Consider the following 60,948-nt stretch of genomic DNA (forward strand, 5'->3'; position numbering starts at 1 on the left):
TGGTTTATCTCCAGAGCAAGTTGCTCTTCTGTTCCCTAGATCCCTTGTTGGAACAGCTAAGAAGTGGTTCCTGAGCCTAAAGTCTGAAGAGATCAGAACTCTGGAAAATATTGCAAATAGGTTCGTCGAGCAGTTCTCTATGGAGGAGGGAATCGATGTAACAAAAAGAGATCTCAAGGCTTTGAAGCAGGGCCATAATGAAACCTTTACTTCCTTCATCCGTAGATAGAGAAGGAAAGCCGCGCAGATGACTCATCGACTGTCGGATGAGGATCAAATTAAGATTGTGGTGAAAAATCTGTCACCACAATATTACCACCATATGGCTATCCAGTATTTTCTCGATTTCAACCATCTCATTAAAACTGGGACCCAGATAGAAGATGCATTGGTTAAAGGCCTGAGATCAAGAATTCCATCTGATGTTCGAGAGGGGAAGAGACCTGTGTTAGCTCCGAAGGAAGTACATAATGTCAATTATGTCAGGCCGCCACCCAAGGCAATCACAGAAATAAGAAGGCCGCCGATGGAGCAGAAGCCTCCTCGTCACTTTGATCCCCTTCCATATTCTTTGTCCGTAGCTTTGAAGAAGCTGTTGAAGGACAGAAAAATCAAGCTACCTGATATTAAGCCTCCTCCCAACCCGTTGCCGAGATCCAGGAGAGAGCATCAGTTCTGTGATTATCACCGCAACACGGGTCATATCACTGATAGGTGTTAGCCTTAAAACACCAAATTCAAAATATGATTGATAGGAAAGAGCTGGCAATTGAACTGCCAAATGTAACCAGAAACCCCCTTCCAACACATGCAATGCCACTTCCGCCTTCGGTCAATGTCATTTGCGCTGAGGAGTCTATCATTGATCCGGCTTCCTTCATATGTGCTGTGGAATCTGAAGAACCCTATGTCTGGAAATTTGAAGGAGAAAATCAGTGGGCGGAATCAGAAAAGCCATATGTATTATCCTGGAACGACCCTGATGTGGCTGGGCCATCAAATCAGTCATACGTTTTTCAGTGTGAGGATGAGGAGAAAGACTCCGAATCTCTGTACGTCTTAAGGGTGAGTGATGATGAGGAAGAAGAGATAAAAACCCCATACATCCTTAAGATAGATGATGAAGATCTGTTGCTCTTGAATGATCAATGCGATGAGCTCCGCCATGTCACACGTGGTGGACGAGTTTTCAAGCCGGCTGAGCTCAGAGTTGAGAATCCTGCTGAAGTTGCAAGAGCCGTTGACAGTCAGAAACAGAAACAGAGACTTGATGAAGAGGAAGATAACCTGCTGAATCAGCTTAAGAAAACCCAAGCTAATGTTTCAATTTGGGGTTTACAGATGGCGTCGCCGAAACACAGACAAGTTGTGCTTCGTGAGCTGAACTCGTCCCAAGTATCAGTTGAGATTACTCCTGACGAGTTGGTCGGTTTGGTGGCTATGACCAAGACTTCAAAAGCCTTGTCTTTCTCAGACGAGGATTTGCCGTCAGAGGGAAAAGACCATACTCGTCCTCTCAAGATTACCCTGCTTTGCAACCAGAGGAAAGTATCAGAAGTACTGGTAGACAATAGGTCAGCTTTGAACGTGTGTCCTTTGAGCACTGCCACTACCTTGGGGTTTGGACCTGAAGATTTCATACCATCTGAACAAGGTATACTGGCATATGATGGGACTCGAAGGGACGTTATCGGAACATTGGCTACTGAGATTGTCATCGGGGGAGAAACCTTTGACATTGAATTTCAGGTATTGGATATCAAGACTTCTTTCTGCCTCTTGCTTGGTCGACCTTGGTTACACAAGGTTGGAGTCATCCCTTCCACGCTTCACCAAAAATTAAAATTCATTCGAAACAACCGGGTGATCACAGTCAGGGGAGATCCCGAGCCAGAAGTCAGACAAATATCTCAAGAGCTTGTTACTGAAAACACAAGAGATATCAGTCTGACAGGATTTTCAGTAGAGGTTTCAGCTATCACCATGAAAGAAGCTATGAGTGAAGAAATTATGTTTCTCTCTAGCACCAATACTCGGGTAGTCAAGATGATGCGCCGATTTGGATATCTCCCAGGGGCGGGTCTGGGAAAGAATATGCAAGGTCCGACTGAGCAGCCAGAGTTAAAAGCATCTGACGGATTGTTTGGGTTGGGATACAAGCCGACTCGCAAAGAGGTGCAAGAAACGAGAGCCTACATGTTTAAATGGGCGGAATGTCGCCGCAGAGGCTTAGAGTTTCCAATGGGACCTTTCAGCAAAGTCATGAATGGCAGATTCCGAAAAGAGGGAGCTGATTGCCCTTATTACGGTTTCTCAGAGCCTTGGTATGATGAGAATGGGACCAAGCTGCCAGGTTTTGAGATCTTTTTTGCAGATGAGCTGCCAGCAGATTTTTATAGTAAGCAGATTGCGAAGGCAGTGGTAACAGAGGAATCAGACTCAGACTGGGTTGAGAATTTTGAGCCAGAATTCCTAGACTCTTTGTTTCAGGTCGAGGCACCAATCATTGCTATGATTGGAAGAGACGCACCCTTTGTGAACCCACAGGACTATATCACCCCAGCCGAGGGACCTCTGGATAACTGGACCTCACAGGTTATACCCCACATAGTTCTTCAGTATATTCCAGTCCCTTCAAAAGAGTCAGTTGTTTCAAAATTTGTGTCAGTTTCTGAGTTCGTCCCAGTGTCTGTCATTTCTAACTTTTCTTTTGATGCAGGTACTGTAAAGGTCGTGTCTACCTCTGGAATGGGTGACAAGTCTGTCCTTGGTGGCGTTTAGTCCAAGTCTGAGGACGTATTCATTGATTCTTCATCTGTACATATTTCCCATTGTGTCGATACTGATGTCGACTTATTTTTTCATTCTGTTTCAGAGTCTGTAACGCCTGATGTGGGCGAGTCATCTGATGTAATCATTGATTCTGATGAAATAAAAGACTCTTTTGTGTATATTCCTGTACTTGTCTCTTCTACTGATTCTGCTTCTAAATCTGATCAAATAACTAATAATGATAATCAAGACTCCCCCTCTAATGAGGAAGCTGACGACACTCCCCTTGAAATCAAACATATGATTCAACAAGAGGAGAGTCGCCGAGCTAAACCACTTGAAGAGGAAATTGAAACCGTAAATATAGGTGATGAAACCTTAATTCGGGAAATATGAATTGGCAAAATTTTATCTCCTGAAGAGCACGAAGAATTAATCACCTTGCTAAAGGAGTTTAAGGAGGTTTTTGCTTGGTCTTACGACGACATGCCAGGATTGAGTGAGGACATTGTCCAACACAAATTACCTCTAATCCCTGGCATCAAGCCGAAGAAGCAAAAACTCCGAAAACTTAAAACAGAATGGGAGTTGAAAGTTCATGATGAGGTTAAGAAACTACTAGAAGTAAAATTCATCGAGGTAGTTGAGTACCCTGAATGACTTGCAAATATTGTACCGGTGCCCAAGAAGGATGGGAAAGTCAGGATGTGTGTCGATTTCAGAGATTTGAACAAAGCAAGTCCAAAAGATGACTTTCCGCTTTCGAACATTGATCTCTTGGTTGACAATACTGCTGGACATGCACTTTTATCCTTTATGGATGGATTCTCAGGGTATAACCAGATCAAAATGGCGCCTGAGGATATGATGAAGACGGCATTTATTACTCAGTGGGGGACATATTGCCACAGAGTTATGCCATTTGGTCTCAAGAATGCTGGTGCCACCTATCAGAGGGCTGCGACAACTCTTCTTCATGACATGATTCATAAGGAGGTCGAGGTCTATGTAGATGACATGATTGTCAAGGGCAAGACACGGCCAGAGCATACAATCGCTTTGAGAAAATTCTTCGAGCGAATCCGAAAGTTTCAACTTCGCTTGAACCCAAATAAATGTGTATTTGGGGTCACATCAGGAAAGTTGCTCGGATTTATGGTCAGCGAGAGGAATCGAAGTGGATCCTCAGAAGATCAAGGCTATCCAAGAAATGCAACCACCAAAGACAGGAAAGCAGATTCGTGGATTCCTTGGCAAAGTGCAATACTTGAGGAGATTCATATCTCATTTAACTATGACGTGTGAACCCATCTTCAAGTTATTGAAAAAGAATTCTTCCAAGAAATGGAATGAAGAATGTCAGGAAGCATTTGAAAAAGTCAAGCAATGCTTATCTTTGCCTCCTGTTCTATCTCTAGTCATTTCTGGTCAACCATTGTTGATGTATTTGTCCATCACAGATACAGCAATGGGTTGTATGCTTGCTCAGCAGGAGGCAGGGTCTAAGAAAGAAAAGCCCATCTACTACATTAGCAAGAAAATGCTAGAGTATGAAATTAAATACACTGTTTTGGAAAAGACGTGTTTAGCATTGGTTTGGGCGACTTAAAGGCTTAGACATTACCTGTTGTCGAATAAAATATTTCTGCTTTCACGGATGGATCCGCTGAAATATTTGTTCGAAAAACCCGCTCTTACAGGAAGAACAGCTAGATGGTTGCTATTGTTGTCTGAGTTTGACATCACTTATGTCACTCAGAAATCAATTAAAGGACGGGTCATCGCTGAGCAGTTGGCTGATGCTCCTGTTGAAGAGAATGCTTTTCTGAAGGCTGATTTTCCTGATGAAGAGATCATGGACATTGAAGAAGAGACTCCGAGTTCCAAGTGGCTTATGTACTTTGATGGAGCTGTCAATAATCATGGTCAAGGAATAGGGGCAGTTTTAGTATCTCCAAAGAAGGAATACATTCCGATAGCCATCAAGTTGCAGTTTGAATGCACCAACAACATGGCTGAATATGAAGCATGCATCGCAGGACTTGAGGCAGCTTTGGCTTTGCGAATTCAAGACATCGATGTGTTGGGAGATTCAATCTTGATCATTTGTCAAATAAATGGGGATTGGAAAACAAAAGAGGCGAGGTTGATCTCGTATCACACTTATCTTGCATCTCTGGTCGGGAAGTTCAGGAATGTCACCTTTACTCATCTGTCGAGAACAAGGAATCATTTTGCTGATGCTTTAGCCACTTTGGCGTCAATGTTAGACATTTCTGCGACAATGGAGGTTCAGCCTTTAGCTGTCAGATTGCAATGGGCTCCAGCCCATGTGAATGCCATTGAGATATCTGCTAGATGTCCGGACGGAAAGCCGTGGTATACAGACATTAGAAATTTCATTTCAGGCAAGGGGCATCCGCCTGAGGCTTCCAGTAAAGAGAGGAAAACTCTTCAGAAGTTTGCTGCTAACTTCATCATCTGTGGTGAAGAGTTGTACAGAAGGTCGTTTGACGGGATACAACTTCTGTGTGTTGATGAGGATCAGGCTGCAGAGCTTATAGAGCAAACACATGAAGGTGTTTGTGGCCCTCACAAGAACGGTAAAATGCTGTCAAGGAAGATCCTTAGACTTGGTTTCTATTGGCCCTCAATGGAAACAGATTGTTTCGCATTCGTGAAGAAATGTCATAAATGCCAAGTCTATGCGAACCTTATTCATGTGCCTCCGTCAGAGCTGCATTCTATGACCTCGCCATGGCCATTCTCAGTATGGGGGATTGATATCATTGGCAAAGTCTATCCCAAATCGTCAAGTGGACACGAGTATATTTTGGTGGCCATTGATTATTTTACAAAATGGATAGAAGCTGCTTCATATGCTTCCATAACTTCCAATACGGTTGTGAAGTTTATCCGTGCGAATATCATTTGCAGATATGGAATACCTAATGAACTGATTTCTGATAATGGATCTTACTTCAAGAAAGAGGTAGTGCACCTGTGCGGAGAGTTGAAAATCAAGCATCACAAGTCATCTCCTTACAGACCGCAGGCCAACGGGGCTGTAGAGGCAGCAAATAAGAACATCAAGGTCATAATCACTAAGATGACCAAGACTTATAAGGACTGGTCAAACAAACTTCCTTTTGCTTTGTGGGCTTACAGGACATCAATCAGATCCTCTACAGGTGTAACCCCATACTCTCTAGTGTATGGAATGGAAGCAGTCCTCCCTGTTGAAGTGAGAATCCCATCCCTAAGGGTAATGATGGAAGCAAATCTGCCAGAGTCTGAGTGGGCAAGAGCCAGACATCAAGAATTACAGATGATTGATGAAAAGAGGCTGAGAGCCTTATATCACATCCAAGGGTACCAGAGAAGAATCGAAAGGGCATTCAACAAAAAAGTCAAGGTCCGAGAATTGAAGCCAGGAGATCTCGTCTTGAAGTCTTATCGGGCACCAGTTTTTTATCCTAGAGGGAAGTTCAGGCCAAATTGGTCTGGTCCTTACATTGTTGATGAAGTCCTGCCTGGAAAAGCCGTAAGACTCCTCAATGAAAACGGAGAAAAATTAATAGAACCTACAAACCTGGACTAACTAAAGAAGTATTATGATTAAATACACCAGGAAGCTGTCTTTGATCGATCAGAGCTTAAAAGCCAACAACCTCAAAGTCAAAAACCCTTTGCAAACCCTTTTGAGCCTAAAAACGAAAACATTCTTTCTTTGATAAATTCAAACCAGGGGCATCTTTTATGACTTGCGTCATAAAAGATATTGAACCTGAACTACGTCATGACCTGATTCCTTTTTACAGGATACGTAGGTAGCTTTATCAATTCAGGTTCGGTCAAATCCTTCAAGTCTTTCAAATCTTCAAAAAAGAAAGAAACAAAACAAACCATCCTTGAAACCCAAATGGGCGAACTACGCAGACCTGATTCCCATTTCTTTGGGGATACGTAGGCAAAAATTAGGGTGTTGAACCTGCTGGATGGAAAATCTGCAAGGGCAGACAGTCCAGGCAAAAATTAAGGAATGCGGTCCGCCAAATCAAAAACCTGAAAAGGCGATTTGGTCATGGCAGTGACTTCATAAAAGACAAAACCTCTGAAAGCCAGCAAGACTTTCATTCCTTCTAAGGCATTACTCCAAAGTCTGAGTAAGCGCCGACAGAAATTCTTTTGACACTCTCTAAGCTAGGGGGGTTAAGACTAAGCAATCCAAGGGAATAATAACCATGATGGAAATACCGAAAAAGGAATAAAACACCTTTAAATACGGTTTTCGAAAGATTCTAAGAGTGGTAGACTGTACCATTTTAAAAAAATATATATATAATACTTATCAGACTAAGAAGCGGATTCAGTCTCTCTTAGAGTTTAAGTCATTGTACCGGTCAAAGTCCTCATTTGCTGGTTCTCCAAGTCTTTTTCTATGTCGAGTCAAGGTCAAACTCCAGAGTCCTGTGTGGTTAGTATTCCTCCCAAGGCTGGGGTGATAAAAAAAATGATAAAGCTGTGTCTTCTCAAAGGTAATACACAGCAGAATGAAGTTCAAAAGATGGTAGATCCTCAAGTCCATATGGCAGGCTTTCAAGCCCATATGAAATTGCAGAGATCATCGGAATTGAAATGCGGTTGTCAGGCAGATACAGTCTGTTGTAAACCTGAAGGCTTTGTAAACTCAAGTATTCAATGAAATGACAATTTTTTGACCATTTCCCTGCGTTTTGCTCTCTTATGAATCTGTCATGGAAGTAAAATCATACTAGGGGCATCTTTTATGACCAGAATATTCAGGTCATAAAAGATATCAAGCAAGTAATGGCAATTGAGATAGCTATTCTCAAACAAATAAAGACGAGAGGAGCTTGAGTATTCTTTGAATTCGGCTTCTCAGTCAAATGCTTTTCAGTAAAGTCAATATTTGTGAAATTTAGTTTTCTTCAAAACAATTTTCAAAATAATCTTTAATCTGCAGTTCTATTTTTGAAAATGGAAGAGGGCTTACCCAAAATCCTTTCAGGTCTTTGAAGTTCTGTTCTCAACAGAGAATGTGAACTCTTTATTTCTCTCGGCAAGAGATGATCAATCAATCCCCCAATAAAGTCAGTCAAAATCATTTTCTGATTTTGAATCCAATTCGGTTTCTTTAATCATTCAACCTTTGCTTTCTACAGCATCCGTCCTCATTTCGCCATTCATGGCATTCAAGTCCATTTTCACATGGCATTCTAAGTCCGTTTTCACACGGCATTCAAGTCTTTTCAAGTCCGTTTTCACACGGCATTCAAGACTTTTCAAGTCCGTTTTCACACGGCATTTCAAGTCCATTTTCACATGGCACTCAAAGTCTGTTTTCACATGGCATTCAAATTCATTTCAAGTCCATTTTCACATGGCATTCAAGTCCGTTTTCACACGGCATTCCAAGTCCATTTTCACATGGCATTCTAAGTCCGTTTTCACACGGCATTCAAGTCTTTTCAAGTCCGTTTTCACACGACATTCAATTCTTTTCAAGTCCGTTTTCACACGGCATTTCAAGTCCATTTTCACATGGCACTCAAAGTCCGTTTTCACACGGCATTCAAAGGCATTCAAGTCCATTTTCACATGGTACTCAAAGTCCGTTTTCACACGGCATTCAAAGTCATTCAAGTCCGTTTTCACACGGCATTCCAAGTCCATTTTCACATGGCATTCTAAGTCCGTTTCCACACGGCATTCAACTCATTCAAGTCCGTTTCCACACGGCATGCTAAGTCCGTTTCCACACGGCATTCAAGACCGTTTTCACACGGCATCCAAATGCATTTTCTCTTCAATTCTCAAGATCATTCATAATTAAATCTATCCTTTAATGTTTTTGCAAGAGAGGCTATCTCGTCAATTATGTACTGAGTTAAGAGTTGGAGAGAGGCTATCTCACCAGCGTTTGCAGAGTCCTAGTCTGGTGAAAAGCTATTTCACCCATTTACTTTATGAGTATTATTTTCAAAAAAAAAAAATCAAAATTTTAAACTCTCTAATCTTGGGCCAGTCAAAATGTGCTGTCTGTTCAGCTTTGACATTCGTGTGACAAACACGCTCTGCCAAAGAGGGGCATCTGTAGACACCCCATTTTGACCGTACCCTAAACCTCCCATGTTTGAGCAAAACCTAACCAATCCAATGTTTTAACACTTCAAATTTCACCCCAAGGTAGGTTAGGATTCCCTGTAGGTCTCCGCAAAATTTCGTTGAAATCCGTGGAGTTTTGCCCATCAAGATGAGTATAGTTCATAGTGTAGTAGGGTATAGTATAGCAAAAGAGGAGTGGATTATCCGAAAAGTGGCTGTCCAAATAAGCAAAAAAGGTCAAATTTATCACTTTAATATAAAAGGAATCCATCGGACAAGGGCAAAGAGGGGAGTTCATTTTCATCTGAAAATTTCGGAAAAATCTCAGAGAGAAAAAGAGAAAATCTGAAACCCTAGATCCATTTCCCTCTTCTTCTCCGTTTGTTTTCCAGCGAAGCTCCGGTCACGATCCATTTTCTCCGGCGGAATTCTCTGAAATCCGGTCTTCACTTCACCACTGGCCAGCTGCACAGGCTCTCTCTTCTCCCAGCGGAATTTCCGATCAAACTCCCTCCTCCGGCAGATCTTCATTTGCCGGCGGATCTGAGCTGCGACGAGTTTCTTCTTCTCCGGTCAAACTCCGGTAAGATTCCGATCAATTTCTGTCGGATTTTTCTTCTAATCTCCATCTGCATTTTATCTGTTTCATTTTTCCCTATTGCAAACCCTAGCTTTAAGCTTGAGAAATCCTAGTTCCTCATCACTTTTTTGTTGTTGTTTTCTACTTCATAAACCTAAATCTGTCCTTAAAATTTTAGATTCGTGTTCCTCCTCTTCATAAACCTTACATCAGATCTTCAAAAATTTTAGATCTGTAGCTTTTGGCTTGGAAACCCTCAGATCTGTAGATTTTTCTCTTAAAATCTCATCGTAATCTCTCAGTTTTTCTTCGATCTATTACAACTTCAAACCAGTGATTTGATCTTTATCATCATCTAAAACCTCCGATCCAGATTTCTCCTACCATTGAAGATCTCCAATTTTCAGAGAATAGAGAGATCTTAGGAAGACAAGATCGACTATAGCCTGGATCTTTCACTTCTCATATTTGAAACACATAAAAAGCTCCGATTTCAGCCTTGTTTCGTTTGATCTGTCTTTAACCACAAAAATTCAAGATTTACTTCTTTTACATCTCCTAAACTGTAGATCTATGGTTCCCGAACCAGATTCTTTTATTTTTCTAATGCTAAATCTTAGATCAAATGCATTTCTCGTGGATTTGAATCATAAACTTTGAAAATTGTTACTAAACTGGAGAGATTGGAGGCAAGAAAAGTCATGATCTAGAAAATTTTGAGATATTTTGTCAAACTCTGTTATCTCTTTGAAGAAGAAGGTAAAAGGCCTATTCAATAAGCTCAAGTGAAAGAAGAAGAGAGAAGCGCTAGTGTTTACCTTTTCAGGTATTTTCTTTAACTTTCTCCTATCTTAACTATATTTGTTTGGATTGTTTGTCTATGTTTTAGTTTTTATTCTAATAAGGTGATGTTTTATTTTATTTTTTATTTCAAATTTTGATTTTAGTCTGCTCAAGTTCTAGCTCTGTGGGTTTGGCTCTCATTTTAACATTTTTTTTTTACTACAAATTGATCTCAATTTTGTTGCTCAGATATTGTAAATACATTTAATTATATTGCAAGTTTTGAGTTGGTAAAAGAATTTTTATAATACCTTGAAAAAAAAATTTTCATTTTCAGTTTTGATTCCATACAAATAACCTTGTTGATGCTCTAATATATATAGCCTAATCACATTCTTTCGTGTTGTTTTAATGAAAGTTTTTAATGTTTATTTCCAGCTTTATTCCTTTGTTCTCTTTGTTGGGGTTTTTATGAAAGAAAATACAAACAAGTGCTGTGTAGATCTTTGCTTTGATATAGTCATGTTGTCGAGATGGTTTTCATATAAATGGGAGTTTATGGATCAGAATTTAGTTTAATATCTAGAGAAGTTCAGGCTTTGTTGGTTTGAGAATTTGAAATTATGCAGCCTACACCCTCTTTTCACCTCCTTTGAAAAACTAGCTCCCCATTCCCAACAGATTTTGACCCTCATCTTCATCATTTTCCCCAATTTGTTTCAATTTCACCACCATCGTTGGTAACTTCAAAAATACAGATGGAGAGAGAAGGAGAGAGGAAAGCTCTGGAGTTGAGTAAAGGGGTTAGAAAATTTGTAAAAAAAAAAAAACAGAGTATAAATAAAAGGAGTTTTAGAGTAAAGGAACTTAGGAACAGAAAAAAGAAGAAGAAAAGCTCAGGCATTCTCCCCCTCAGGTTCTGCCATTTCTATTTTTTTCTTTCCACCATTTTATACCCCCAAGAGCAGCTCCAAGCAAACCCATCTCGCATATCCAATTTGATTAGAAAATTTGTTTTGTAAGTAATATTGTTTGGAGTCCTATTTTGTATTTCATTTTGTAGATCATAACCATCTCTTGTTAATTACTCTACTTCAGCCTGTTTTTTTTTCATTTTTCATTTAGTTTGCCCTTTTGGGATGGATGTTTGAATCTTTTGGCGGCCTTTTAAATATAAGAGATGAGGTGGATTGGTGCAGTTAGCATAACATATTTGTGTTAGTATCATGTCCTTTTCATGAGTAAGGTTAACATGTTAAGAGATGGGTATTAGTAGCAGAAAGGAGTATGTAATAAGTTATCCATATTTCCTAGCTCACAGATTAAAATAAAATTTAAGAGACACTATGGCAATGGTTCTCAAATTTTAGAATTATTCGTAGTTTCATCATTTTAGGAGGTGATATTTTTATTTATTTATTTTTAGCGAAATAGTTCGAGAGTTGAATCTTAACCTTGAAAATGATTTCTGCATTTCTGTTGAAAAGATCTTAAGGAAGTATTGTTTCAAAATATTCTAAAGTGTCTTAATAAATGAAAGTGTTTTGAAAGGAAAAACCCATTTGCTATGGGAGATATAGGACATTGCATGTTTATTTGTTCTGTTGTGTATCACATAAATGTTTTGGGTTGCATAAGATTTATGGAGATTCTACCATTGATTGGATTAGAAATCAAGTTTATATCTGTTTTGGTTTCAAGCTCGTGTGAAATTGTTAAGTTTAGAAGCTGTATGGACTGTCCTCACTGGTATGCTCATGTGCATTCTTTTGAAAATTATGCCACCCCACTAACAGACCTTCTTCAGTCCTTGCATTCTACTACTATCACTCATGTAAGTATTCTTACCCAATATGACTCCTCATGTTTAGCCTAAAGCTGCTGCCCATAGTTTCATTACTTTGAAATTGTGATTTTGGACAAATTAAAAATCACTATGCTACTGTCTCACTTTGCATAGCTGCTGCCCATAGTTTCATTACTTTGAAATTGTGATATTGAATGAATTAAAAAGCACATATCTGCTATCCATAATTGCATAGCTACTGTCCCATAGTTTCATTACTTTGAAATTGTGATATTGTATGAATTAAAAAGCATATATCTGCTATCCATAATTACATAGTTGCTGTCCCACAGTCTCTATACCTTATAATTATGGTTTTGGTTGAATTAAGATGCATATATCTACTGTCCATCAATGTATAATTACTATCCCACATTTTACAGGCTTTGTAATTATAATTTGGTTAGGTTTGCATGTTATGAAGTGTTTTCTTTGAATAGAACCCGCTACTTTGTATGGCATGAGTATTTGAAGCAATTGTCTAGTCTTTTGGGTACCTTCAGATGTTGGTTTTCTTTTCATTGTAGAGCGGGCAATGAGGGCAATGAAGGTGCTAGCCCAAGCCCATTTTTTTTAAGGAGATCTACTTGGTCCATGTAATATCCCTCTTTCTTTTGTTTTTTTATAAAGACAGCCTCAAGTCATTAGATCTTTCCATTCATCACCAGGGCGATGAAGGCGCTAGCCCAAGCCCATCCTTAGGGGACTTGCCCAGTCCAAATAGCACTCCCCTCTTTTAGTTTGGAAGACTCGCCCAGTCTTTTAAATACCTTTAAATAATTAGATTCTCCTTCTCATTGCATGGGCGATGAAAGAGTCATCTAGAGCCCTCTTTTAGGAGACAAGCTGTGTCTCATAAAAATCAAATCTTTTAGAGAGACAAGCTGTGTCTCAACAGAAAAATCAAACCCTTTAGGGAGACAGGCTATGTCTCATGCAAAGAAGTCATCCTCTTTCAGGGAGACAGGCTATGTCTCATGCAGAGAATGTTCTATCCTTTAGAGACAGACTTTGTCTCATTAGTGAGTCTATCCCTAGGAGACATGCCGTGTCTCATTAGCACCTCTCTTAGAGTCATTTGTTTGAGAGTCAGTCCTTTAGCATAGGAATCTGTCCTTAGCTAGAGTCAGTCCTATCATCATAGGGGTTAGGATTCTATCCAACCTCTCATCGTATCATGTGTTTTTATCCACTCTTGCAAGGTATAGGATGCTGTCCAACCCTTGCAGAGTCGTGATTCTGTCATTTTCCCTCTTGCAAAGCATATGATGCTATCCAACCTTTGCGGGATATTCAGGAGTCTATCCTCCCCTTATGATGATAGGATTTTGTCCTCTGGTGTCAAAAACTCAAAAACATTCAGAAATTTCAAAAACATCAAAATATCTGAAAAATCCAAAAATCTCAAAAATCTTGAGTCATTAAGAGTAGTTAGGAATTCTATATCCGAACTACGTTGGCTTGATCCCTCTCCACAGGGTACGTAGTGCAGCTTGGGATCCACATCCCAAGTCCAGCCAAACCTTTAAATAAAACATTTCAAATCTTCCAAAAATACAAAAATCCTTCAAAACCTTTTCAAAAAGATCTTCCCCTAGAGTTAGGAGTCTGTCTTAGTTGTTTGAGGTGTTTTAGAGTTAGGAGTCTATCCTGATTTGTTGATATGGTGTGTCCAGTCGTGTGAGTGTCCCTAGAGTTAGGAGGCCTCAAGTTGATCGGTTAGACATTTAGTCGTACCGATGGCTAGACTAAGAAGCAGATAGTCAGCCCATGGTTTTCCTTAGGTTGCACAGCCTAGTTACACATAGGATGTAGGGCCCACCTGCATTAGCTTAAGGCTAACCAACTTGCATTAGTTAGGGCATATAGAGAGTCCTAAAAGTTACGATTCACTTGAACTTAAGTAAATTGTGCAAAAAAGCTTTAAAAATCAGCCGAGTCTAGTGAATCGAGTCTAGGATAGCGGTTCTAGATGGTTAGGCATAGTAGTTTAGAATAGGGCATCGAACTACGTTGACTCCGATTCTTTCCGAGGCCGGGATACGTAGAGCAGCTGGGATGGACGGCCATCTTGGTCCGAGTCAATGCATTAGAGTTTTAGGATTCATTTTATCCAGTTATGTTTAGAATTGAATTGTGTTGTGTGTTTTGCTATGTTTTCTTACTTTCATGTACAGATCCTATACATTTAGTTGTACTATGCATGTGTTTGCACACCAGAACTCAGACACCAATTAGGTATGACACTCATAACCTAGCTATTATTAGGCGACACTTCTTTCATTTCTTTTGTGTGTGCTTATTATTCATCTCTGAGACATGCATGATTAGATATACGTCTTCTCGGAGATATTAATTCCCATTTCATATGACTTTCGCCCAAAACTCTTCAAAATTATTAAGTAAATGGCATAAGAGACCAGGTGTTTGCACTTGGGCGGATGAGGTGCTCTTTAGACCTTCAGAATTCGTAACTAGGCACGAACCTTCTTTTATATCTCTGGTTATCCGTTGCAACAGAGCATAGTATGGGATCCTTGGCCCACTTCCTTGGATGACGACTCTTCTTTGTTTAAGGTACGCCTCGAATCTGGGCTAGTCCCCGAATCGAGAGGTATCTCACCTTTGTATCGCCACTCATGCTGTGAGGGGCATTTCTTTCAAGAGTTCCTTGGTAGAGCTCTCCATTCACGTGGATGATCCATAGAGACTGTTCGCATGGGGGCACGTCCCCTCACCGCCCCTCTCTCGGATCGGGGTCCACAATAGCCGTCACGGCTCCTACTTATAGTATCTCTCCGAGAGTAACCTGATAGCACATCCACAGCAGAAAGGTAACCACAAAATAGATAATATATGCACGGGATGAAAGTAAGTGTGTGAGCCCTTATTTTATTTTGTATCTATTTGGTGCCCCTGGCATTCCAACAGAAAATGTTCCCATTTAAAATGATTTTAGTCCAAATTTCTTTCAAAATTAGTAAAAATGGCATTTTTACAAAGTTAGGCAATGTTCCAAGAATTCCCCAGCAGAGTCGCCAGCCTGTGGACCCCGATCCTGAGGACGGCGGGCGAGGGACACGAGATCCCGCGCCGGTCCCCTAAGATCTCCACAATGTGAAGGAGAGCTCTACCAAGGAACTCTCGAAATGATGCCACCCACAACATGGGTGGCGATATAAATGAGATACCTCTTGATTCAAGGACCAGCCCGGAACCAAGATGTACCTATAACAAAGAAGAGTCGACATCCAAGGAAGTAGGCCCTGGATCCCATGAAATACTCTGTTGCAACGGCTAACCAGAGATACAAAAGTCCGTGCCTGATGACGAATGGGGAAGGTATTAAGCGCCCCCAATTCGCCCAAGTGCAAGCACCTGGTCTCTTATACCATTTTTAATTAATTTTGAAGAGTCTTGGGCTAAAATCATGTGAAATTGAACAAGTATCCCCGAGAAAACGTCTATCTAAACATGCATGACCCGGGGATGGGCAAAAGAAAATAGACATCCAAATCCTAACTCACCGCATCTAATCCTAACCTGTCATATCTAGAAAAGCAGTAACATCTACATGCACAGCTACAGCTAAGCAAGTAATATAGCAGATATGATAAGCATGAAAGCAGTAAATATCTACAGCTAAGCATATGATTATGATAAGTAAGCAGATAAATGTTGCAGCTAAGCATGCAAATAAGCGTGTGAAACTAAACACACAAGGAATAAGCAAGCTAAAAGTAAACACACAGGGAGTCAAAGGCAAACACACGATAAGCTAAAAGATGCGAGGAAAGAAAGGAATCAGAAAATAGACGATATGCGCAAACCCAAAATGCCAGGGAAAAGAAAATGGGACATACGATAGACTCAGGGAGCGATTCTAAAGGAATCGAGCTCAGTGATCCTGATCCGCTAAAGATCGGACAAGTCTCGCGATCGTCATAGCCTATCGTTGGGCTCAGCGAGGACAATCCCTGTAAAGGGGCCACGCTACGTCATCACCCATCCCAAAACCTGATAAAACGTTGGAAAACCGATAAACCGGAAAACCACGATCGAAATCGGAAATGAAATGAAAAGAAGGCTCCGAGTGACCTGGCAATCACCATCCTTGCCCATTTTGGTTTTTGTATTTTTGGAAAAAGCTTGAAAGATATTTTTGGATGCTGAAATGATTTTTTGAAGGGTTTAAATGATTTTATTGAAAGGTTTGACTGAACTTGGGATGACGATCCCAAGCTGCCTACGTACCCTGTAAGAAGGGATCAAGCCAACGTAGTTCGAAACAGCTTTTCGAAAAATGCTTTTGTTGTTTTTTTATGCTTTTGTTGTTTTTGGATTTTTATGTATTTTTTTATCCCTTTTGATTGAAAGGGGGTTTTGGCTCAAGAGGTTGCCGTCCGTCATCGCCTACCCCGACAAAACATTCCCATGATCAATGGAATCTCAAAACACAAAGAGTATCCCAGGGAAACAAAGAGATTGCAGATTTGCAAGCCCAAAACATGCAACTAAATATTGAAGACCATCTGAGATTGTACATTAACCAAACATAATTATACTGATAATATTCTCAAGAGAATGATGGAAAATAATAAAGGGTATCCCTAACCATGAAATCCTTTAACACAGCAATTCCACATACCTGTGCTGGACGAAATCGCAGTCACCAAACACCCATTGGAGTATCGGTGTCGCCAAACGCTCATTGGAGTATCGGTGCCGGTACCGGAAATGGCGGAAGAGAAACTGATGGTGAAGCTTGAATTAAGAGGCAGGAGATGAAAGCTGAAATAATGAGAATTGAAACGGGTTTTGATGGGGTATTTGACGTGGGTATTAACGAGGCCAAAATTGGACCAATTGGGATTAAGAAATTGAAATTGAAGAGGGGAATTAGTGGGATAGAGGTGATGGCCTGAAATGGTGGCGCGACACAGCCGGATTCTGGCAAGATTGCCGGAATCAATAGTGTTAGAAATGGGGATGGGTTTTGGGTTTTGGTAGATGAAGGGAGGAGTGGCTACAAATGGAAGAAAACCCAAATGGGTTTGATGGGTAAAAGGAAATGGTGGTAGGGGCGGTGGCCGGAGCAAATGGTCGGCAAGAACGAGGTCGGAGAAGACGACTCCAAACCTCCCTCTCTCCCTCTCTCTCTCTCTCTCTCTGCTTCTCTCTCTCTCTCTGTTTTCCTTTTCTTTTTCTTTTTTATTGAAAATGGGGATAGTGGTGGTGGAGGGAGGAGAAGAGATGGTGGCAGCAATGGAGGGGTCGGCTGGAGGAGGAGTGGCCGGAGAAGAGGGGTTGGTCGGAGATGGTGGACGGAGGTGGGGAGTCCATATGGGTTTTGAAGAAGAGTTTGGGGTGGATTTGAACGGATGTTGCAGATGTGGGTTATGGGTTGTGGCAGTGAAGGAAGGGATAGAAATGGGGATGGTGGCCGATGGAGTGGTAGGTGGCCGGCCGGAGCTGGGTTTCAATGGGGTTAAGAGAACAGGGGTTTGGAGGTAGAAGAAGGTGGCTGTGGAAGAGGGTTTTAAAAAAAATCTGCAAAAGGGATGAGAAGGATGGTGAATAGAGGTGATGGTGGTGGTGGTTGTCGGAGTTACAGAGGTGGTGGTGGGATGGCAGTTGGTGGCCGTGACAGAGATGGTTGGAGATGGGTATGGTGGCGGGATGGGAGAATGGCGGTAATGGAGGGGTTTGAAGGTGGGTTTTGAGGAGGGGGTTTTGATTGGAGTTGGGCTTTTGGTAACGGGTTTGAGGTGGTGGTTGGAGAAGATGAGGGTGGTCGGAACCGGCCGGATGCGCAGAGATGATGGTGGAAGAGGGTTTGGGCGAAGTGGGGTCGCTGTGGTGATGATGAAGGTAGCAATCAGAGGTGAGGGTGAAGATTGGCCGGCCGGATTCCGGGTGGAGGCGATGGGGAGGTTGGGGAAGATGATCGGCCTTCCTCTCTCTCACCCTCTGTTTTTTTTTTGTGGCTCCCAAATGGGTTCCTCCCTTTTTTCAGAAAATGGGCTCCTCCCTAACCCTAATTCGATGGGGGGTTTGTAAAGGGAGGTGATAGATTTGCACCCCCCATTCTCCCTGGTACAGCCCCCTCAAGTGTATTATGACCACTCTTTTTAACCCTATAGGGGGTGGTTCGGGTAAAAAACAAAAATGGGCACGGGGATCAGGGCTCGATTTTTTTAGAACTTCGAAATTCGGATCTGGTACTTTATTCAACTTCGGGAATTCAATCGATTTCAAGAACCTATTTGATTTCAGAATCTTATTCGATTTTGAGGGCTCCAGGGTCTGGTCAAAATGGGGTGTCTACAATCTCCAAGGGGTCAAGGAACGTCCATAAGCTGCTCATGTACAGGATAAGATGCTCGTGTATACGATGACTTTGAAAACGATTGTCCCCGGCCCAAGAAAATCTGCCAGGCCCAAGCCGGACATAATATGGCGCATTAGCTAGACGACAAAAATCTGCCCGGCCCAAGCCTGACAGAATATGGCGCAATCGCTACAAGACAAAAATTTGCCCGGCCCAAGCTGGACAGAATATGGCGCATTCGCTAGACGACAAAAATCTGCCCGGCCCAAGCCGGACAGAATATGGTGCATTAGCTACACGACAAAAATCTGCCCGCCCAAGCCGGACAGAATATGGCACATTCGCTAGACGACAAAAATCTGTCCGGCCCAAGCAGGACAGAATATGGCGCAATCGCTACACGACAAAAATCTGCCCGACCCAAGCCGGACAGATTTTCACGACGGATTTCCTAGGCCGGACAAACCAGATTTCCCAGGCCGGACAGACGGCTCAACCGGACAGATTTCCCAGGCTGGACAGGCGGCTTAGCCGCACAGACTTTCCGGACAGACTCCTTAGGGCGGACAAACGGCTTAGCCGGACAGATTTTTCTGGACAGATTCCCCAAACAGGACAGATGGCTTAGCCGGTATGATTTTCCGGACAGACTCCTCCGGGCCGGACAGACGGCTCAGCCGGACAGATTTTCCGGACACACAGCTTTGCCGGATAGAGTTTTCCGAACAGATTTCGCTGGCCGGACAAACGGCTTCGCAGGACAGATTTTTCGGACAGACTCCCTAGGCCGGACAAACGGCTTCGCCGGACAGATTTTCCGAACAGATTCCCCCCGTTCAGGAATGTAACTCATCACACTTCCCCAAATCACTACAATGACTTGGAGAACTGGGGGGCAACTGATGGGGTATGAAAAACAGCAGCCAATTAGCTATCGACACGTGGCCCCAGGATGGCCCACCACAAATCCAGCGTCAGCCCAGGGGTAGTCTGGTAATTACCTAAGAGTAGGTAAACTTAAACCCGTAAAAGGTCGACACCTGTCCTGGGGTAGGTAATCCAACCACCCCAGGTTTCCCTCTATAAAAGGCCTTTCAGGGCTCAGATCGAAGGGTAATGACTTCTCAACCAACACTCTTAAAAACTCGCTCTGTACTCCTGCTCGTACTGACTTGAGTGTCGAAGGGCCTGTCCAGAGTAACAACTCCGGGTTGGTCTTCTGACCTCGTGTGCTCTTGTGCAGTGCTCAGCTCCTTCACTTCGGCTCCTCGGGTACTCCAGCTCAGCTCTGACGTCATTGCCGTATCTGTTACCGATTTTAGGCCTAACAATACTAAAGGTACATCACAGATCTCTACCGAATGACAATGTCTCCCTATGTCTAGCTTCCGCGGGTAGTCTATAGAGATAAGATTAGGGCCCAATAAAGAACAAAACTTCGCTCCAGTACAGTTAGGAGGAAGTTCCTTCAGTACACGTATGTGACCAAGTAAAATTATAGCATGTGTTGATATCCTAAGAAATAAGGGTTAAGGGTATTTTACTAAACTTTTAGAATATAATTTTTAGGTTTAATCCCGTCACGAAGGTGCTACCCAATTTTCAAACACGTTTTTTGACATACTAGACACTCGGCAGAAAATATTCATATAATATTCATATAAAATCCAAAAATTATGGACCCAAAGCCTTTTGAAAGAAGACTCAAAAATCTACAATTTCACAGAACACGTCAAAACCTAAATCAAATTATAATCGTAACAGAACTTGGACCCAGATTTCAGGCAGATTAGACGCACTGTACCAGAATATTCATAAAATAATCATCTGAAATCCAAAAATTACAAAACCAAAGCCATTTGAAACAAGACTCAAAAATCTATAATTTTACAGGACACATTAAAACCTAAATCAGATCATAGAATCTTTGTTTTTAAGTCGTAACAGAACTCGGACCCAAATTTCAGGCAGATTAAACGCACTGTACAAAAATAATTATAAAATAATCATCTGAAATCCAAAAATTACGAAATCAAATCCATTTGAAAGAAGACTCAAAAATATATAATTTTTCAGAACACATCAAAACCTAAATCAGACCATAGGACCTTCGTTTTTAAGTCGTAACAGAGCTCGGACCCAGATTTCAGGTAGATTAATGTAAACTAACAGTAGGTCATTCGAAAATCCATGATTTCTCCCAATCTAACGACGATCTAAGAATAAATCTTGTTTTTCTTTATTTAGTTAATCATAACTTCATATTCTAAGTAGATTATTAAGATCCAAACAAGAAAATTAATTTAAATTTAATTCACATACCTTTTGGGGAAGAACAATTTTTCTCTCTTCCAAACTCCACGTTCCAAAGTTTTCTTCTTTAGGGTAGAGTTGTGCACGTTTTGTGTTTAATGTGACTTTATGGATTTCCTTTAAGAATCCCACAAATCCTAAATTTCGTGTATCCTAATCTCGTTGGACTAGGAAGTTTTTCCTTCTATCAAGTTTCTTAATAAAAGACTTTCTGGACTCTTGTCAATTTTCAACTTGGGACAAAAACACCGCCCACCCCAATCACTTGGATGTATATTATGTTTTTTTTTAAAGAATAAAATAAAACAAAAAAAAATTGGGACGTTTCAAGTTTAGTTAGGATTTTCGTTATTAGTCGTTTCTTAATTTGTTATTATGCACTTAGTGGGCTTGGCTGTTTTATAACTTTTCTGCAAAAAGTTCGTGTTAAGGCCATGTTTTGCCATCATGAATATTTTTCTATGATAAATTAGTTTCTTAAGTGGTGAGAGTGAGGTAGCTAGACGGTTGGGTGGAGATACTTAGACGCCACGAATGAGTAGAGAGGGTGACACACCGGGGTTAAGAAATCCTCCAGATTCAATTTTCAAATCATCCAATTTGATCCAGTAAACTTGATCATGGTTCATATAGAACTCTCCATTTCAATATACACTGATAATTATACTTCCAACCAACCAAAGCTCTGATATCACTTAGCCAAATTAAGAGCTTCTAACGAATCATTTTATATGGGGTAACCGTAATCCTTAGCCCGCCGTGCACATCTAATCCATTATCATTTAATAAAATTGGCATCTTCATTAAAAAAAGAAAAAAAGAAAAAAGGATATACCGCCCGAAGCTTAAAATTGGGCCAACTCACATTCTGCATGATCGCGACCTTCCATTCAGGATGGTTCCCCCGTTTCATACCCACCATATCTAGAAAATCTTTGTGATTAATTAATAGCATTCGAGAAATTGAAACTTGTCTACAGAAAAGTTTAGGGCCCAATAAATGGCGCAAGTTTTTCATCACTTTATCTTTACCTTATGATGACAATGTCTCTCGTCACTTATCTTTCTGCAACCGTCTATAGAGATGAGATTAGGGCCCAATAAATGGCGTAAGTTTTTTTCTAGGATTTTCTCTATAACTGGTTTCTTTGTTATAGACTTAGTCCGCTTGGTTGTTTGATAAATTTTCTGAAGAAAGCTCATATCAATTCCATGTTTGGCAACCATAATATTTTTTGGGCAATGATAAATGGACCCCCTATATCTTAAATCGACCACCCCCCCCCCCCCCAACGCACACACTTTTTTTTTCTGTTACCTTGTTTTTTCATGCTTTTGTTCCCCTTTCCTAAGTCCCTCATTTGTCTCTCCCTCTTTCTCCCTCCCTCACCATTTTGTAAGCTAATATTTTCCAGGAAAAAAAAGTTCATGGTAGCCAAACATGCTCTGAAACTTATTTGTTTTCACCAAATAAGCTAACAACATCCAAACGAAAGGTAGAAAATTGGAGCAAAACAAGGGAGTGCATATATCTGTATTTTCACTTCTCTTAATACAATGTTGCGAATTATATCAGCCAATGAGAACTGGGTAACATAAAGATAAAGAGTGCAAATATAAAATAGGAGACGAGACATATCATATCCCACTAAAAAAGATGGGTTGGAAGTCCCAAAGAATGTGACGTTCAATTTAGGCTACTGGCCACATCAAACAATCCCAAACCTCCTGAATTAGGCCATTTAATAGATGATTAGCGCATTAAAATCAATGGTCGATATTCATCTAGACTCTAAAGTTCAAAAATCAAATCACAGCCGCCTTAGTAACGCAGTGGAATGAACATAAGGATTGTGGCTGAAGCCCACTACCTACAATAACCCTAGAATTCATCAGGGAAAAACATCTTGCTATATCATTTGTTGGGGGTTCCATGCAAAAGTGAAGATTCCCACATTGGAAAAGCAAGGGGATGTGGATTGGCTTATAAGGGAAGGGGCCCCTCCCCTTAACGGCTAGCTTTTAAGGGTGAGTTATAACGGGGTCACAATTGTTGGAGTTCCATGCAAAAGCAAATAGTCCCACATTGCTAAAGTGAAGTGGATGGGGATGGGTTATAAGGGAATGGGCACCCTCCCTCTAACAGCTAGATATTAAGGGTGAGTTCTACCCTGTTAAATTCCCAACAAATGATATCAGAGCTGGGGCGTGGTAACTCCCGGTAAGATCTCGGCAACCCCGAGATCCCCAGTGTGCCTCCGAGGACGGTGGAATTCCCTCGGAGAAGATCTCGTGGTTCCCAGGTAGCCTCCGCGTGGAGGGGCGAGATGGTCCACGTTGCTTCCACGTTGAGGGGGAGATTGTTGGAGTTCCACGCAAAAGCTAATAGTCCCACATCGCTAAAGTGAAGTGGATGGGGATGGGTTATAAGGGAATGGGCACCCTCCCTCTAACAACTAGCTTTTAGGGGTGAGTTCTACTAGGTTAAATTCCCAACAAACTTGTAAACCTTCTTTGGTATTATTTAGAAGAAGAAAGACAATACACTATTGAAGAGAGAGAGCTTTTGCTAAATACGTGAAACACTTTTCAAATAGTGAAAACGGCACAATAAGAAAACGTGGAAGCTAGCTTTATTCATAGGATAAACATCCTTTTTATATCCATAACAGTAGATTGTTTGAATCGGCAATCAAAACTACGAAACCTATCTTAGATAAAATAAGACTCTTCTAGTTTATCTAGCAGAATTCTAGATAAACACAACTTCTCTCTAGCTACCTACCCAAATCAAACTCTCCTAAGAAGTTATCCAACCTTCTAGAAAACAAAATCCTAAAATAAAAAATGACTCTATGAGGAGTCGGTGGTGATGACACGTTTACAACAAGAAGTGGTATCAGAGACGGGGTTTGGTAACCTCGGTGTAGGAAGTTCCTATAAGAGGGGCTGGAGGAAGTTACTCCAGACCGGTCTGGAGCCAAGTTTTGTTGCCAACTAGGAGACTAGAGTTTTGTTGCCAACTAGGAGACTAGAATGCGACCAACTCAAGAAACTTCCTACAGAAAATAAAAATAACTAGGCTAGGAAGCTAGAATCCCTTGGTATCCTGAGCTAAAGTCCTAATGTGTAAATAATCCTAGTTGGTACTAGGATTTCAACCTTGATGTGCTACTTAAGTCCCCACTATTTGCAAAGAACTCGGTCTTCAGTTACACATTGGATAGCTCGGTTCATCTGGTAGGTTGTATTCAAACACGTTATCAATATTATGTCGGAAAATAGTCATGTCTTAAAGAAGATCAACAATATAAGTGTTGTAGTTAATCTTCTCAGACTTCTTGTTCACCAATCTGTTATAAGTTCCCATTTTATTTCTGTAAATACCCAAAATACCCCCACTTAAATTTTCGTCCCCCCTTGATAAAGAGGGGCGTTTTTGTCCGTTCAAATTTGACTCAGATTAGGGCTTCCTAATAAAGCCTATAAATACATCTTATGAGAGATTAAGAAACCCTAAACCATCTTTGCAGCCCTAAGAAGAGATCTCCGTGGAGCAAAAGAGGAAGAGCGTGATTTAAGAAAAGATATCACAAACCAAGGTATGATTATTAATCTTTAATGGTTAAACGAATGAAAATAACCCTAATCTGGGGATTTGATGTGAAAAGAGGTGTGATTAGAGCCTTGGTTTTAGTCTTTGGCAAACTCCATGGTAGATCTTGAGTTCTTTGGGATTCGTTTCCTGTTGAACCCCAAAAGAACTCAAGATCAATTTGTCTGTATCCATAGAAACCTTGTTACTTAAGGATTTTCGAGCGAATGATTGGATTAGATGGATTCATCTAGTCGATACGAGTCCAACAGATCCAAACCACACGCGAATCGGATGTCAAACGAAGGAGTTATGGCCATTTTAGTGCAAAAACGGTGAAAAATCGCATTTTGGAGAACTATGGGTTCGCGCGTGGGGCGAACGTCCGGATCCGTGATTACCACGTTTGGCGACAGTAGGTCCTCGGACGTCCGTAATCCCGGACGTCCGTCATTCTCGGACGACCGGCGCGATAATTTTTCCAAAACTTCGGAAATTCATAACTTATTCGTTTCTTGTCCATTTTCGACGTTCTTGTACTCTACGGATATGCCGAAACATCATATTTATGTTAAAAATAGTTTCAATAAGTTTTGAAAACTTTACAATGATGATATCACCAAAAATACTAAAAACAGCAATAGAATGGGTTACTTTTTAAGGGCCCTTATTTGTTACTTATGCCTTGTTCAGGATATTGAATCGTAATCCGAATTAAGAAAGGAATCGAACATCTTTGAAGTACGTAAAAACGTACTACTTTGGGTATTATAAACTCTTCTCATTTAAATCAGTATTGACTTTGGAAACCTGTATTGATGCCTTTGAACCTCGGGATTTGCTTTAAGTCTAGCATGCCGTTTTGTTTTACCCACTGCTACTTTAGAACCTTTGAAACAACTGTTTGAATATCTATCTGCACTTTAGACCTTTGGAGCCATCGTTTTGAATTTTGAATCTTTAGAACTATTCGAATATTTAGAAGTATCTGAACCTCTGAAATAACTTTTCTGAACATGATCATCTGAAATAACTGTTATGAACTCTGAACCTCTGAAATAACTGTTCTGAACTCTGAACCTTTGGAATAACTGGTCTGACCTCTGAACCTCTGAAATAACTGTTCTGAACTCTGAACCTATGGAATAACTGTTCTGACCTCTGAACTTCTGAAATAACTGTTCTGAACTCTGAACCTTTGGAATAACTGTTATGAACCCTGAATCTTTGAAATAACCATTATGAATATATGTTCTGAATTTTGAACCTTCGAAACTACTGTTTAGAACTTTGAATCATTGGAACCATTTGAATAATTAAAATTATCTGAACATGAACCCTTGATACCTTCTGAACACTTCTGTGGAGGCTTGGATGATTTATGGACCCTACCATATGGGGGAAAAACATTTGACCTACCGTGGGGGTAGTACACTGGAACTTCTGGCCCGTCAGTGGGATAAAACACTGGCCCTGTCGACTTGTATCTGAATTTGATGAACTAGTTCTGACACAGTGGACTGTCGATGGATAAGCAATAACATGTCTTCTGACACCGTGGACTGTAGGTGGATAAACAATAACATGTCTTCTGGCCATGCCGATGATTCTGAAGTATATTTGAACTCTGAACACCATATGGCTTAGACCATAACATTTGAATTCTGAAAACCTTTGACTTTGATAAGAACTTAGACATTGAATTGCTTATTGCACTTTAATTTAGAACCATATTTGACATGCACATATATTTACCTTGTGCCATTATTCAGCTGTGAACTCAGTCTTCTGCTTTGACTCTAATATTCGAACCATATTAAACCTTGGCATGCTTAGACTATACTTAGAGTAGTATTTTATTATGTACTGAGCTTTTTAGCTGACTGTCGTTATAAAATATTTTCAGGTTTTGACCCTCGTGAGGTTAACGAGGAGCAGGACGCTTAGTTTTGGAATTTGGATTTTGACTCAGAGATTAGCTTATTTGTTTTTAGTTCATTAGGAAGTGAGGACTTTGAATAAGATGTAAAGACAGTATTGTGTATTTTTGCTTTGATCCTTAGGGGAAAGGTGAGATTTGATCTGACTGTAATGGGTCTGCAGTTATTAATTATTACATTGATATTTTAGTTATGAATGTCAGTTTTATTTCTGTTAATGCTTTGTATCCGTGTACATTTGTGAGACTTGTCTTATAGGTGTACGGCGCTGCCACGTCCTGTGGATCCCGATCCGAAGAGAGAGAGAGAGAGAGGTGGGGGACGAGCCTCCAACGGCCTCTGGATCATCCACGTGTGAAGGAGAGCTCTACCAAGGAACTCTCGAAACGATGCCACCCTCATAGCATAGCACGAGTGGCGATAAAAATGAAGATACCTCCTGATCCAAGGATAAATCCTCAAACCAAGACGTACCTATAACAAACTCAGAGTCGCCATCCATGGATAGGCCTTGGAACTCCAAAATCAAATCCTTTGTGCAATGGATAACCAGAAATATATATGGGCTCGTGCCTGGTTACGAATGGAGAAGGTCCGAAAAGCACCCCCAATTCGTCCAAGTGCGCACACTTGGTCTCTTATGCCATTTTTATTAACTCCAAAGGACTTTGGGCAAAATTAGGTGAAATGGAAACAAATATCCCCGAGTGGACGTCTATCTAATCATGCATGACTCGGGGATGAAATAATAAGCACATACAAAATAAAATAAAAGATGTGTCGCCTAATCACAACTAAGTTATGAGTGACATACCTAACTGGTGTCTAAGTTCAGATGGACAAACACATGCATGCTACAGCTAAAGGTATAAGGTATGCGCATGAAAGTAAGAGAACACAACAAAATACAAATCATTTCAACACAACAAATTCTAAGACTAAACGATTTAGCCCGAGTCCTTGGATGGTCTGATGTTCATCCAAAGAAGCCTACGTATCCCCACCTCCCCAAGAATCAAGGCAACGTAGTTCTTCGCACCTATTCTAAACTATGATGCCTAAGACATCTAGACTTCTATTTTTGACTCGATCTAAAAGACCAGACTAGTTATTAAAGCTTCTTGTGCGATTATTTAAATTCCAATGGATTGTGGATTTTAGGACACCCTATATGCCCTAACTAAATGTAGGTTAGCCCTAAGCTAATGCAGGTGGTTCCTACAACCTATGTGTAACTAAGCTGTGTTTTCTAAGAAAAACAAATGGCGGACTAACGCATCCTATTCTAGTCATCAGTCGGCGATGTGGATCGTCAACTGACCGGACGAAGGCGTTCCTATAACTCTAGGACAAACCCCTAACTCTAAAACAAGCACACAACAGACAAACAATACATCAAGGACAAATCCCTAACTCTAAAAACTCTCTACCTAGGACAAAGTCCTAACTCTAGAGGAAGATCTTTTCGAAAATAAAGTTTAGAAGATTTTTATGCTTTCAAAAGGTTTGAAAGGTTTTTATTTACAAAGTTTGGCTGGACTTGGGATACAGATCCCGAGCTGCACTACGTACCTCATGGAAGAGGATCAAGCCAACGTAGTTCAAAAATCAAACTTTCCTAATACGCTCCTAAAACTTAACACTTTAGATTTTTTAAGGTTTTTGATGTTTCCAAATATTTTTGACTTTTGAATTTTTAAATATTCAAATGTTTTTTGTGATTTTAAATGATTTCATTATTCTTGTGATTTTAAGATTTCAAATGTTTATGGATTTTAAAATTTCAAATGTTTTCACCCATTTGGTCAAAGGCCAAAGGAAACACACAATGCAACACCCTAGGGTAAAACCCTTAGGGTAAAGGGGAAACCCCAAACTAAAGAACTAGTATCCCAAAATAAGATGTAAGAATCCACAAACAAGTAAACAAGTGTCCCAAGAACAATGAAAATGATCTAAGATCCCAAGTAAGCAAAGCTTTAATAAGACTGAGTTAGTCTCTAACCAAGATGAAGTAACAACTCTAAAGAAGAAACTCCTAACTAGCAATACTAAAGAGGAGGCGCAAATGAGTCAGGGACTCTCTAATTACCCTACCGAAAGATGGAGCAAATAAGTCAAAGACTCGCTATAGAAGAAGGGGTTGCTCTAAGATGAGGTTGGGTAAGCATCCTAAAGGAAAAACTCTCTATATGAGACAAGGCTTGTCTTCAAACAAGGACTCTATAAATGAGGCAAGGCATACCTCCTACAAGAAAACTTCCTACCAAACTAAGGTAACCTCCCTAAGGGTAGGTCCTAAATGAGGCTTGTCTCCAAAAGAGAACTACCTCAATGAGACAGAGTGTGTCTCCTAGTGGGGGCTCTAGATAACTCTTTCAATGAGAAAAGGGAATCTAATATTAAAGGGTGTCTAAAAGACTATGTAAGTCTCCTAAAATAAAGATGTTATGGGGACTTGGCAAGTCCCCTAAGGATGGGCTTGGGTTAACACCTTCATCGCCCGCATATTTTCTTTCTTAGCACAAATAGAATGCTCAAGATGGCTCTATTTTCAACTTCGGATTTTGCAGAGCTAGGCACTTCAATTTGTTGGCATACTTGGGGTTGTGACTCCACCAAAGAATGTTGTTGATTTATTGAAGGAATTGATACCAGAGAAATTTCACTTTTGGGTACACGGCAGGGGGGAGGGATGCTCCTTCTTAATGCGCTTCACTGAAGATCGCACATCATCATTATTGCCAAAAAATTTCCACGATCCCTTTACTGAATTTTTTTTGAATCAGTTTCCAATGGAGGACGAATTTGTATCTTATGACGTGATGCAATAAGATGACTAACAGGAACACAGATAAGACAATCTGTCAACTAGCAATTCCGATGATACTCAAGCAATATCTTGGAATTAGAACATCGAGGATACTGACAATGATCTACATTCCATCTTTCCATATGTATCATTGACCCCTGAGCTTTTATGCAATGAGGTTCTCGGCATTTTCCTACCGGATAAAAACATTTGCGAGCATGGTATAAGAAAAACGGCCACCTTCGTTGATCAAGAAGTTGTCGCTCCCTGCGTAAAATTTCTAGGTTCACAAGCCACCCTACTGTAAGCTTGGAGCACTATATCACCTTATGAAGCAAAGAGATGGGGTCTCCAACCTTCATCCTGCCTTATAATTCTTTCATAGAACTCCTCCTGGACCTGGTGCTCAATAGTGGGCGAGTCCGGCATATGAGACATCTCTTGAGGTGGAAGAGGATGCCACTGACCTTATTTTTGGTAAGAAAAAAGGGAGATAAAAGTACAAGCACAGGACATTTTGACACAATATCCACTCTTGACTTCCTCGAGCAAGATAGAATTCAATACGGGTTCTACATTTCTGAGCCCAAGACTAATGAAAATGACCAACATATTCATATATATCTCTTAAAGAATATATACCATTAACCAATGTGACTGAACCCATGCCCCCAAAACTGAAATTGTAAAATCGGCATAAACAAAAATGAATAGGGGCTGAGTTACAAACGACATGGGCTGAACCTGTGCGCAACAGGGCTGAATCATGGGCTCGAACTGTGAACTGAATTTAATGCAAAACAGGGACTGAATTGTGGACAGGATTTATTGCCAAGCTGAAACAGAATTTAGAGCAAAACTGGGACAGATTGTGAGCAGATTTTAATAGCAAATCTGAGACAGATTTTAATATGAAACTGGGACAAATTTATGGGAAGATTGTAGTGCAAAACTGGGACAGATTGTGAGTAGATTTTAATAGCAAAACTGAGACAGATTTTAGTGTAAAACTGGGACAAATTTATGGACAAATTTTAATATCAAAACTGAGACAGATTATGGACAGATTTTGCCAAAAACTAGGGCTGAAACATGCTTAACAAGAAATACAGAGGGTACAAATCCCATGGACATTACACTTATAACTCACATCAACATACACATATATATACATTTGCACACATAGACATTTACACACATCTCACACATACACATTTCTAGAGATTTTCAATAAAATTCCAAGCATATAACTCATACCAGGTAGTGATCAAATAAAAAAACTAGAGAGATGACAATCCAACCCTAACTATACCAAAACTTACTCTTCACAAGAATGCATGTTACGTGAATTGACAATAACTTGCCTGAACCTATGCTCCCAAAACTGAGGCTATAAAATCTTTTCATCAACACAGCCAAAATAGACCACCTCTATACCCATACTTCCATAGCAGCAAGGCATCTTGCCTATCAATACAACTATGAGAGACTACCTTTTTATCTATACTCCCACAACAACAACTCTTCTTCCTGAGGGTATTCACCAATATCTGTGGTAGTTACTCTTGATCCTTCTTCACACTGCCTCACAATCCACTGGTGTATTTTCTCTAGCGCATGTCGCTCGCCGGCTTGGAAATCTAATTTCTGCTGATTTTGGGCCTGGGCATAAAACTGAGACAGTGAATTTGCAGCATTACAGAAGCTTGAGTACATGGTTCTATTCACTTCGTCCAAACCAGTGCTATCAAATTTCCTCTTCTGACTCATTTTTCTCACAAACCTACTTCCTCTTCCTATCCCAAAATATCTATAAAATCCTGTACCCATAAGCAATTAATACACGCAAAACCCAATTGGAATCTGCCGGTTTATTCCCATGACAGTAGCAAAATCTCTTCGGATAGGGACAAATATAAGAAAAAAACCAATTGCAGATCTCGCAAATTAATGACGAATTGCTACGTATAGGGAAAATCTCTGCAGAGCATTAAAAGCAGGGGCTCTTTTTCCCCGATTTTAAAACAAGTTAATCACAAGACAAGAATAAACAATATCTGCTAAAACAATTTCACACAAATTTTGTCATATACAGAACATGCACGGATTATAACCTTCTAGATTTTCAGATCAATTAAAAGAAACTACTGCATTAATCTCATTCCTTGCTTGATTTCATTCATTCAGAGTAAACAAACACATCTCAGGACATCAATCAAATGAAACTTTAAAAGTTGATCCATGAAATTGTAGACACCCCCATTTCGCTATACTTTAAAAAGCAAAAGATTCGATAGTTTGTCAAGTCTCGAGTCCGCATTCCACCTCAGATTAGGCATCCATGCATTTTATGGTAGATTTTACCTTGTTGAAGGAATTCTGAAGTTGATTCGTGATCCTAAAGGTTTCTAGGGTGTTCCAATGGTATCTAGAAGATGAAAATTCAAGTTTCCAAGCAAGTGAAAAAACCTGCTATTTTTAGAATTTTCGGGGTTTCCCTCATTGTTGCTCATTTTTACACTACAGGGGTATTTTGGTCATTCCCGATGTGTCTCGTCTGACCCTTGAGTTATATTTGAGAAATCTTGAATGATTTTACAAATTTTGAAAAATTTGCTATTTTTCGAAACTCATGGGGCTTCCACATTTGCATCATCTTATGGATATTTCAATCATTTCTCATATATCCAAAATCATCTTGAGGATATGGCTGATGAATTAGGAGTAATTTCGTAAGATTTGGAAAACCTGCTAAATTTAGATCTCTCAAGGTTTTCTCTTAGTCATGCACTTTGGGGGTATTTTAGACATTTCAAACATGTCATATTTGGTCCCTAAGTTGTGTCTAAGAAATTTTGAGTCCGATCATAAATTTTCAGAAATCTGTTATTTTTGGAATTTCTCAAGGTTTTCCCTAGTCTCACCAAATTCTTACACCTCGAGGTAATTTGGTCTTTTCTTGTATAATTCTTTTGATCCCCGAAAGGTGTCTGAGAGATTATTAATGATTTCCTGAATTTTGGAAAACCTGCTAAATTTAGAATTTCTCAGGGGTTTCGCTTAATTTGGAAATTCTGAGTTTTGATGGCATTTTAGGTATTTTCAGGGGATACCAAATGATCTTGTTTGATATTGCTCACCGAAATGACCCAACTTTAAAAGTTTCTATTTTTGAAGTTTGACCACAAAGACTTTTTGTTTTTTTATTTTTCCCTTTAGGGGTAAACCAATTTGAAGGTATTTTGGTCGCATTTGGATGTGTAATGGTCAAATAGGGGCATTTTGGTCCGAAAAGTTATTTTTCCAAAAAAGATGGTTCGACACGTGTTAGGGGTGCACAATAAATATCATATGGGTTGGATTCATCAATAAAAAATTTGAATTTAAAGGATTTTATTGAATTTTCATTGAAAAAAACCCCAAAATACATGTTATAAGGTCTATTGGGCTAAAGCCCATAAGGTGGGGTGCATGTGGATCCACCCATGTGGGTCGACCACATAAGTGGGCGCCCCACATGAGGAGGCCATAGGCAAAAACGTCCAACATGGGATGAGGTGGTTGGTGACATCATATTTATTTTAGAAAAATAATAAAGAAAGGAAGAGTTATAATTAGAAATGGCTTGTATGGTCAGGTTACTAAAACTGTTATAACTTTTCACCTTTGTGTCCAAAAAATTTGTACTTATACTTGCTTCGAACGTCTAAAAAAGATCTACAACTTTTTAGTTTATGATTTTTCCTGAATCAACCTCTAAATAGGTCAAAAATGAGCTCAAATATTGGGCAGTCCTTTTTGGACGAAAATCATTCATAAAAGCTACTTTCCTATGTGAGAAGGCTTCTAGATTGATCTTGAAGGATCTCCATTGTGTAATTTAGCATTTCTTAGCTTGCAAGAAATCAATATTAGAAGTAAATCAAATTTAGAAGGTAAGCGAAAAGCAAGTCATAGGTGAGAATTGGAAACTAACTAAAAGTAGGAGTCCTCACATTGGAAACTTCTAAATCCAATCTAACCCTAATTTTTTTATAAAAACAAAGCAAGCACAGCCTTTGGCTGGGCTCTAGAAAATTCATCTCTTTCTCTCTTCCTCCTTGAAATTCATCCCTCTTTTGTTGCTTTGGTGTTCATCTCTCTCTCAAGTGTTCTTCACAAAAGGGATTCTGGAATTCCTTCTTCTTCGAGGCATCACACAATCAAGGATTATTGGAGCACTCTTTGGGTCTTCTTGAGCATATAAAAGGGTTGGACAAAGTGTATATCTCGGATCACCAACCCTAGAGACAACGATCGCGACCAACGGTAAGCCTTCTTTCGTTTTTCTTTCCGATTTTTGTTTAGAAATCATGTTTAGGTTGTTTTAGGGTTTAGTTTTCGAATATGATCAAAACGATGAAATTCTGGGATGAAATTTTATATGATGAAATATAAATCATGATATTTTATTTTCCATATTTTTGCTGGAAAATTGATTTTTCTTCATTAAAATATTAATTTCTTTCGGTTTTTCTTCAATATGGGTTTCGAATGGGATTTTCAAAGTGAGTCGATCAAATCGTTGTGTTTTTCAAAACCTAATATTTTCTGAATTAATAGAAAATTGAAAAATACTGGAAAGTATAGTATTTTACCATGGTTTGATCGTTTTATTTTCAGTTTTATTTTTCGAAAGATAACCCAGCAAAGGGTTATTTCTTGAAGAATAAAATAGAAAGCGGGTCAAATCAAATCCACATTCGAGAAAAATTTGTTTCTAAACCGATTTTTAGATTTCTAGATCACTCAAAAATTTTCGAATTTTTAAGAATTTATTTAATCCGATTTTAAATTATTTCAAATTTGAGCTATTTTTAATAAATATCAAACAAATTTAAAAACTCATGAAACTTTTCAAATGTTATGTTTATATATAATAAGAATTTTTCAAAAAATAAAATTTGGAAAAATTTGTTTTATTTCTAGTTTTCCAACCCAAGCTTCATTTTCCATGCATAATTATTTCTTATGATAAAATTGATTAATTTCTAAAACATTTCTTTGCAAAGTAGTAGTATATATTATTGGTATGTCTTAGAAAAATTATCATGAATTTTTATAACGATTTAATATCGTTTTTGATTTTTTTTTTAATAAAGCGGATTTTGATTTTCTAGGAAACGAGTGCTCTCTTCTTTGAAAATTAGGTTTCGTGGAGAAATTTTGATTTTCAAGTTATGAAATTTGGAGGAAAAATATCATTTTATATATATATATATATATATATATATATATATATTATATCTACTGTAATTTTTCTTTTTTTTAGAACATCATTAAGCATGCCTTTTGATTGATTCTTCAAATTCATCCGGTTTTTGTGTGATTTTTAATTGATAACAAATCATAAGAAAAATTCATAAAATTTTTACAGTAGCTTACTATCATGATTATCTCGAGACTCTAATAGTTTGAGTTAATTTGGAATCCTTTTGCTATAGGTTGTTGTGTAAATCCATAATCTAACTTGAATCTTTAAAAATAGGAAATTGGTAGTAAATCGTATTCAAAATTCCTTAAATTTTCTCAGTGAGTTACAATCATCCATATCGTACTACTATGAAAATTTTAAATGATTTGGAGTTCGATTGCTAAGGGTTTCTTTGCAATTCTAACAATCTGGTCTTAATATGATTAAATCGGAACTTAATAGCAAATTAATATAAAAATCAATGAAAACTTCCAGAAAACTCTAACTTTTCATCATGAATTCAATCTTTAAGCCGTTTGAAACAGAAAGCTTAGGGGTCATAGATTTTCTTTGTAAATTCGCTATACTGTGATAGTTTAACTACCGAGATCGCATTCATAATCGTATACTAATTGCAATCGATCCTGGATAATTTGAGCATTTAAATTATAGTATGTTGTTGGCTCCGAGGCCTACTGTCCACGAAAATCCTGAGAAACATGCCAGGCAATAATATACTATAACTTATGTGCTAAATTATGCAAGGGTGGAGAGCACGATTCTCTTCCATGGATAACTCAAGGCTGAAACTTGTCAGTATTAGAGTCGTTGGTATTTCTTAGAATCGAAAATCTTTAAAAAATTAAAAATCATTAACTTCACTATCTGGGTTAATCAAATTCATGTCTTTGGAACCGTTGGATTGCGGTCTCCCATCTTAGGAACTTTTAGGGCCCCTTAAGTCACGTTGTGTCCTAGGTTTTAGGGAGTCCTAAAGTTAGGAGTCCAACCTCATCACGGCCGTTTGCTATGGATAGCAACCGTACCATAGATCTAGTTACACTAGTCACCCAATTTTCCCTTAGGATAAACCTAGTTAGCTAGGATGTAGGTTAACCTGCATTAGTCTAAGGGACGACTTACACTTTGATAGGACCATATAGCATCTTTGATGAAGTCCTATGATAATAAAATCTTCAACTTGAACTAAATAATTTCTCTTAAAATGTTAAAACAATCAATCCAGTCTAGATCGGTGTCCTAGATGAGTTAGGCATAAGTAGCTTAGTTTAGGTACACCGAACTACGATCGACTCTGATTCCAGTGAGGCTGGGATACGTAGGCAACTTGGATACTTGAGTGGCATACCAAGCCCGAGTCGGCCCCACACACAAATGGTGGAATTTTGTATATCGGTTTTTTCTAAATTCTTAATTAAATTAACTAAATATATATGATTTCTCCCAAATTAGAATTTTATGAGAACATTCACTTAGATTGAATCCAAACAAATCAAGAAAATCAAGATACACATTAGGAAATGCATTGAAATTAGATTCTATGATGCATGTCATATAGTTCGCACATTAATAAAGAGTTAAATGAGCCATTTAAAAGAAATTCAAGAGAGTTAACTTTTGAAATTGAAGACCGGATTATCGGCCAAGAATGGTGCTTGTGGTGGTAACTCCTCATACCTTCCATTCTCGTAATCAGGTAGCGAATCTAAATTTCTGGTCACTTATGGGTTCTAGATCTCTCATCTAGGGGCGACTCTGTCATTATCTTTTGCGTGAAATTCGGATTGCTTTAGTGATCCCAAGTTCACGAAAATGATGAATTAAATCAATAATAAAAAGCACACGCTGATCGCGTGGGTACGAGAGACTAAGAGAGAGGGAGGCGGCTCGCGGGTCATTCCCCTCTCACGGGATCAGGTCCCACAGAAATTAAAATAAAAACAATAATAATTGAATACTTGTTGGAATTTGTTGTCGAAATTGCAGACGAAAATGTTTGTTGGAGATGGTCGTAGGATGAGAAATACACTGGAGATCCGCCTAATTGGATTCAAGACCACCAAATCTGGTGAAATATCTTGCAAGTGCTGATGATATGGTTCGATCAGATTCAATGGCAGATGATCGGAAATGGCGGCTCAAGGTATGGCCGGAGTCAGGCAAGATTCTGGTTGAATTGTCGGAGAAGGAGATTGACTTCCTCTCTCTCCCTCTCTGATGCTATCTCTATCTTCCTCAATCTCTCTTTCTGCAATTAGGGTTTGATAGTGTGTAGACACCCCATTTTGACCGTACCCTTTTCTCTCCATGCTTGAGCAAAACCCCACCAAATCAATCAATATGGTCCCAAATTTCACCCCAAGCTAGCTTAGGGTCCCGCCAAGGTTCCTGCAAAATTTCGTCGAAATCCGAGCACGTTTGCCTAGCGAACAGGCCGAGGCATTGCTGTAGTGTAAATACGCAAGGGGGTGAATTATCCGGAGCGGTGCAGATCGTGGTCCGAATAAGACACGATAGAACCGCGCGCCTATCACTTTTTCGCGCAACCGCGCGCCCATCACAACTAGTTGTGCCGATATCTACTCCTCTCTTTTCCTATAAATACCATTTTTACCTTCTCATTAAAAAAAAAAGGGAGAAAAGAAGATTTTCATTTTTCTTTTTTTAGAGAGAGAGAGAGCGAGAATATTAGAGAGAGAAATTAGATCTGATTGTCTTCTCCGGCAAAATCGCTGGAAAATCTGAGTTTTCCGATCGGATTTGCACTCCGATCATCTTGTTCTCCTCCCTTATTACCTTAGCTACTGTTATTTTCCTTTTTCTTTTACTATTTCAGCTACAAACCCTATCTTGCCTTCATCTTCTCCGGTCATACTCTCCGGTGAGCTCATCGGAGCTCCGTCCGGTGCTCTTTATTCTCGTTTACACTTACTCTCAGTGTATTAATCTTGTTTCTTCATCATTCTTGTGCTATTTCTGCTCTAAACTCTAGATCTACCATCTCAAATCCTAGATCTATTATCTCTCACCTCTAAACCCTAGGTCCAAACCGCATAACTGTTTCGAGCTCTAGATCTGATCTTGAATCCTTCGGATTCGACTCATTTGTTTAGAAAGCTTAGCATCAGCAGAAAAACTCTTCTCAACTCTCAGAAGTTCTATTATTTCAATAGATCTGTGCAACGAATCGCAGTGTGGCAGAGATTTGAGTTCTATTGCTTACATCTGTCATCATTTCGGGCTTCATAACTTCGATCAGTGCAAGGAGTAAAGAAAATTAGAAAGACGAAATTAGAGAAAGGAGCAGAGGAATAGATCAATTCAAAAGAAAAAGGGGGAAAAGATCAATAAGCAGGGAAGCCTAAAAAAAGAAGAAAAGAGAGGCTATAAAATCTTTATTGGCTGTTTAGGTTATTACTTCTATCAGGTAATGGATTAATGTTTGCTGATTTGTTTTTATAATTGATTTTCTTATCTGTTCATGAGCACTGATGAAGTTTCTATTGTTCGTTTTCTGCTAGTTTGTTTGATTTGATTTATAGTTTGGATGTTTTGGCTTTGTATAACCTTTAATTTGGATACTCTTGCTCTGTTTTCATAGTTAGATGATTGATCCTGCTACTTTGTTTAAGAAATGTACTGTGTTTTATGTCAAAAAATGATGATATGAAGTTTCTGTAATGCACATACTGATTACAAGTTGGAATTTTATAGTTGTCTCTTTTGGTTATATAGCATGGCTATCATTGGTCTTTATGAAATAGAATAGCTTTGAGTCAAATTTCAATCACTTGATAGTATATAGAACTTTGTGTAATTTCAGTTTAAGATTGTTATGATCATTGGAAGTTAACATGTCAAAAGCAAAGGTTTTAAAAATATTTGACTAAATTGCTTGAGAAGGTCAGTTGATGATTAAATCGCAGAGGGAAGCAGTTGTGTCTGAGATTTTATGCTAAAACAGATAATAGAATTAGAAGTTTTTGGATTGATTTTATAGTTGTTCCTCGTTTTCTTATCAAACCTACAACGTGTGTAACAGGCATCAAGAGCTGTGTTGAGGCAATGAACTAAGATTTGGAACATGAGAATCATTTTTTTTAAGGTGTTGAAGAAATGGTTTGAATTGGCTAAGAATAATAGATTTGTTTATAGACTTTTCGAGTAGAACCTTATGAATATTTCTTCATTGCTCACTTTTCCTAGTTTATTTCATGCACATATTTGGTTCACTATAATTTTGTTGATAGTACACAAGTGTAGAAAATCTTTGGTACATAAATACTTGCTCCATTTTTTTAAAAGGATGATTGGCTGTTCAATTTTTTGTTCATCTATTCTTGGTTTGGTCCATGAGCAATACCTTTTGGCTTCTATCATATGCTTGAGTCTATAACCAGAATGGTTTTTATGCTCAGACATTTGCTTGTGATCCTGCGAAGTGGATCCATTTATCCTCATTTTAATCTCTCATAGAACTTTCACATGGAGAGCAGTTTTGTTCCTTTGCTTTTGTTCAAATACTCTTTGAATATGTTCAATCCAAGTATGATATATCATGGCTTGGAAGCCAATTCTTTTACAAAGTACTTACTAGCCTGTCAAATACTTGGTAAGAACCATTGATTTTTATGGAATCTCCTGAGCACTGTGTATGTTGCATATATTTACTTGTTGAATTCAATGATTAAAGTAGTAGCTATAATCTTATAGTTGGTTCTCATATGTAAGGGGGATCAATTGGATGGGAACTTATTTAAATTTCTTTGAGGACCAATGTCTTGCAATGGGCAGAACCTGATGGTATTAATTTACTGATATGCTCTGTTTGCAGCAAGTTGTAGTGACAAGTTGTTGGTTAAAGGGAAGGGATAATAATGCTAAGAAGCCAAAATGATGTTAGTACAGGGTAAATTAGAAGGGAGTTTTTGCATAGAACTAGTTGATTAGAGTATTATACTGACTTCCCTAATAACTTGGTTGAATTCTGTTTCTCTTCATTAATGTTATTTTTACTCAATAAAATTCTGGAATACATTGAGCAATATGATTTTCAACTTATTTACAACAGTTTTCCCATTAGTAATATGATTTTCAATTTGTTAGAATAATGCTATTCTTTTGAGGAATGTACATAAAAGTAACCTGTATTTCAATAATCATTGTGGTGCATTTTATAAGAGAGTTAAATCATAGCATGGGCGACGAAGGCGCTAGCCCAAGCTCATCCTTTAGGGGACGTGCAAAGTCCTTATAGCATTCCCCTTTTTATTAGGTAGACTTTCTTAGTCTTTTAGATATCCTTGGACATTGGTCCTCTAATATTGCAGTGGCGATGAAAGAGTCATCTAGAGCCCCCTTTTAGGAGACAAGCTATGTCTCAGAAGAGAAAGTCGTATCCTTTGGAGATAGGTTTTTGTCTCATAAGTGAGTCAACCTTTTATAAAACTACCCAAGTCTCACGAGTTGTCCCCCCTATTAATTGAAGATCAACCCGGTCCATTAGTTGCCTAATCCAATCTATCATTGCAGGGGCAATAGTAAGGATACTTGAAGCTGATCTCTGTGTTTAGGAGACTTGCCCAGTCTCACTAGCACCCTTTTTATCTTCTCTTCTTTTAGGAGACTAGCCTAGTCTCATTAGCACTCCCCTCTTAGAGTTGTGCAATAGGAGTTTGTCCTTTCGTATATGAGTTAGTTTTTAGCATAGGAGTCAGTCATTCAGTCGTTCCGGAGTCAGTCCTATCATCATAGGGGTTAGGATTTTGTCCAACCTCTCATCAAATCATGTGATTTTTATCCACTCTTGCAAGGTATAGGATGCTGTCCAACCCTTGCAGAGTCGTGATTCTGTCCAATTCCCCCGCAAAGCATAGGATGCTGTCCAACCTTTGCGGGATATCATGAGTCTATCCTACCCTTAAGATGATAGGATTCTGTCCTCTTGTGTCAAAAATTTAAAAACACTTGAAAAATATCTGAAAAAACCCAAAATTCTAAAAAATCTGAGTCATTAAGAGTAGTTAGGAAAATCTGTTCCGAACTACGTTGGCTTGATCCCTTTCCACAGGGTACATAGTGCAGCTTGGGATTCATATCCCAAGTCCAGCCAAACCTTTAAAAATAAGCATTTCAAAACCTCCAGAAATACAAAAATTCTTCAAAACCTTTTCAAAAAGATCTTCCCCTAGAGTTAGGAGTCAATCCTAGATATTTGGGGTGTTTTAGAGTTAGGAGTCGGTCCTGTTTGTTTTGATATGCTGTGTCCTGTCGTGTGGGTGTCCCTAGAGTTAGGAGGCCTCGAGTTGGTCGGTTAGACATTTAGTCGAACCGATGGCTAGACTAGGAAGCATATAGTCAGCCCGTGGTTTTCTTTAGGATGCACAGCCTAGTTACATATAGGATGTAGGTCCCACCTGCATTAGCTTAAGGCTAATCAACTTGCATTAGTTAAGGCATATAGAGAGTCCTAAAAATTACAATTCACTTGAATTTAAGCAATCGTACAAAAAGCTTTAAAAATCAGTCGAGTCTAGTGGATTGAGTCTAGGATAGCGGTTCTAGATGGTTAGGCATCGTAGTTTTGAATAGGTCATCGAACTACGTCGACTCTGATTCTTCCCGAGGCCGGGATACGTAGAGCAGCTGGGATGGACGGCCATCTTGGTCCGAGTCAAGTCTTGCATTAGAGTATTAGGATTCTTCTTGTCCAGTCATGTATCAAATTGAATTGTGTTGTATGTTTTGCTATGTTTTCTTACTTTCATGTACAGACCTTATACCTTTAGTTGTAGCATGCATGTGTTTGTACACCAGAATTTAGACACCAATTAGGTATGAGACTCATAACCTAGCTATTCTCAGGTGACACTTATTTCATTTATTTTATGTGTGCTTATTATTCCTCCGAGACATGTATGATTAGATAGATGTCTTCTCGGAGATATGTGTTCCCATTTCACATGAATTTCGCCCAAAACTCTTCAAAATCAATAAGTAAATGGCATAAGAGACCAGATGTTTGCACTTGGGCGGATGAGGTGCTCTTCGGACCTTCCAAATTCGTAACTAGGCATGAACCTTTCTTTTATAATCTCTGGTTATCCGTTGCAACAGAGCATAGTATGGGATCCAGGGCCCACTTCCTTGGATGGCGACTCTTCTTTGTTTAAGGTACGCCTCGAATCTGGGCTAGTCCCCGAATCGAGAGGTATCTCCCTTTGTATCGCCACTCATGCTGTGAGAGGCACTTCGTTCGAGAGTTCCTTGGTAGAGTTCTCCATTCACGTGGATGATCTGTAGAGAGATACTTTTCTCTCGGGGGCTCGTCCCCCGCCTCTCTCGGATCGGGGTCCACATAGTGGTGTAAAGAGGTCGGATCTGAGAGAGTGAAGGAGGATCTAAGAAATAGATGACCTGATCTAATGATTTTGGCCGGATTTAATGGAAATCTGCCTGTGCTAGGGTCGGAGGTAAGAAGATAATGATAGTGAGCTTTAATGGTGGTAAAGTAGGGTTAAAGAGATGGAGAAAAGGGATAGCTAGAGAGGGTAATGGTGGTGTAGATAGTGGAAAGGAGAATGGTGTTGGTCTGATCTCCGGTGAAATCGTCGGAGAAGAAGGTGGTAGAGGTGAGTTGATGGTGATGAAGCCGAAGGAAATGGATTTCATTGGAGGTTGATGGGGAATAAAAAAAGAAAAAAGGAAAAAGGTGTAGGAGATGGTGATGGTGGAGATGGTAGCGATGGTGGTGAGGTCAATCAGAGCTCCGGCCGGAGATGATGCAGGAGAAGAAGGCCCCAAAATTCCTTTCTCTCCTTCTGTGGTTTTTCTTCCAAAAATTAGCTTTCCCCCTTTTCTCTCTACTGTGTAGAAAAATCTAGAATCCCCCTCCTTTTTTTTTAATCCGATGGGTAGTAATAGAGAAAATGGCACATTTTACCACCCCCTCATTCTTCCAAGACAACCCCCTAATACGCACTTTATACATTTTAGCCCTACAAAAGAGGTGGTCCAAGGTTAAAAGGGGAATGATATATTCGAACCCCCTATTCTTGCTCTAGACAGCCCTCATCTAGTGTATTTGTAAATACTCTTTATCTCATATGGGGTGCCTCGGGTAGTAAAAGGGGGAAAATTTTGTGAGAAATATCTCCCTCTCCTTTTGATCCCAACCCTTCAAATTACCTTTTTGTTCAAGGGTTGGGATCAAAGGGATTCTAACCACAGAAGCTTCCAATGAAGCTTCCTAGGATTCCCTCCAACTAACCCCAACCCTAAACTGACATTAATCAGGATTAGGCCTAATCGTGACTTGAAAAGGAAGAAAAGAATCTTCCCTATTTACCAAACTGCCCCGCTCCTGGATAATGCACCCCCCAATTATGCTATACATTAATCTGGTTATGCTATACATTAATCTGCACACCCCCAAATCTTCCTGGACAGCCTACCACAGTAAATTTGAACTGGCTTTTCAGGTTCAGCACACCCCCCTTTCTGGCTAAAATTGCCACCCCTCTTGGTCTGCACTGCGCTTACTCTCTTGGCTCGTTCACTAGGCAAACATGCTCGGATTTTGACTAAATTTTATGGGGATCTTGGTGGGACCCTAACCTAGCTTAGGGTAGAATTTGGGGTCCTAATTCACTGATTGGATGGGGTTTTCCACAAACACTGCGAACTTGGGTTCAGTCAAAATGGGGTTTCTACACGTCCTACGCCCAAAGTGGGGTTCGGGGCGTGACAATTTCTGTGATTAATCGGTGGCAATTGGTGAAGGAAATACTGTTGGAGAAAATTGTTGACGGTGGAGATGAAGGAAGATGTAAATTGAGATGCTTCAAGGCGCATTGTCACTTTCCTTAAGACGATATTCGCCCCCACCAATTGTGTGCAAGGGGAACCACAAATTCGACTCAAGCCCGGTGAATTTTTCACCAAATGTTTGTTAACGTTTTGCACTAAATGTAGACAAACCCCGAATCACCCTTGGATTTAACAAGTATGCAAGATACTAGTGTCTTTGTTTCTAGAATGACAGAACACTAGAAAAAAAACTTCTAAAAGATGGTAAAAACGAATTTAGAAAGGCTTTAAGAGAATGAAATTGCTTATGGAAATTCACAAATTCGAATTCCCCAAGTGGGTTTTCTTAATCTACTGTAAATGAGTGGTTTTTGGTCTTTATATAGAGCTTCCATAGAGCTTCTGGTGTCTTTTGTTTGAAAAAGCACACCCGTACAAGTCACCTTTTAAGATTGGAAAGAAATCTGACCATTAGATCGCCCCCATCCACTATTATATGGTCCAGATTACTCCTGGAGTGACTGTTGGTTTGTGGGTTTATGTAAAACCAACGTCCTCCCTACTAACAGCACAAGTGTGCCAAAAAGCGCAACTAGTGCCCTACAGCAGACGTCACGCGTGTGCGGACGGTGCAACGGTGCAGACCATTCCAAAACCCATTGTGCAACAAAGTGAGAGAGAGAGAGAGAGAGAGAGAGAGAGAGAGAGAGAGAGAGAGAGAGAGAGCATTTTATACCCCTCTCCAATTTCTTGAGTTTCCAATGTGGGACTATTCTCCCAAAACACTTTTCACTCTCTTTTCCAAAAGCGACCCATTCTACACAAACAAGATTCACATTTCTTTTAAAACCTTTTCATAATTACTCTTTAAAAATACTCTAACAAATATATCCGTCACCAACTTGAATTTCTATCACAAAAACTTTAAGCGACGCCTATAATTGAGACGGTTTCCGTCTCTAATTACTTTCAGGGACAGATTTGTGCCTATTGGTGACGGATTTTGTCTATTGCCGATATCTATATTTCTGGTAGTGGAAGGTAAAGGCTGGGATTCTAGGATTGACATTTGAATATCTCAACACATTTCTAGTCATAATTAACCATATCCTTCTTCCACTGGCCAACAATATCACTCCTCTACAAAAGAAATGGTGTTGTCACATCCCAAGTGATCTCCTAATCTGCCTCCTTGCAAACGAACACAAAAGATTTTCAAGGAACATGGACCCATCATGGAAATGCATATCCCCTGTAAACTGATTCAATCCCATTCATATCGCTTTGAAGTCCCTAGCTTCCTCGTGTATTTTGCTTAGACACTCGAATCCCACAAATTCAAGCCATCTGCAACTCTATTCTATTGTTCAGATTTGTGCTTTAATATAAAAGTGAACAGTGGTGAGATGGAGTTCCATCTAGCAAGCATTTTGTTCACGCTGCTTGATATAATGAAAATCCCAATGATCTGTTTATAAGACAAACTCCCTCTTTATCAGGTCATTCATCCCTCTTCCATTTCCCGATGCACAGTGGGAAAACCTTTATGTGGACTTTGTGTTTCGTTATGTTTCTTACGTAGGATATCAACCTAAATTGAAGGACTCCCACTAAATTAAACTTAAACAAGATTGGTTCATTTTTTTACGTTTAATCAAACAATAGACAGTCATAAAATTTTGGAGAAGTTTTTAGTCATCAAGCACAATTCTATTGAGCCAGATTTGACTCTTTCTCACTCCATTTAATTTATCCGTTCCATTATTTTTACTTGGGACAGCCAGCTCTAGCGAGCATGATTGCCACGTAAAATGGAGGAGCTGGCTTTCCCAAGTATAGAAAAGGGGCAAATTTATCATTTATATATCTATATAAAAGCACCAAAGCCCCAAAACCTCCAGATCCCCTCCTCTCCTCTCTCATGCCTTCTCCAGTGAGATTCTGGAGGCCGTCGGTGTGGGACCCGGGCTCGTAGCGCTCAGTGGGGCATTTTAGTTGTAGGTAGGGACCGTGCATGAGGGCCCCACACTACACACCGCTGCCTGTTGTGGTCTTAGTCTCCACATAGGGATCTCCCTGTGGCTATTAGTGTAGTCACTCTCGCAATTTAAACAATAGGACGCAAGGGATACCACTAAGTTTAGGGTCAAGTAACCGAAAACCGAGTCGTATATAAGTTATTTCCCTCACACAGATTGGAAATCCAATGCGGAATGAAGGAAAAGAGTCGCCACCTAGTTTGAAGGGCCTAGGACCCCATATGAGACGCTGTGCTAAAGGCAGGTCGACATCCCCATAGTAACGGGTCCGTGCCTGGTTACAAGCGGGGAAGGTGTTAGGCACCCCACTCGCCCGATATCTCCTATGCAAATTCATTAGTTTTAGAACATTTAGGGCGAAAAAAGATAAAATGGAAACAAACATCCCAAGTAATCAATCTAAGCTATCAAGTGGACCCACTATAGCGAATTCCCCTTTGATTGGTTTCACTATCTAAGATCATGCAATCAACACACCAACAAGCCACCAATCAAGGAGGTTTGACCAAGGTGGGCCCATCTGCCATCAAATCAATGCTGAGATAGGCATAAGAAGATTACTAATAGGGTTTGCCTCTTACTTTCCAAAGAGATCCACGAAATCCTAGGGGATTTCTCCTTTGAATCCTAGGGGATTAGAATCAATAAGGAGGAAGCCTTATTCCCATCCTCCTCTAGCCTATGATGGCTAGGGATGTGCAAACACATGCATCACAAAACAATAGAAACTATAGTTAAGGTTCTAACGCAACCAAACAAACAAGCACACACTAAAGGGAGGGTTGATATTAGCATTATGCAACCCTCGCTGAAGCACTAGAGTCTGCCGTCTCCCCCTTATACACATAACTGTCTTTTGTCTCCCCCTTATATACATAACTAGCTTTGAAATACATCAAGATAGTAGGGAGGCAAGGGACACTAATGGATCGCCAACGTTGGGCGGCCCAGTGCACGAGGCTCCCGCCATTGCGGAGTCTGGAGAGGGCTAGATGTACACAACCTTACCCTTGCTTTGCAGAGATGCTGTTTCCGTGACTCGAATCCGTGACCACCATGTCACAATGGAGCGACCTTACCATTGCGCCAACATTAACGTTACATAACCTTAATACCTGTCTCCAACTAATCATATGCAAACAAAATTACCAAATCGGAGGGAGAGTGTGGAAAACCAAAATGAGACAATTATGAAAAAAGAAAATATTCAAGGGAGAGGGTATTAGGAGAACAACACCTAGAAACATGAAAAAGAGTAGACTAATTAAGGGGCCACTAAAGACGAGGAAATGATACCAACACTACAATGTTTGATGATATACACGGCTCTAATTTGACTTCTAATACTTAAACGGCTTCCAAAGAAGTTAATACAGTTCCCACAGAGGGCTCTCAATAGCCAATAAAAAGAAAAGACAAGTTAGAGCAGTGCAACTATTGAAATATGGTTGTGGTTAATCAAACAACAAAGGAGGGCGGTTGGATTTGTATAATCAACAGAACATAATGGCGCCTATATCAATGGCCCAAGACCTCTTATAGGCACCACTGTGTTTTGGTGATCACATCATTGATTCCAATCTCCGACTGATTGCTCAAATTTGTTTTACATGGTCGACATAAGAAGGAATGGGATCAATTTGGATGAAAAGAAAGGTTGATCTAGTATACCCAACAAAACAAGGTTATGCTAATATCATTTCTTATACGGGGTCAGAGAAGAAAAACAAACAGAATTAGACTACTAATGTGCAAAATGAGGAAGTCCAGACTATAACTACAATCCAAATATGAACTGTGCTCTCCAAATTTCCCGAAAGCAAATGTCCTAAATCAATTTCAACAAGGGCAGAGCACATGAATCATGTTCTTTGGATTTTCAAGAGGAAGAGAATTAGAGATAAAAGATTGAAAATAGGAATAAGAAGACCATGAGACCAAAACTTAGGAAAAAAAAATCAGAAGAAGAGGAGTAGAACTGGAATTAAAGAAAAAGTGTTAGAATTTATTGGATCAGATCTTGAAAGATCTGACCGTCGGATCATGGTAGTGGTAGGTTAGGAAGTTATTTAGTTACCTACTTTGAAATTCAAACACATGTAGTTATAGTTGGTTAAGAACATGTTTTCCTTGGTAACTACCTGTAAAGCCCTTTATAAATATATGCAAAAGGCACCCATATGTATTGGGTTTTCTCCCCATTTTCATAAATCTTTTATGGTATCAGAGCCACCGATCTTGCCCTGATCCCAACACGATAGATTCGTTTTCCGGCAGATGGCCAATCTTTCTGTCCACCGGGCCATGGTAAAACATCCTTGCTTTGGTAAAAAAATTATTTCCTTTGTTTTTCAGAACATAATCTTTACAACCCTTCTCTGAAACCACCATGCAAATCCCTGTTGTGTCCTACTTTATGCTTCGGAGCCACCCTCAAATTCATGTTGTTTGTATCTTTTCTCCTTCCTTGTCCAAGAATTTTCGTTCTCTAGTTATCTTATTTCCCACCAACAAGCGATTATAGAGGCATGATAGGGTTCTCATGGCTGAAACCCAAACCTTTGTGGCTGCGTTATCCCCAAAAAGCTTTGTGGAAAGACGGCATTTAACTGGTTCTCTCAGTTTGAAAAAAGGGAGAATATGGTGAAAATGTACGCCTTCAGTTTCCTCCAAAACACATTTTCTTATGTCTTTACAAATTAGCAAACGCTAAAGTTGATAAAGATAACCCCCTTCTACTCTAATTTTGTTGATTTTTTTTATTTCTAGTGACAGATCCCTCATCTCGTCCTATGCGTGCAAGCATCACCCCTATCTTTGATCTTTACACCCTCTCACTTTCTATTATGTGAAAGAACATACTTTCAAACTTCAGATTCACTCTGTTTTAAAAAAAATGTCCATGCAAGGTTTATTTTCTCTCAAATAGTCATGTCTCTCCAAGGTTGCCAATATTTGCAATCACTCTTCTAAGGCTCTAAGTGATCACTCCCCCCTTTTCATTCTTACTTTTTATGACATCTTTCTTTTTCCTCTCTCCCTCTCTTATTTTTCTGAATTCTCTTTTCTTCATCCTATTTCGGTTGAGGTACCTAATTTTGGATGTGTGCCTGAAATAGTTTCTCTTCTTAGTTGAGTTACTTCGGTGCGAGGTGCGCGCCTAAGAGATTCATTCAAAATTCCATGTGGATCGGTATTCAAAATTGACGACCCATTGAAGGCCCACATGTGCCTAATATGGCTAGGTCCATAGTGACCTCTTTCCATGAGGATCGGTATCCAAAACAACCCATGAAGACTCGCCCATGGAGGCTCGAGTTCCAACAAGCCCATTGAGGCTCTTTGCTACTTACCTTGCAAGCTACATTATCATATTTAATGGACATTTGACAAAGGCTTCAACCACTAACATCAGAAGACTTTCATTAGCGGTAGTGTGCATCAATTGGTAGATTTTAATTTTGAGGAATATTTTATTGTAATCAAACGTATGTCGATTTTCAATCCACATATGTTTGAGGGGACATGTTAGAATGTATTAGATCAGATCTAGAAAGATCTGACCGATGGATCATGGTAGTGGTAGGTTAGGAAGTTATTTAGTTATCTACTTTGAAATTCAAACACATGTAGTTATAGTTAGTTAAGCACATGTTTTCCTTGGTAACTACTTGTAAAGCGCTCTATAAATATATATGCAAAAGGCACCCAAATTGTATTCGGTTTTCTCCCCATTTTCATAAATCTTATAAAAAGAAGCATCTGATACTTAACAGAGAGGGAAAAATCAACCACCGAAGAAAGAGAGCAAAAGTACAAAGAAAGACACATAGAAGATAGAGTGCATCATAAAAAAAAAGACCAAAATTACCTCCGATTGGTAGAGCACTTCCTCAGTAGATGCTTCCTTCTTCTTCCCTTTCTTTTCGAGGATAGTTGAACCCCCTTTTTTCCTTCTTCTTCTTCTTCTTCTTCTCCTTCTTCTTCAACCATTCAACGAGAATCTCTCTGTTCACAGACCCTAAAACCAGATTATTCTCAAACCCTAAGTTTTGTTTGTTTTGCAAGAAATTAGTGGAAAGAGATGGAAAGGAAACTCTTTTCCATGTTTCCACCTCTTTTCGTTGTTTGTTTGTAGAAGGAAAGCAAATCCATCATGGATTGAGTTTTCCATTTTTTTTATATTCTCAACATGAATCCCGGATATCTTTCCCTCTCAAAACGTGGGACGCAACGTTCCTTTCCACCCGCAGAAATCTACGAAAAGAAATATCGGGGGAACTCAAACTCGAGCATAGCTTCTTCCCAAATACAAGATTAGCATGTTCCCATTGTCAATAACAATCTCTATCTCTCTCCCTCTTTCTAAAACGAAAGCTATTTTTTCTCCTGAAGCTGCTTTTTCTCCCTATAATTCTGAATGCCAAGAACCTCCAAGATCGCCTGAATCTTGTCGGAACCTCCATTTTCAAACTCTGCTCGAGGGATATTGCAATATCTCTAACTTATAGCCTGAATCTTGCACGAAATCTATTATTGTAGTTTGATGCAGTGCCAACATGGCAGTCATGTCATGCCTAGGTGGTTTTGGTGGAGTTCCAAGGTGCAGTCCCTCATTAATGTTGCTGGCCCGTTTTGAACCTGCTTTTTGAGCTTCTAAATGGAAGAATTATGGAAAGTAGTAAACTAAAAAGTTGTAGGTCTCTTTGAGATCTTTCCAACAAGTATTTATGTTTGAAAATTGGATAAGAGGGTAGAAAGTTATGGCAGTTTTGGTGGACTGTGTCTGTGGGTTCCCAAAACAGTCAAAGTTAGTGAGTTCCAATGCAATTAATGTTATGTTAGTCCCTAAGCTAGCTAGTGGATGATCTTGAATGAATTTGCTTTGGTTTTCTTTTATTTAAAGAGTTAGAAACCATCTTTAGAGGGGATTTTGGATGTTGATAAACTTATGTAATTGATGGAATATCAATTGGGTTGAGCTTTGCTCCCATTTTCTTCTTCTTCTCTAAGTTGTGTTCTTGTGTTCTAATTTTCTTCTTCTTCCCTCTTAAGCACCCGCATTATAGTTGGAGTAAATAAGACGCTATTTTTTCTCCTGAAGCTGCTTTTTCTCCCTGTAATTCTAAACGCCGAGAACCTCCAAGATCACCTGAATCTTGTCGGAACCTCCATTTTCAAACTCTGTTGGAGGGATATTGCAATATCTCTAACTTATAGCCTGAATCTTGCACGAAATCTATTCTCGTAGCCGGAGTAAATATGACCCCTAATAAAAAAAAGTTACGATCAATTATTTTCACATTTTCTCTGCAGAGCAGATGTTTTCACGTCGTCTTTGGAGACACGCCACTTCTTTATTTTAGTTTTTAAGGGGGTTTGTTTGGAGTCCGTCTTTGCAAAGATGCTAATGTGGCAATCATTTGTTTTCAAGTGGTGAATGAAGACATTTGAAATTTGACAGAGTACAAATTTGTATTCTGTATGCTGTAGAAAAAATATTGCAAATCTCTAGACTGAACTATCAAATTTGGAGTATAGGCTAGTAGCACTAAACATTCTGGTTTATAGCAAGCAGATGTTGGGGATTGCGGTCTTACTGTATCTATGCATGTTAACATTAGAAGTTTTAACTACACATTCAACTAAGGTGATAAAAACACTTTTTATAAAAGGGAATTGTGGTCTTACTATAAGTATGCATGTTCTCTTTCATGCCTAAGTATGTTATGAAAATGCAACTTATCGTCCCACAACAAACTATTGGTATTTCCCTTGAATATTATATTATTTCTACAAAACTACAACACTATCACGCAAGCTACTTTGCATTCTCATCGAATACAAATTTAAGACATTGTTATTTTTTCTTTGGTTGTGCTACATATGAATATATGGTTAATTTTTATCTCTTTGTTTTCATAACATGTCTGCATTTTTTATTTATTTCATATTTGATCCCGTCCAATCTACTTTATATGGGATTATCTATATAATTGGAGTTTATCAATATAAACAAAAAACTCATAATGTTAGAGTTCTAAGATGGAATCTACCCTCCTTAGAAATACCTTTTTTTGTAAATCTTTGATATACTTAACTCAAAAAAGATTTAACATCATGGCCTGAGGAAACGTTAGTTAGATATAGAAAGTTGCATTGTTATCGTATACCTCTTCTTATGAAACAAACTTGAAATGACTCAATTAACCAAGACTCTGAGAGGTGTTGGAATGAAACCAACGAGGTTGGAGGGAGAAGATGAGTTTCAAGAGAAGAAGATTGTTCTCTTGATATCAAACACACAAAGAAAGTAACCCAAGTTGTTGTACTACTCAAAACCCTTCAAATTTTACTTAAAGAACTTACAAATGAAGAAGATACATAGTCTAAAACATAACCTACATTCCAAATCCGAATTTAATAAGACTTAACTAATCTCAGCTTCCCTAAGTACCACTAACACACTATCACATGAAAAGTAAATGACTAGCACAATTCCAAAACACAAAACATAGTCCCTAGGCCATTAAATGCCACAAAGGAGATTTCCAATATGGTCAAGAATCTTCCAAGCCAAGAAGTTAAGGGGATAGATGATCATGATCTAGTGGTCAAGATTAATTTCCAACAGCCCCCCTTAAGCTAGACCAGTACAATACCGAGTTTTGCCTTCATCTTGATGAATGTATCGATCTTCAAAGCTTTTGTAAAAATATCCGCAACTTGATCTTGAGTCTTGCAAAAACGAACGTTGACAACTCCACCATTTACCAAGTCTCGAATGAAAAGATACTTGATCCTTATGTGCTTGCTTTTGCCATGAAAAATTGGATTCTTTGTGAGTGAAATAGCCGAACTATTATCACAAAATAAATGTGTACCACGTTCTTGAGGATGTTTGAGTTCTTCTAATATCCATCGTAGCCAAAGACCTTGACAACCCGCCGAAGATAATGAAATGTACTCCGCTTCCGCCGTAGAAAGAGCAACAACCGATTGCTTCTTTGATGCCCAAGAAATTGCACTCGAACCAATGTTAAAAACATAGCCGGAAGTACTCTTGCTATCATCAACACTTCCGCCCCAATCACTATCACAATAACCAATCAAACTTGAATCTTTAACTCTTCCATAACGTATCCCATGATCAACCGTTCCACTTACATACCTTAGGATTCTTTTACCGGCTTCCCAATGGCTTCTTTTTGGTGATTCCATAAATCTATTAAACATACTCACCGCAAACATAAGATCCGGTCTTGTAGCCATCAAGTACATGAGACTACCGACAAGACTTCTATAAAGAGTTGCATCAACTCCTTTCTCATCCTCATTCTTGCATAGTTTCAAACCAACTTCCATAGGTGTGCTAATATGTGTAGCACCTTCCATTCTAAACCTCTTTAGCAAATCCTTTGCATACTTCTTTTGAGAAATAAAAATTCCATCATCTCTTTGGTTGACCTCAATACCAAGAAAGAAATGGAGAAGACCCATGTCGGTCATCTCAAATTCTTGCATCATATTTCTTTTGAATTCTTCACACATACTTGAACTATTGCCGATAAAAATTAAATCATCAACATATAAGCAAACAATCAAAAGCTCACCTTTAGTGTTCTCTTTGATGTAGAGGGTGTGTTCATAAGGACACCTTTTAAAACCATTCTTCATGAAATATCTGTCAATGCGACTATACCATGCCCTTGGGGCTTGTTTTAAGCCATATAAAGCTTTCTTCAATCGGCACACTTTGCTTTCTTCACCTTTCTTCACATAACCAGGAGGTTGATCAACATACACCTCATCTTCAAGAAACCCATTTAAGAATGCCGATTTGACATCCATTTGATAAACCTTTCAACTATTTTGTGCCGCCAAAGCTAGAACCATACGAATTGTCTCAAGACGAGCAACGGGAGCAAACACTTCTTTGTAATCAATGCCATACCTTTGCTTGTAACCTTTTACTACTAAGCGAGCTTTATACTTTTCAACTTCACCACTTGCATTCAACTTTGTCTTGTAAACCCACTTCACACCGATAGTCTTTTGCCCATTTGGAAGCTCCGTTAGCTCCCAAGTATTGTTCCTTTGGATTGAACACATTTCTTGATTCATTGCTTGCTTCCACTTTTCTTCTTGACATGCTTCCTCAAAACTAATCGGATCGGCATCGGCAAACAAAGCAAAATTTGCCAACTCTTCATCGGTAATTCTTCTAGACATTTCATAAATTTCTCTTATGCTTTTCGTCTTCCTTGGAGGAGAGTCAGGGCTTGTTGAACACTATGAAGATGATGGAGCCGAAGAAGATGGAGAAGAATATGGAGTGATAGTAGGAGCCACATCCTCTTCATTTTCTTCAATTCCACCATCATGAATATCTTTGCTTTCATCCATATCTACCAAAACTTCTTTCTTCTTCTCACTTTGATTCCAATTCCAACATTGTTCTTCATTGAACTTCACATCCCTACTTATGACAATCTTCTTAGTCATGGGATTGAACAACTTGTACGCTTTTGAACTTTCACTATATCCAACAAGGATACATATTTCAGATTTATCATCCAACTTTCTTCTTGTTTCATCCGGCAAATGAGAGTAGGCAATACTACCAAAAATTCTCAAGTGAGAAACACAAGGCTTATGACCACTCCAAGCTTCTTGAGGAGTCATACCTTGAACACTTTTTTATGATGCCCGATTCAAGAGATAAATAGCACATGCAACGGCTTCCGCCCAAAACATATTAGGCATCCCTTTAGCTTTCAACATACTTCTAGCTAATTCCATAATTGTCTGATTCTTCCTTTCGGCAACCCCATTTTGTTGAGGTGTGTACCGAGTGGTAAGTTGATGCCGAATCCCATTCTCTTTCAAAAAATTCTCAGAGTCATGAGAAACATATTCACCACCTCTATCAGAACGCAAATTTTTAAACATGAAACCACTTTGCTTTTCAACCAAGCTCTTGAAAGTTTTAAAGCATCCAAAGACTTCCGATTTTTCTTTAAGAAAATAAAGCCATGTCTTTCTACTATAATCATCAATGAAGATGAGAAAATATCGATTACCTCCAATTGATGTTGTTTGCATAGGCCCACATAAATCCGAATGCACTAGCTCAAGAGGATTTGATGCCCTCCATGCCTTTCCAATGGGAAAAGAGTCTCTTTGATGCTTTCCAAGTGCACATCCTTCACACACTTGATCTTGGCGGTCGACATTCGGCATGCCTCTCACCATATGCTTCTTGTTCATGAGAGATAAAGTGCTAAAGCTCAAGTGCCCATAGCGAAGATGCCATAGCCATGACATATCTTTGACAATAGTGTTGAAGCAAGGAAAAGCTTCACTTTAAAACTTTAGAGGAAACATCTTGTTTTGAGTCATTCTCACCTTGGCTATGAGAACATGATTCTTGTCTTTGATTTCACATACATCTTCCTTGAAATGAACATCGTGCCCTTTCATTAGAAGTTGCCCAACACTAAAGAGATTGTGCTTTAGACCGGGAACATAAAAAACATTGGAGATGCGCTTGACGCCTTTCTTTGTTTGAACAAGAATATCACTACTTCCCCTTACGGAAAGCCTCTTGTCATCACCCGTTCGAACTTCACTTTGGAGAGATTCATCCAACTTTACAAATACGCCTTTGTTGCCGGTCATGTGGTTATTACAACGACTATCAATATACCACGTCTCTTCAAGAGCCACTTCTTGCACATTACAAGCAAGAAAAAGTGTGTCTTCTTCTTTACTTTCTTCTTTCTCATGCATGAAGGTGGAGTCTTTCTTGCTTTCTTCCGCAATCTTTTTTCTACAATACTTCATGGTATGACCAAACTTTTGACAATGATAGCATTGAATTTGGGATAGAGGTCTTCCTCTCCCTCTTCCTCTTGTAGAAGAACCACCTTCATCTTTTTCATATTCTTGATTTCTTTCTCCACCATTTCTCCCCCTTCCACGAAAAGAATTTCTTCCTCTTCCTCTTCCTCTTCCTCTAGAGCCTCCCCTAAAAGAGACTTGAGTTTGAAAAGCTTGTTCTAGAGGAGAAGAATCAAATTGCTTCATTCGTTGTTCATGGGATTGGAGTGATCCCATCAAACTTTCTATGGATAAAGAAGCAAGATCCTTTGATTCTTCAATTGCAACAACAATATACTCAAATTTTCGAGTCAAACTTCTAAGGATTTTCTCTACTATCATTTGATCTTGAATATCTTCACTGTTTACTCTCAATTGATTCACAAGAGAAATAACACGATTGAAAAAATCTTCAACCGATTCCGAATCTTTCATCCTTAATGCATCAAACTCACATCTAAGGGTTTGTAATCTTACCAACTTTACTTTGTCTTCTCCTTTGTACGATGTATAGAGTGTATCCCATGCTTCTTTTGCCATAGTCACCGATGAAATTCGTTCAAAGATGACTTCATCCACCACTTGATAGATAAAGAACAAAGCCTTCTTGTCTTGCTTTCGATTGTCTTTCAACTCATTGAGTTGTTGTGGAGTGAGAGCCGCTTGATCCTCCGGTTCTTCAACACCGGTCTCAACAATATCCCATAGATCTTGAGATCCAAAAAAAACCTTCATTTGGATACTCCATTGGTTGTAGTTCTTGCCATTGAATCGAGGAAGTTGAGGTTGTAACATATTGGAAGCCATGATCAACCTTCAACCTATGCTCTGATACCACTTTGCTGGAATGAAACCAACGAGGTTGGAGGGAGAAGATGAGTTTCAAGAGAAGAAGATTTTTCTCTTGATATCAAACACACAAAGAAAGTAACCCAAGTTGTTGTACTACTCAAAACCCTTCAAATTTTACTTAAAGAACTTACAAATGAAGAAGATACATAGTCTAAAACATAACCTACTTTCCAAATCCGAATTTAATAAGACTTAACTAATCTTAGCTTCCCTAAGTACCACTAACACACTATCACATGAAAAGTAAATGACTAGCATAATTCCAAAACACAAAACATAGTCCCTAGGCCATTAAATGCCACAAAGGAGATTTCCAATGTGGTCAAGAATCTTCCAAGCCAAGAAGTCAAGTGGATAGATGATCATGATCTAGTGGTCAAGATTAATTTCCAGCAAGAGGTGCCAAAATATATCACTACATTGCCTAAATGCATTAGGGTGATCTAAATCCTTCATTTGCTTCTTTTTTTTGAAATGGTAAAGATATAATATAAAATAAGAGGGGGAACCGAGGTGGACTGCACCCAAATGTACAAGGAAGGAAAAAGAAAGAAAAATACAACAAAGCAAAAAAACATAAAATATAGAATATACTACGGAGGGAGAAAATCAAACCACTCCAACTCCATACGACCAACCCCACTTCTAGCCAACCCATCCGCCTCCCCATTAGCACTCCTCCGCACGTGATCAACGGCAATAGACGAACCTGAGATTAGATCCTCAATTTCATCAAAAAGGGATAAAAATCTCTAAGGAGGCAATGCCACTCTTTTCAACCAATGAATCACATTAAGTGAATCACCCTCCACAATGGTATTATCCAAGCAATCTCTATCTAATCTAATGATACCGTGATTTTCCGCCATGCTAAGCTGTTATGGAGTTGACAATACTAGAAAGTTGTACAAGTGGATGATAACATTGTCCGCCCAATGATTTACAAAGTGATGGTTACAAAAAAATAGTAGCTTTCAACGTTCAAGTTCAATAACCAAATGGGAATATTGTATAAAGCTACAATTATCAAATGGACATATTGTACAGCTACTGATTTTAGGTTATGTCATCTTCAATGGGCACGACACACTTCTATTGGCCGTGTATATGATGGCCCATTGCATGATGTTTTTAACCAATTAGGGGATGGGACAACAATTACATGCACTTCAATTTAACATGATGGAACAAACTCTAATAGTGTGATCGATCAAACGCGAGAATAATGTGTCTTTGTTTTTCATTCATGCCGTTGGAGCCAAAATAGAGTTGAATAGGTATAAGAATGCCATTGAAACTTCCTATTTTCTACCTCAAGGAGGAGAAACTCCAATTTATTTTCTCTTCTCATATTTTCCAAGTGTAAGAGGAGAAGGTATCATCTTCATCGTCTTAAAAGAGAAGGAAATTATCATTCTATGAGCAATTTTTTTGCAAACTGCTTTCTAATCTTCTATTTTATTTCTTTTCAAAGGAATTTTACATGCTAAGAGTTCCTCAAAGACTTCAGATATTGGAGGAAACTAAAAAAAACCCTAGACTTGCATTCGCATCTGTAAGTATATGGGTATTATGAGTTTATCTGCTACAATACAATTTAATAATCTCTTATATTATTTTAATAATTCACTTCATTATTTGGCATGGCAATGGCTGTAAATAAATAACAAAAGAAAATAAAGGAAGAAAATTATTAATAAAAATACTTTTTTGATTTATGTATGAACTCGAAGATTTTTGTGTAATGAAGATCTTTTATATTAGAGTAATTGTTCATTTTTTACTATTAATTTTGTAGAAAATAATATGTTTACACAAGTACATGCTTTTATATAATAGAAAAAATTATATATAACTCATTATTATACATGTGGGACCCATTTATTTAGGTGAATACCTATTTATGAAAAAAAAATTTATTTCAACTTCTTTGTGCAAACGGCGAAAAGGATTTCCATGAAAAGAAAAGGAAAAGAAAAGGCTCTCCCCTTTCCAGGGTGGAAAGACCTTTCCTACAAACCAAACGGGCCCTAAAAGACAATCCCTGAACTCACTTTCCTCTCTCTGATTCCCTATCTGAACCCCTAACCCAAAGTATCAGATGCTTTCTTTGGGTCCCACTCTCTCTTTTCTCAATCCAAGCCATAGGATCTCATTTAGATGGCTATGATGCGACATCCTATGCATAAGTTTTTATGATGACAACCTCTTTTGCAAATAATCCTAGCCTTTGGATTGGTGATCTACGATTGAGGGCTCTTGGAATCCTCTGGAAAAGGTAGGGAAACTAACTTCTTCTGGGATTTGACCATGGCCCTCAATTTCCTCTTTTGGCTAAAGGTTGGGATTAAACCTTGTCCTAATAACCTTGGAATATTCCAAAGATTATGCTAAAATATTTCTCTCTTCTCTACATGATCTAGACCCCTAATCTCTACCCCTTAAATCTATGGTAAGGATTTTCTCTACCCTAACTAACTTGGGAATATTCCAAAGATATACCTTGAGATATTTTCCTCCTTCCCCTTAATCTAAGCACTCATCAAACTCCCTTACATCTAAAGCTAGGAATTATCTAGCTAAATCTAGAGGGTTCCAATTAATGCTTTCCCTACATTTGTCTCCCTTTGATCCTAAGGCTCGAAGCCTTTGCTTAGAAAGTAAGCAATGAACTTATTACGAAAACACCCTATGAATATAACAAATTCCTTTTGCACTCAACACACCCCTCTATTTGTCTTTTGTGAGAGAAAACTCCCAATAAAGGACAAATGAGAGGTGCGTAATCCCAAAACTAGGGGTCTCCCGATTATTTTTTAGAAATTGATTTGAAAACGCTTTCAAAACCAACCATTTAGGGGATTTTAAATATTTATTATTTATTATTTGTTTTTTAAAAGAAAAATCTATTAAGATGGGAATAAATTTCGGAACTTGGTGGCCCCGCAACCGGGTGCCATTATCAAGTTGGAAACTCAAATTTATTTTTCAAAAACCATTAAAAGGCTTTGGAAAACATTTTTTTTTGGAAATTTCTAAAGGGTGAGAATACTCATTTTTTATTTTCTTTCAAAATGCAAATGGAAACTCTTTGGAAAAATGTGGAAAAACTTTGGAATTGGGACTCGACTAAGAGGTGTGCCAATATCAAAATGCGAGGGTATTTTCATAATTTTCATTTTTTTAGAAAATACAAGAGGGGATTAGGGGTTTCAAAAGAAGGGTATCAATGGGAGTTTTGGGGTTATCTGGACTGTGAAAATTTTCAAAAGGGATCTGCAAACAAGAATTTTTTGAATTAAACTGGATTTTTCACAATCGGAGTTCGGTTTTCAGAAAGTTTGGGATTCGGTTTCGGGAATTGTGGGCCTGGCCAAAATGGGGTGTCTACCAAAGCTCGGGAAGATGTGGTAAAAAACAATTTTTTAAAGTCTGTTATGGAATTTAGTGCTTTTTTAGTAATAAAAAAATTATATTTTTTTCTTTTTTACTTCCTCTCCTCTGGTTAGTTTTTCACTCGTTCCTCTGAGACAGAATAGTTTAAAATAATTCATACGGACGCCCTACATACACATATGGTTTTAAATTTTGGCCGAAATCCGAAATTTCAGATTTCGGTGGAGACCGAAACCGAAATTCCGAATTTCGGCCTTTACCAAATTTCGGTCCAAAATTTTGGAATTTCGATAATTTCGGTCAGAAATTTCGAGAAATTGTAATTTAAAAAATATATATATGTTACAAAATTTAGGCCGAAATTTCGGTTTTTTAGAGGTCTGAAACCGGAATTTTAAACCATGTATACACATACGCGCACACGCACGCACACACTCGTTATTTTAGATTTTTTATGGTTATTTTAAATTTACGCACATGTGCACACGCTCCCACGTATACATACACACACACGCTCTTGTGTTCACAACCTACTATGATTTGCCACTTGATATCACACGGATACCAACTATCAAAGCATTCTACTAAGCACACTGGAACTTCGGCTCTTTTACCAACTGTCACGAGCCTTCTGTTTTAGCAGCGGAATAACCCGTACGGTGGCTCAACATACACGTATGCTAAGGCCAACCTTCAACTCGTGCAAGGCTCTGGAGGTCTTGCACGCCCAACACCTCTTAATGCTTCATATGTACACACAATCTCTGAGCTGTTCAACAAGCTACTAGGCTAGGATCTTGACATGCACTTCTAGATACTTTGCTCACTGCCGCCAAACCTTTCAATTAGCTACTGAGCTTAGACTTGCCGAGACCAACTCTAAACCCACTCTTGTGATCAGCCATCATCACAAGTACATCTAACATCGAGCCTTGAAGACCAATGCAAAGTCAATCCATTACGAGGCATGATAATGCCATGCATAAATCCACCAAGCAACAAGGCTTGGTCATCCAAGAAGCAAGATGCCCCATGGACTTATACGCAACTTACGCACCTCGCGGGGGCAACCAAGGTCACCCTGGTATGAACTCATGGAAGACCTATTGATTGGCCTACCCACAAGACGTACCGCGGTGCAGAAGGCAAGTGGTATAGCAAACCCCATGCACCGATCCGTACTCACAATGTACGTGGGAACCCAACCCAACATGCGTTATCTTTGGCCCCGTAGTCGACCAAAGAAACTGGAGCATCCCTCTGGATAACTTTCAGTCCGCACCCAAAGCTCCCTTAGGGAACACACATGAGCTGCAGTATGATTTCTTGTTGTGTGCCTCACATGCACAAGCAAGTCATCTAAGAACCCATAAGCAAACCACAAAGGTTCCGGCCCACACCTACTAGGCTTGTTGGGAGAGGAGTCAACATGTCAAAGGATCAACTCCTCCTAAGGAGTTTGGCCAACCAACCTGCTCAACCAGGAGTGCCCACCAAAATGGCTCTTAGCAACTAACCTTGAAGAATTCATGAGACAATGATGGCCCAAAATACCAATTGCGTCCCAGTGACACAGAGCGCTTTGCGAGGATTGGGTTGCCAACTGTTTCCTCGTG

General features: G+C 39.2%; 1 protein-coding gene and 1 pseudogene across 1 annotated transcript; both read right to left on the minus strand.

Annotated features, from left to right (window-relative positions):
- Nucleotides 1-53,065: 53,065 nt before the first annotated feature.
- Nucleotides 53,066-53,434, minus strand: LOC143885991 (putative mitochondrial protein AtMg00820 pseudogene; annotated as a pseudogene).
- Nucleotides 53,435-54,568: 1,134 nt separating this feature from the next.
- Nucleotides 54,569-55,891, minus strand: LOC143885992 (uncharacterized). The gene has a single exon (XM_077390010.1). The coding sequence runs from the start codon at nucleotides 55,889-55,891 to the stop codon at nucleotides 54,569-54,571; it is 1,323 nt and encodes a 440-aa protein (XP_077246125.1).
- Between the last annotated feature and the right edge of the window lie 5,057 nt (nucleotides 55,892-60,948).

This window comes from Tasmannia lanceolata, unplaced genomic scaffold (assembly GCF_043159265.1).
Source record: "Tasmannia lanceolata isolate RefF3 unplaced genomic scaffold, GAP_Taslan_0.1 ptg000011l, whole genome shotgun sequence".
NCBI classification, from domain to species: domain Eukaryota; kingdom Viridiplantae; phylum Streptophyta; class Magnoliopsida; order Canellales; family Winteraceae; genus Tasmannia; species Tasmannia lanceolata.

Bases quoted from the DNA above. Each gene is read 5' to 3' on its own strand.
- LOC143885992 (XM_077390010.1), bottom strand. From the start codon at position 55,891: ATGGCTTCCAATATGTTACAACCTCAACTTCCTCGATTCAATGGCAAG.